Below are 72,089 nucleotides of genomic sequence, written 5' to 3' on the forward strand. Positions count from 1 at the left end.
CAGGCTCAGCAGGTCCAGATAGAGGGTGGGAGGCCCTGGATGCCCCCGCTATGGATCAGTCATACTTCATATTCACATCACACACATTCCTGGATAAGCTTTTGGATTTGGGTGCTGTAGCAACAACCAGCTGAATACTGGTACAAGTCACTATGAAAATATTTGCCAGCACACCATGGAATGACGTAAATAGCGTCCAAACGGATGATTTATTGCATGATCACAGCACAAGGAGAGTGCAACGTTTCAGAGCCACGCAGGACCCCTTAGTCAGGCATTCGTTTGGACGCTATTTACGTCGTTCCATGGTGTGCTGGCAAATATTCCCATTGCTATGGATCGCTTTTCCATGGTGTGTTTGTACCGGTCACTAGCGCAAAGTAATGCATGGCGTTGTGTGTTCTGCTCGTGTCATTGGTTGTTATGGTGTTGGCAGCTGCCTGCACCATGGAATCACATGATGCAAATATAGAATGAGTTACTAAGGGCTGGGTAGAAATCTTCTATTCTGGAGAACCCTCATTTAATTGATTGGATGCTGAAAATTATTGATTGAAAATCAGCCAACAATGTGCCTGCATTGATCCAACAGACACAACACTTCATCTGAGTGTGAAATGATGATTAGACCAAAAAATCATTCATTAAATGACTGGAAATTTCCAACCATCCAGTTTTGGGCTATAAAAAAAATTGTATTTCTTAATGATCATCAAAATAGTGATTTTTTTATTTTATTTTTAAAGAAGACATAAAATGTCATTAAATTTAATAAGTAATCTTTACAACAGATCTGCGGGAAATCTGGGAAGGAATCCCTAGAACAGAATCCCCCGTCTGTATCAGCAAGGATTCTTCACCAAGGACCAATCTCCTCTCTCCCTCAACAAAGATGGCCGCTCAGATTCCTTCCAAGGGTCACATGACAATCTAACGCACCAGCCGACTTGCAGTTCGGTCCAGCTGTCATTCAGGCGGGCCCCCTCCTCCTATCACGTGTCCCCGCGGCGATCTCTCCTCCCCCTGATCCTCGGTGGAGTCCGTCCCCAGCCTGCCAGTGACCGTCTCAGCCATGATGGTGAGCGGCGGAGGGGAGGGCGGGGGATTGGCGCCTGTGCAGGGCATAGTGCTGGCTGTGGGGGCCGGGGGGGCTCTGCGAGGGTAACAGTGTGTGTTTTGTTCTCTCTTTGTAGCAGGAAGGCCTGGATGACGGACCCGACTTCCTGTCAGAAGAGGACAGAGCGGTAAGTGGCCACATACCTTTCCCATTGTTGTGTGACACCTCTCAGGGAATGCAAGTGCCAGTGTATGGCAGACATCATGGGCAGAGCCAGTATACACATGTGCAGCTCATAGATACTCCCCATGGCATACACTGCTTCCCATCCATTCATCTCCCTGGTATAGTCTGTGTCTTATTCACTGACCCCCCCCCCCCTTGTCATAGCCTGCCCCTTATTCACTGACCCCCCCTCTGTCATAGCCTGCCCCTTATTCACAGATCCCCCCTCTGTCATAGCCTGCCCCTTATTCACTGATCCCCCCTCTGTCATAGCCTGCCCCTTATTCACTGATCCCCCCTCTGTCATAGCCTGCCCCTTATTCACTGATCCCCCCTCTGTCATAGCCTGCCCCTTATTCACTGATCCCCACTCTGTCATAGCCTGCCCCTTATTCACTGACCCCCCCTCTGTCATAGCCTGTCCCTTATTCACTGATCCCCCCTTCTGTCATAGACTGCCCCTTATTCACTGATCCCCCCCTCTGTCATAGCCTGCCCCTTATTCACAGATCCCCCCCCCCCCTCTGTCATAGCCTGCCCCTTATTCACTGATCCCCCCTCTGTCATAGCCTGCCCCTTATTCACAGATCCCCCCTCTGTCATAGCCTGCCCCTTATTCACAGATCCCCCCTCTGTCATAGCCTGCCCCTTATTCACTAATCCCCCCTCTGTCATAGCCTGCCCCTTATTCACAGATCCCCCCTCTGTCATAGCGTGCCCCTTATTCACTGATCCCCCCTCTGTCATAGCCTGCCCCTTATTCACTGACCCCCCCTCTGTCATAGCCTGCCCCTTATTCACTGACCCCCCCTCTGTCATAGCCTGTCCCTTATTCACTGATCCCCCCTTCTGTCATAGACTGCCCCTTATTCACTGATCCCCCCTCTGTCATAGCCTGCCCCTTATTCACAGATCCCCCCTCTGTCATAGCCTGCCCCTTATTCACTGATCCCCCCTCTGTCATAGCCTGCCCCTTATTCACAGATCCCCCCTCTGTCATAGCCTGCCCCTTATTCACAGATCCCCCCCCCTCTGTCATAGCCTGCCCCTTATTCACTGATCCCCCCTCTGTCATAGCCTGCCCCTTATTCACAGATCCCCCCTCTGTCATTGACTGCCCTTATTCACTGATCCCCCTTCTGTCATAGCCTGCCCCTTATTCACAGATCCCCCCTCTGTCATTGACTGCCCTTATTCACTGATCCCCCTTCTGTCATAGCCTGCCCCTTATTCACAGATCCCCCCTCTGTCATAGCCTGCCCCTTATTCACAGATCCCCCCCACTCTGTCATAGCCTGCCCCTTATTCACAGATCCCCCCTCTGTCATAGCCTGCCCCTTATTCACAGATCCCCCCCACTCTGTCATAGCCTGCCCCTTATTCACTGATCCCCTTCTGTCATAGCCTGCCCCTTATTCACTGATCCCCCTTCTGTCATAGCCTGCCCCTTATTCACTGATCCCCCTTCTGTCATAGCCTGCCCCTTATTCACTGATCCCCCCTCTGTCATAGCCTGCCCCTTATTCACTGATCCCCCCCTCTGTCACTGATCCCCCCCTCTGTCATAGCCTGCCCCTTATTCACAGATCCCCCCTCTGTCATAGACTGCCCCTTATTCACAGATCCCCCCTCTGTCATAGCCTGCCCCTTATTCACTGATCCCCCCTCTGTCATAGCCTGCCCCTTATTCACAGATCCCCCCTCTGTCATAGCCTGCCCCTTATTCACTGATCCCCCCTCTGTCATAGCCTGCCCCTTATTCACTGATCCCCTTCTGTCATAGCCTGCCCCTTATTCACTGATCCCCCCTCTGTCATAGCCTGCCCCTTATTCACTGATCCCCCCTCTGTCATAGCCTGCCCCTTATTCACTGATCCCCCCTCTGTCATAGCCTGCCCCTTATTCACAGATCCCCCCTCTGTCATAGCCTGCCCCTTATTCACTGATCCCCCCTCTGTCATAGCCTGCCCCTTATTCACTGATCCCCCCTCTGTCATAGCCTGCCCCTTATTCACTGATCCCCCCTCTGTCATAGCCTGCCCCTTATTCACTGATCCCCCCCCTCTGTCATAGCCTGCCCCTTATTCACAGATTCCCCCCCCCCTCTGTCATAGCCTGCCCCTTATTCACAGATTCCCCCCCCCCCCTCTGTCATAGCCTGCCCCTTATTCACAGATTCCCCCCCCCCCCTCTGTCATAGCCTGCCCCTTATTCACAGATCCCCCCCCCCCCTCTGTCATAGCCTGCCCCTTATTCACAGATCCCCCCCACTCTGTCATAGCCTGCCCCTTATTCACAGATCCCCCCTCTGTCATAGCCTGCCCCTTATTCACTGATCCCCCCTCTGTCATAGCCTGCCCCTTATTCACTGATCCCCCCTCTGTCATAGCCTGCCCCTTATTCACTGACCCCCCCTCTGTCATAGCCTGTCCCTTATTCACTGATCCCCCCTTCTGTCATAGACTGCCCCTTATTCACTGATCCCCCCCTCTGTCATAGCCTGCCCCTTATTCACAGATCCCCCCCCCTCTGTCATAGCCTGCCCCTTATTCACTGATCCCCTTCTGTCATAGCCTGCCCCTTATTCACTGATCCCCCCTCTGTCATAGCCTGCCCCTTATTCACTGATCCCCCCTCTGTCATAGCCTGCCCCTTATTCACAGATCCCCCCTCTGTCATAGCCTGCCCCTTATTCACTGATCCCCCCTCTGTCATAGCCTGCCCCTTATTCACTGATCCCCCCTCTGTCATAGCCTGCCCCTTATTCACTGATCCCCCCTCTGTCATAGCCTGCCCCTTATTCACTGATCCCCCCCCTCTGTCATAGCCTGCCCCTTATTCACTGATCCCCCCTCTGTCATAGCCTGCCCCTTATTCACAGATTCCCCCCCCCCCTCTGTCATAGCCTGCCCCTTATTCACAGATTCCCCCCCCCCTCTGTCATAGCCTGCCCCTTATTCACAGATCCCCCCCCCCCTCTGTCATAGCCTGCCCCTTATTCACAGATCCCCCCCACTCTGTCATAGCCTGCCCCTTATTCACAGATCCCCCCTCTGTCATAGCCTGCCCCTTATTCACAGATCCCCCCTCTGTCATAGCCTGCCCCTTATTCACAGATCCCCCCTCTGTCATAGCCTGCCCCTTATTCACTGATCCCCCCTCTGTCATAGCCTGCCCCTTATTCACAGATCCCCCCTCTGTCATAGCCTGCCCCTTATTCACAGATCCCTCCTCTGTCATATCCTGCCCCTTATTCACAGATCCCCCCCCCTCTGTCATAGCCTGCCCCTTATTCACAGACCCCCCCCCCCTCTGTCATAGCCTGCCCCTTATTCACAGATCCCCCCTCTGTCATTGACTGCCCTTATTCACTGATCCCCCTTCTGTCATAGCCTGCCCCTTATTCACAGATCCCCCCTCTGTCATTGACTGCCCTTATTCACTGATCCCCCTTCTGTCATAGCCTGCCCCTTATTCACAGATCCCCCCTCTGTCATAGCCTGCCCCTTATTCACAGATCCCCCCCACTCTGTCATAGCCTGCCCCTTATTCACAGATCCCCCCTCTGTCATAGCCTGCCCCTTATTCACAGATCCCCCCCACTCTGTCATAGCCTGCCCCTTATTCACTGATCCCCTTCTGTCATAGCCTGCCCCTTATTCACTGATCCCCCTTCTGTCATAGCCTGCCCCTTATTCACTGATCCCCCTTCTGTCATAGCCTGCCCCTTATTCACTGATCCCCCCTCTGTCATAGCCTGCCCCTTATTCACTGATCCCCCCCCTCTGTCACTGATCCCCCCCTCTGTCATAGCCTGCCCCTTATTCACAGATCCCCCCTCTGTCATAGACTGCCCCTTATTCACAGATCCCCCCTCTGTCATAGCCTGCCCCTTATTCACTGATCCCCCCTCTGTCATAGCCTGCCCCTTATTCACAGATCCCCCCTCTGTCATAGCCTGCCCCTTATTCACTGATCCCCCCTCTGTCATAGCCTGCCCCTTATTCACTGATCCCCCCTCTGTCATAGCCTGCCCCTTATTCACTGATCCCCCCTCTGTCATAGCCTGCCCCTTATTCACAGATCCCCCCTCTGTCATAGCCTGCCCCTTATTCACAGATCCCTCCTCTGTCATATCCTGCCCCTTATTCACAGATCCCCCCCCCCTCTGTCATAGCCTGCCCCTTATTCACTGATCCCCCCTCTGTCATAGCCTGCCCCTTATTCACAGATCCCCCCTCTGTCATTGACTGCCCTTATTCACTGATCCCCCTTCTGTCATAGCCTGCCCCTTATTCACAGATCCCCCCTCTGTCATTGACTGCCCTTATTCACTGATCCCCCTTCTGTCATAGCCTGCCCCTTATTCACAGATCCCCCCTCTGTCATAGCCTGCCCCTTATTCACAGATCCCCCCCACTCTGTCATAGCCTGCCCCTTATTCACTGATCCCCTTCTGTCATAGCCTGCCCCTTATTCACTGATCCCCCTTCTGTCATAGCCTGCCCCTTATTCACTGATCCCCCTTCTGTCATAGCCTGCCCCTTATTCACTGATCCCCCCTCTGTCATAGCCTGCCCCTTATTCACTGATCCCCCCCCTCTGTCACTGATCCCCCCCTCTGTCATAGCCTGCCCCTTATTCACAGATCCCCCCTCTGTCATAGACTGCCCCTTATTCACAGATCCCCCCTCTGTCATAGCCTGCCCCTTATTCACTGATCCCCCCTCTGTCATAGCCTGCCCCTTATTCACAGATCCCCCCTCTGTCATAGCCTGCCCCTTATTCACTGATCCCCCCTCTGTCATAGCCTGCCCCTTATTCACTGATCCCCCCTCTGTCATAGCCTGCCCCTTATTCACTGATCCCCCCTCTGTTACTGATCCCCCCCCCTCTGTCATAGCCTGCCCCTTATTCACAGATCCCCCCTCTGTCATAGACTGCCCCTTATTCACTGATCCCCCCTCTGTCATTGACTGCCCCTTATTCACTGATTCCCCACGACATAGACTGCCCCTTATTCACTGATCCCCCCTCTGTCATTGACTGCCCCTTATTCACTGATTCCCCACGACATAGACTGCCCCTTATTCGCTAATCCCCCCTCTGTCATTGACTGCCCCTTATTTGCTGATCCCCCTCTGTCATAGACTGACCACAGTAGATTGGGCCTAATTACGGGAAGCAGAATCGGGTGTTTTGATTAAAATCAATGCAGTACTTACCTTTTTAGAGAGAGATGTTCTCCCGCCGCTTCCGGGTATGGGCTGCGGGACTGGGCGTTCCTATTTGATTGACAGCCTTCCGACCGTCGCATACAGCGCGTCGCCAGTTTCCGAAAGAAGCCGAACGTCGGTGCGCAGGCGCCGTATAGCGCCGCACCGACGTTCGGCAACTCGTGACGCGCTGTATGCGACCGTTGGAAGGCTGCCAATCAAATAGGAACGCCCAGTCCCGAAGACCATATCCGGAAGCGGCGGGAGAACATCTATCTCAAAAAAGGTAAGTACTGCATTGATTTTAATCAAAACACCCGATTCTGCTTCCCGTAATTAGGCCCAATCTACTGTTACATTTTTTTTTCCGGGTGAACTCCCGCTTTAAAATCTGACTTGTATCAAAAAGTAGGAATCTACATATCTGGAGGGTGTTCTGTAAAAATAATTATCAATTACAATAAGACTGCGTTTTTTCTTTTTTTAGGTGCCATTCCAATGAATGGCATCTGAAATGCGCGTTGTTTGATTTGTCATTCACACCTGGGCGTTTTTAAAAATCGCAGGCAGAATTGCGGCAAATCTGCCCACAATTCAAAACACCCAGGAGTTCCATTGCTTCAGTTTGCCCCCGTGCACATGTGCCGATAATATTGGCACATGCAGGGGACAGGATAAGGCTTACCTGTAGCATAAGTGGTCTGTAAGGGTTTATGCAGCCTTATATGCATGTCATCTGGATATTTATCTGTTTGCATGGAGCTCAGCTAGCTACAGTTCTTTACCATGACTACCATCAAGCAGAGATTTTAGTTGATGCATTTGCATAAAGTCTACCAATTAATGGATAATGTCAAAAAAGTAAAATTGAAATTTTGAGGGGTTGGCAACCAATAATTTTTCTTTTATTTAAAATCTGATGGTTATTATGATTAGCAGCAGGTCCACATTTGCTCCGGTTTCATAAATAAACCCCATGATTATTCAGGTGTCAGATTCCTTGGCCCACAGAATTTTTCTAGGTCTTAAAATGCTTGGAATGCTCTTAGTAGGCAGATTGCATTCTATCCTCGGTTAATTAGTGAACCTTTCAGAATACATTAAGATGTTTAGTCTGAGTAAAAACATTAGAAAACCATGGCTTTAGATCAGGGGTCTCCAAAGTTTTTAATAAAAGGGCCATGTTGTATGTTACAAATTAGGGGTGCACCGAATGGGTTTTTTTTTGGTGCCGATAGCGAAAATGAAAAATACACTACGCCGAAAATGACGGATTCCAAAACGTATTTAAAAAAACCTATGGTTTTATACGGGAGATGGTCAGAGACTGGGGACATGGTACGGGAGATAGTCAGAGACTGGGGACATGGTACGGGAGATGGTCAGAGACTGGGGACATGGTACGGGAGATGGTCAGAGACTGGGGACATGGTACGGGAGATGGTCAGAGACTGGGGACATGGTACGGGAGATGGTCAGAGACTGGGGACATGGTACGGGAGATGGTCAGAGACTGTGGACATGGTCAGAGACTGGGGACATGGTACGGGAGATGGTCAGAGACTGGGGACATGGTACGGGAGATGGTCAGAGACTGGGGACATGGTACGGGAGATGGTCAGAGACTGGGGACATGGTACGGGAGATGGTCAGAGACTGGGGACATGGTACAGGAGATCAGTGCAGCCTCACCAGTGCCCGTCAAATGCACCCAGCCTGTGTCCCCAGTGCAGCCAGCCAGCCAGCCTGTGTCCCCAGTGCAGCCAGCCAGCCAGCCTGTGTCCCCAGTGCAGCCAGTCTGTGAAGTGGAAGAGAGAGGGGAGCCGTCGCCGCCTGGTTGATTAGAGCGCCGGAAACATATCAGCTTTCATTTCAATAGCTGTGTGTTCCCCGCTGTGTGCCGTCACATACAGCCCCTCCTCTTTGTCCGGGCACTTTGATAGACAGATCACCCGTCCAATCCTGTGACGGGTGATCTGTCTATCAAAGTTCCGACAAGGGGGAGGGGCTGTATGTGACAGCTGGGAACACACAGCTATTGAAATGAAAGCTGTTATGTTCCCGGCGCTCTAATCAACCAGGCGGCGGAGGCTCAATTCTCTTCTGCGCTATAGGACACCCCCGTAATGGGTGGCACCAGGGGCGGAGCCAGTGCCCCACCCCATTTCCGCTCCATTATGGTCAATTTTTCTCTTTTGGTAAATTGCCGAAAAGGCCATTTGGCCGATATGTTTCGGCGGACGAAATTTCGGTGCATCCCTATTACAAATATTTGGGGACAAAAAAAGTTTTATAAATCCAATGAATAATATATTAACACGTTTTACTTGAACTTTGTTTGGATTTGGAATCGGAATTTAGAACAAACCCAAAGTAAAACAAAATAAAGTCCACAGTTACATCAAGGTCCTCATGACATGATCTGGTGTGAATCTTTAGGGGGGAACTCCACGCCAATTAAAAATAAAAAAGGCATCAGTCTTGATTGGCGGAAGCTCTGCAGAAGACACCCGCTGCAAAATGAATGGGAAGTGACGTCACCCATAGACTTACTGTGTAGCTTCCGTTGTCGGCTGTGTCCTCTGCACTTGCCTCCACAGCGAAGCCACAGGTGACAGCTCAGCGTGGGATCGGGTCGGATTGGTATGTATACTGATTTCTTCTTTACAGCGTTAGTTACAAGGTTGTGTTAGCTTGCTGATTTCTGTAGATGTAGAGATTTTAGTGTTGGGACCCCCTTATCCTTTAACACCTCTCTGCCCATCTCCAGCACCGCTCCTGGGGACTAGCAGGGAGGGCAGAGACCTTGCAGTGTGACAAGCACCCATTTGGTGCTTCTCAGGAAAGGGGAGTGTTGGGCCCCCTTAATGCTCAGCAGAAGCGCTTCTGCTGATTGAGTAAATGACGTGTCGGCCCCATTAAGATAAAAAAGAAAAAACGTTATTCTTTCAGGTTACCCTCGCACACAGAAGCACTTGGGTGCTCAGTATAATCAAATGCTGAGCAGCCAAAAGAAGGTCCATTGCTACTGTGGCATGAAGATGTGTATCCCGTAGAAGATCTGTATCTGTATGCCCTGCAGCAACTGCGCATGCGCAGGGATGGGGGAAAATCAGCAGAGCTAAAGCTGAAGAGGTACCTGAAGTCGCTTAACTTCTTACATGACAGGCTACAAGTAGCACAGGCACGCGGTGCTAGAGCTGCTGTAAAATCCTGTATTGTCACTGGCCCGGATTCAGGTAGATTTGCCCCTTTCTTGCGGAGGCGCAGGGCAACGTTTTTGCCCTGCGCCCCCGCAAATTTACTGCGCTACCCGCGATTCACGGAGCAGTAGCTCCGTAAATTGCGTGTGCGCTGTGTAAACTTGCCCTGCGTAAGGGCGCCTAATGTAAATGATCCAGTAGGGGGCGGGAATCATTTAAATTAGGCGCTCTCCCGCGCCGAGCGTAGAGCGCATGCTCCGTCGGGAAACTTTCCCGATGTGCATTGCGGCAAATGACGTCGCAAGGACGTCATTTGCTTCAAAGTGAACGTGAATGGCGTCCAGTGCCATTCACAAATCACTTACGCAAACGACGTAGATTTCAAATATTGCGACGCGGGAACGACGGGTATCCTTTAGCATTGGCTGCGCGTGCTATTAGGATGTGCAACCTTACGCGAAACCCGACGTGCGCAAACTACGTAAATTGCGTACGCAGGGCTCGCGCAACGTTGTGAATCGGTGTTAGTATGCAATTTGCATACTATACACTGAGCACAATGGGAGCGCCCCCTAGCGGTCATCGCTAGAATGCAGCCTAAGATATGCATGGCATAAGAGCCTTATGCCACGCAGATTTTAGGCTGCAGTCGGCGTTACGATGTTCCTGAATCGGGAGCATTCGTAACGCCGGGGCAAGTAAGCAATTGCGCTGTGTAACCTATGGTTACACAGGCGCAATTGCTTCTTGAATCTGGGCCAGTGTTAATAATAATGACCCATGCCTGTGTCTCCGCTCAGCTGTCATTGTGCCCGATCTTCTGAATCCTGACCATTAAAAGTACCTCTGTTGTAGTCCACTTGGGTCATTAGAGAGGAGCACCCAATGAATTTTTAAGTTGTTTATTGAAGATAAAAGTAAACCAGTAGAGCCAACACGTTTCAGGGGAAATGCTTCCCCCTTTTCAGGGCTGTATTTCTTGGAGGATGGTTGGACTTGGAGGGTTAAATATATTTGATCAGCTCTGCAGTATGCCGGTGTTGCCGAGCAGAGACAGCCTGTGTTGTAGTCCGGCATGTTAGGGGTTAAGTGACTTGGCTCGGAGCTTGGCTTGTTTTCTCTGATTCCGGTGCAGTTGCTGCAGGAGATACAGATCTTCATGCTACACCCAGCCCCTGTTTGCCTTCTGTGCCTGGCATGGCTGGATCACATTTTTTGTATTAAAGTGGAATATTTATAATCCTGTTTAGCCAGTGTTTTGTCATTGACATGCCTGGGACTCTCTGACAGTCTCTGTGGTTACCAAGTGAGATTCCTTTGGTTGGCCTGTCAGTTGCTGACCGGTGAAATGACATCAGCTTCACAGTACGAGTCACACTGTTGACAGCATGCTACAGTGGCACTGTGTCGGTGTGTGTGCCCACCAATGACTGTGGAGGGTGATCGGAGCACGCACTTGTCTGGCACATCAGCCAGCAGACATGATGAGATCAGTGTACTACACACACAGAGCGATCAGTGATCGGATTCTCTCTCACTCTCTCCCCCCCTTGCCAGGCTGATTTTTTATTTATTTTTTGACAGTGAGCAGAGAACTCTCTGCTAGGGCTGGGCGATTTTGGCCCCCAAAAAAATCTGCGATTTAAAAAAAAAAAACAACTTGATTCACGATTCGAATAAAGGTGTTTTTTTTTTTTTTTCCTGATGGATACCGCGCCGGTGTATTGTCACAGTTTGCTGCCAATCCCAGACTGCTCCGGAAGTCACGTGGCGGTCAACTGCGCATGCGCGATGCGTTCCAAACGCAAATGCAATGCGTTCCAAGTGATTCACGACCGTGCACACCAGTGAAACCTCGGTCGGCATCCAGGCTCTTTCCTTAACATCCCAGTGGATTGGAGGATGTTAAAAAAAGAGCCAGGAGGCCGAGCGAGCGGAGCGAGCCGTCCGAGCGAAGCGAGGACGTGAGGCCGACTGGCCACTTCCCCCTAAATCCACGTCGCCCTGAATGCCGGGTTCGCTGGTGTGTACTGTCGAAAATCCATTGGAACGCATTGCGCATGCGCAGTTGGCCGCCACGTGACTTCCGCAGCATTCTACAATAGGCAGCAAACTGTGACACTACACCGGCAGGAGTTTTTAGGCGAGGCTTCGGCCTAGTCCGCCGCGATCCTGGGAAAAGGCTGCGGACTAGGCTGAAGCCACGGCCTCGCCTAAAAAAATCCAGCTCGCTGCGATCCTGGGTAAAGGTCGCGAGGCCTAGTCCACGGCGTCCGGCCTCGCAGCCTTTTCCCAGGATCGCGCGAGCTGGGGGCAGGATTGTTTAGGCGAGGCCGCGGCTTGGCCTAGTCCACGGAGTGCCGGTCCTGTGAAAAAAAAAAAACTTAAAAATCGATTCGGTCAAAATCTGAATCGATTTGCCCTTGCAACTCGATTCCGATTTGAAATCGATTTTTTTCCCCAGCCCTACTCTCTGCACTGAATCGGGAAAATGCTGTGTTGAGATCGTGGGGGGGTTGGTAGAATCGTGATCTCGATTCTTTATTATTTGTGCAGCTCTAGTCCTTTATGCACATTGAGCTTTTGCTCAGCTGTTCTGAATGCTTCTTCTCCTGGCAGGAGAAAAACTGTTTTAAAAAAATACAGAAAAAATACGTATATTGAACGCAGGTTTATACGCATTTGTGCGTATGCGCTTTAATGCATTCTAATGAACAGAATATTTATTCTGGCCATTGGAATGCATTAACTAGTGAATGCGCCTACAAGTTTTGCATTTTTCTGCCCAAGCGCTCCTCACTTGAACACGTTGATTTATAGTTTGCAGCAAAGAAAATGGTATTATCTGTGGCCCGTCTAAAGATCACTATACATATAGGTGTGGTGGAGTTGTGTAGATGTTGCTTGGCTCATAATACTTTTGGTCATGTAGATTTGGGGAACATCTGTGGAGGTCTGCAGTATGCAGGAAATGAGGAACTTATCACATGAAGAGCGGAGTTACAGTACCAGCTGTTTAACATACATTTCCTCATTCTAGAAATGCTTTGGATTATGTAATTTCGCAGATGTGCTCTGAATAACTCTGTGGATTAGGAAAAAATGCGCGCCTAATAGAAAAGTAGACTATTGTTTAAATGTAGGAGCTGTAAAATTGCTAACTACAGCCAACATTGTTAGAAGCGTTCCTTGCAGTGGGCTGGCAGCTAATATATGTACAATCCAGGCCCTGATATCCACACAATCTTGAGCCTCGTGTATAACGTGTCTCACACAACAACAACCATTTTTCTCCTAGAAACCAAAGTGTCCCTCTTCTGCTGCTAGGGTAGGTTAGAAAATGCAAAGATGACCGATTTTTGGTTCTTGGGTAAATGAAGATTGTTTTTCAAGTGACACTGGGCCAGATTCAGATAGAGATACGATGGCGTATCTCCTGATACGCCGTCATATCTCTGAGTTCCGTCCGTCGTATCTATGCGACTGATTCATAGAATCAGGTTACGCATAGATCTCCCTAAGATCCGGCAGGTGTAAGTGTCTTACACTGTCGGATCTTAGGCTGCAATCTCACGCTGGCCGCTAGGTGGCGCCTCCGTTTCTATACGCGACGAATATGCAAATGAGGAGTTACGCCGATTCAGAAACGAACGACCGCCCGGCACTTTTTTTTTACGTCGTTTGCGTTCGGCTTTTTCCGGCGTATAGTTACCCCTGCTATATGCGGCGTATCCTATGTTAAGTATGGCCGTCGTTCCCAGGTCGAATTTTGAATTTTTGACGTCGTTTGCGTAAGTCGGTCACGAATACGGATGGACGTAATTTACGTTCACGTCGAAACCAATGACGTCCTAGCGACGTTATTTGGAGCAATGCACACTGGGAAATTTAGGGGATACGCCCCCTAGCCGCGGAATTTGAGTTTGGCCGGGGGATTTACGATACGCCGCCGCAACTTTAGAGGCAAGTGCTTTCTGAATACAGCACTTGCCTCAAAAACTTGCGCCGGCGGATCGTAAATCGGATAGGTTACGCGGATCTAAAGATCCGCTAACCTATCTGAATCTAGCCCACTTTGTCTATGTCAGTGTTTCTCAACTCCAGCCCCTGAGGCGCCCCAACAGGTCATGTTTTCAGGATTTCCCTTGTGAAACAGCTGTGGTAATTACTAAGGCAGTGAAACTGATCAAATCACCTGTGCAAAATAATGGAAAGCCTGAAAACATGACCTGTTGGGGCGCCTTGAGGACTGGAGTTGAGAAACCCTGGTCTATGTCCATTCCTCCTGAAGGCACCATGTTTCATCATGGGAGCCGAGTTCTTTCCTGGTTCTGACTTGATCAGCTCTACCCTGCTGTAGAGATGGATTGGCTACACATAGGTTCCATGTGTGTTTGAATATTGCAAGTGAAAAAAATTTACTTTTTAGGCACCAATTAAGGCCCGGATTCACAAAGCACTTGCACCGACGTATCTCGAGATACGCCGCGTAAGTGCAAATATGCGCCGTCGTATCTGTGCGCCGTGCCCACAAAACTAAGATACGCCTGAAAATAGGCTTCATCCGACCGACGTAACTTGCCTACGCTGGCTAAGAGTGGGCGCATATTTACGCTGGACGTATTTGGCACTCCCATTGATTTTCTATTCACATATGCAAATGAGGGAGATACGCCGATTCACGAACGTACGTCAGTCCGACGCAGTGCGCGTAAAGTCATACGTCCGGCGTAAAGTTATTACCCATAAAGGAGGTGTAACTCAGCAGCATCCATGCAAAGGGCTGTACCAGGGAACATAAGCCGACGTAGTTTACATAGGACATGAATATGACTAGGCGTAGGTTACGTTCAAGCCGTAGGCAGTGATCCGACGTATCTTAGGCAGTTGTTCCGACGTGATTGTGAGCATGCGCACTGAGAGCATGCGCAGTTGGCGATACATATCTGTCTGGCGCTCGGCCCATCATTTGCATGGGGTCACGCCTCATTAGCATGGCTCACGCCCACTTCCACTTGTGCCGACTTACGCCTTGGAAACCCAGCGCAGTTTTGGAAGCACTGGGTTTGTGAATTCAGTGCTTGCCTCTCTGCGCTGCGCCGGTGTAGCGTAAAGGAGATGCGCTACGGCGGCATAAATATGCGCCAGTGTCTGTGAATCCGGGCCTAAATTTTTTTTATAAATTTAATACAAAAATATAATTTAAAAAAGAAGCAGAAGAAACAATAAATTAAAAACTGCAGTATGAATATAGTGACAATTAAAACCCTCCAAGATTGGTCATAGATGTCAAGACTCGTCGCAATGCGCATGTATGACTAGACTATGAAGTAAGACTTTTTAGCTTTACGTGTTTCGCAAAAATCGCTTCTTCGGGAGCTAGTGTAAATTCTTAACCAAGAGAATTAAATGTTTAAAGCTAAGGTCCACACAAAAAGTGAACCTCCGCTTTTCGGAACCCTCTCCCCCCTCCGGTGTCACATTTGACACCTTTCAGGATGGAGGGGGGTGCAGATACCTGTATAATACAGGTATTTGCACCCACTTCTGGGAATAGACTCCCGCGGGAGTCACGCTCCCCCCCCCCCCCCCCGCTGTCTTTTGAGAAACACACTGGTTCCAGGAGACAGCGGAGACCAGTGAGAACACGCCACATGCGCAGTAGGGAACCGGGCAGTGAAACCGCAACGCTTCACTTCCTGATTCCCTCACCAAGGATGACGGCGGGGGCCGCTGAGAGACGAGCGATTGCTCAGTTTTGGCTGCCAACATCACAGGTGCGCTGTGATGCCTTGAAGTGTACCTCAGTGGTAACATGTTACCAGCTGGCAGATAATACAGGATATTATGAATACTAGCGGCAATGGTTATGCCGAGCATACATTAATCAGCAGAAAGTAGCTAGGTATACAGGCTTCTTAGAAGACAGAACACTAAGGCCCAGATTCACATATAATTACGTTGCTCCTGGGCAGCGTAACGTATCTGATTTATATTACACCGCCGCAGGTTTACAGCGTAAGTGCCTGATTCTCAGAACACTTACCTGTAAACTTGCGGCGGTGTATCGTAAAAGCGCTCGGACTGCGCATGCTCCGTCGGGTAAATTACCCGACGTGCATTGCGCTAAATGACGTCGCACCGACGTCATTTGCTTAGACGTTAACGTAAATGGCCATACTTAACATTGGCTGCGCCTCATAGACCCAGGGGCAACTTTCCGTGTCGCAAAGGCTACGGAAATGTCGTAAGTTCTCTGCGTCGAGCGCGCGTACGTTCGGGAATCGTCGTAATTTGCTAATTTACATAAGCGACGGGGAAAACGACGTCGGCGACACCTAGCGACGGGAAAAAAAATTGCATTTAAAATCTGACAGCGTAAGAGCCTTACGCCTGTCAGATCTAATGGGTATCTATGCGTAACTGATTCTAAGAATCAGTCACATAGATACCCGGGGCCAGATTAGGACTTACGACGGCGCAAATGGTGTTGCGCTGTCGTAATGCCTTTGAGTTTTAGGACACTATAGGCATAAGGGAAGAACAAGAATTGTGAACCATCAGGGGTAAAGGTAGAAACGAGGAACATCCACAGATGGGCTGTTGTGCCCTAAATCTTTAGTGTTCTGTCTTCTAAGAACACTGCTCTATGCTATAGCATCAGTACAACGCTGTAGATGTCCCACATTGGCTCTTAAGACCAAGAACTGAATGATCACATGACCACTGATCGCTCAGTTCTTGACCTGCTCAAGCAGAGGGCCGTGACTGTCGATCATTGCTCTTCGCTCTGCTCCTTCCAGACTGGATAGGGAGCAGGCAAGGCTGACTTTAGTTCTAAGCTGCACACTGTCAGGCAGCTGGGTGGATCCCGACAGTATCATTGAGATTCTTTCAGAGCCTGGAGTGTCTGTTCTGGTTGTTTTTTTATAGTGCGCAAATAACCAGCTATAATTTGACTCCGGGTCACAGGAGAATGGAAAAAGGTTACTCCTGTGACCCACAAGAGAAGTATAGCCAAACAGCTTTGGCCATACTTCTCTTTTTAATGGTGAACTGCAGTTCTGTGCTAACCTGCAAGTAAAATGTATATAATACCCGTCTAATAACCAGTCCAGGCTAGTCCACCACTAGTTATGACTTTGTATGGGCTGAGCTGCTGATTGCTAAATGTTGTCACAGTCAGCCAATTAGGAGCAAACATACTGTATAGTTCAGGTAGGAAAGGTCACATTTTATTTACTATGTAGCAAGTAGAACATAAAGCCTGTGGATAAAACTCAAACACAAGGGCCCGGATTCAGAAAGCCCGGCGTTACTTTGTGCGGGCGTAGCGTATCTCGGATATGCTACGCCGCCGTAACCTAGTGAGGCAGGTTCTGTATTCAGAAAGAACCTGCGCCCTAAGTTACGGCGGCGTAGCGTATGAAGGCCGGCGTAAGCCCGCCTAATTCAAAATTGGAAGATGTGGGCGTGTTTTATGTTAATTCAGTGTGACCCTACGTAACTTAAATTTTTAACGAACGGCGCATGCGCCGTCCGTGGACGTATCCCAGTGTGCATGCTCCAAATTACACCGCAAAGCCTCATTGGTTTCGGCGTGAACGTAACTTACGCAAAGCCCTATTCGCGAACGACTTGCGCAAACTATGCAAAATTCGACGCTGGCCCGACGTCCATACTTAACATTGGCTACGCCTTACGCATCGGTAACTTTACGCTGTAAAAAGCCTTACGTAAACGACGTACGTACGTTTCTGAATCGGTGTATCTACCTAATTTGCATATTAGACGCGGAAGTCTTGGGAAGCGCCCCTAGCGGTCAGCGTAAATATTGCACTCTAAGATACCACGGCATAGGAGACTTGCGCCGCTCGTATCTAGGCAACATTGAGGCGTATCTGATTCTATGAATCGGACGCCGAGATGCGACGGCCTGCATTCGGAGTTACGACGCCGTATCTGGAGATACGCCGACGTAACTCCTTTCTGAATGCGGGCCAAGGTTTCCAGCAGATACTAGCACTAGGCTTGGCAGGCTCTGCAGTAACTTAGCGGATTCTCGCTGCTTCACTCCCCCTCATGTATTTCTATGATTATTTGAGGATAATTTTAGTGCTGTATGTCTTTTATAAATAAACACTGCCTGATAAGCTATATCCTGTAACTGACCTTAGGTTATTTTATTAAAAGTATCTCTCCAGACTTTAATATCTTTTTTTCTGTTGTGTTTGTTTTTTGTTTTGTTTTTTTTTAGCCGCGAGCAATTAGCGTAGATCTGCAGCCTGATGCAACTCTACAGGTTGATATATCTGATGCCCTGAGTGAGCGAGACAAAGTGAAATTTACTGTGCATACAAAGGTGAGTCCTCTCTCTGCTAAATTTATTTACTGAATGTGCAAGAGTTATCAAGCGACATGTCATCAATTGGTCCATGGATGGGTTTTTACACCCAGTTGACTTTGGGAATTGTCAGAAGAGCATATCGCAACATGAAAAACCTTTGTGACCAATCGGCAATCAGGTTTTCTTTAAATCACCGTATTTGCCGGCGTATAAGACGACCCCCTAATTTTCCAGCTAAAGGGTTGGTTTTGGGATTTACTCCTCTTATAAGACGACCCCCTTCCAACTAGTCTGTCTAGAAGCTGAGGGGTAGCCGGAACAACCGCTGACAAGAACAGGCTTTATTCAGCTTTTTTTTTTTTAAATCTCACTGTGCCCATTGCGTGGCTCGCGTCACTGTGCCCATTGCGTGGCTCGCGTCACTGTGCCCATTGCGTGGCTCACCTCACTGTGCCCATTGCGTGGCTCACCTCACTGTGCCCATTGCGTGGCTCACCTCACTGTGCCCATTGCGTGGCTCACCTCACTGTGCCCATTGCGTGGCTCACCTCACTGTGCCCATTGCGTGGCTCACCTTGCCGATCTCCATACCTTATCCCTGACATGCAGAGTCAGACTGCGGGCGTCCATTGTTCAAAAGCCGCGCCTCCTCCTCATCCTGTTCTGTGATAGGCAGAACACTCAGGTTCCCAGGGCCTGTGTTCAGTGTTCCACCTATCACGGACGTCCTCGGCCTCAGACGAGAGGATGTTCGTGATAGGTGGAACAATGAACACAGGCTCTGCTGGGAAACTGAGTGTTTTGCCTATCACGGAACAGGACGAGGAGGAGGATGGTGTCAGTGTGTTTTTTTTTTATTTCAATTGTGTATTATTTTTTGCAATAATTTTTTTTATTACCTATTGCAATTTTAGTTTTCTAGCCCTGTTGGGGGGCTTTGGTGAGATATCAGGGGTCTTAACAGACCTCTGACATACCCCCCTTTGAGACCGAGAAAGGGACTAAGGACACAGATTCCCCAGTCCCTTTCTCAGCTGCACTAAAAATGAATGGACCAGAGACAGAGGCTCGTCTCCATTCATAAACTGAAGCATCATAAACACAGTTTATGTTACAATGTTTCAGTTATATGAATGGACAGAGTCGGTGATCACTGACTCTGTTTATTCAGAAAAGGTAGGAGCCGGGTTTAGCGGCTCCTACCTCCGCTCTCCATCCTGACAGAGGGGGTGGAGGGACATGGAGGGTAACACCAAGCGAACAGCAGCACAGAGGGGGGACACGGAGCACGGAGGGGGAGAGCAGTATAACGGAGGAGGACAGCAGCAGCACGGAGGTCGGACACGGAGGGGGAGAGCAGAATAACGGAGGAGGACAGTAGCAGCGCGGAGGGGGAGAGCAGAATAACGGAGGACAGCAGCAGCGCGGAGGGGGAGAGCAGAATAACGGAGGAGGACAGCAGCAGCACGGAGGTCGGACACGGAGGGGGAGAGCAGAATAAAAGAGGACAGCAGCAGCGCGGAGGGGGAGAGAAGAATAACGGAGGACGGCAGCAGCACAAAGCACGGAGGGGGAGAGCAGAATAATGGAGGAGGACAGCAGCAGCGCGGAGGGGGAGAGCAGAATAACGGAGGACAGCAGCAGCACAAAGCACGGAGGGGGAGAGCAGAATAATGGAGGAGGACAGCAGCAGCACGGAGGTCGGACACGGAGGGGGAGAGCAGAATAACAGAGGAGGACAGCAGCAGCGCGGAGGGGGAGAGAAGAATAACGGAGGACAGCAGCAGCGCGGAGGGGGAGAGCAGAATAACGGAGGAGGACAGCAGCAGCGCGGAGGGGGAGAGAAGAATAACGGAGGACAGCAGCAGCACGAAGCGCGGAGGGGGAGAGCAGCACGGATGGGGGAACTGGAGGAGGATATAGGGACAGTCAGCGGGAGTTACAAGCACCGATCACTGCTGTATAAATTTCACTAAAACAACTGAAGGGGGGGGGGGGTACCGGGAGAAGCTGTCAGGCTTATTAAAATCTATACAGGGAGATCGGTGCTTGTAACTCCCCCCGCCGCACCGATCATCCCTGACTGCCCAGGTATTGGGTGAAGCATCAGAGCATTTTACCCAAGTACAAGTACTCTGGGAAATGCTTGGTATCGGTTCCCATACTGGTATCGGGACAACCCTAGTTGGCATTGTGGACTATATGTTTAACGGGCCACCTTTCTAGAGGACGTACCGAGAAGATTATACCCAATCTCTATATCTTATTAATAGTTACAATCAGGGCTCTTTGATTCCTACTGTATTATAGTGTATTGTAGTTGTACTGCCTACCCTCAAGTTGTAAAGTGCTGTGTAAACTGTCGGCGCTATATAAATCCTGTATTATAATAATAATAATCTGGATTGGGGGCATGCATGTAATTGGCGCAATACATGTATTTGGTGCCATGTTTTTAGTACCTGACAATGTCTGTCTGTAATAAAGAATATAGGAAAGAGGGCCTAGTGCTTGCCGTCACATCTACCACTGTTTGGTGTACAGAACCTGCCAGACCCTCAATTCTTAAGAGTTTTTTGTAAACAAGAAGTAGTGTATTCTCTGCCAGTTGCAGTGAACATAAAAGAAATGAGGCGTGCATTTTCTATGATCGTTATGTAATTTCTTAATTTTTTTCCCCTTCAGAGTTCATTACCAAACTTCAAGCAGAACGAGTTCTCTGTGGTGAGACAGCATGAAGAGTTCATATGGCTGCATGATTCCTTTGTGGAAAATGAGGAATATGCAGGATATATTGTAAGTGTGATAATATCGCCTGCCCTTCTACTTCATTTATTGTGCTTTGTGAGCTCTCATAACATGCTTTGTGTTTTAGCTTTGCTGTGAATAGTTCTTTTATTTTTAAATACGGTACTTATCTGGGGATTGCATATTTCTAATTTAATATATTTTTTGAGTTCCCATGAACAAGAAGTAAGCTGCCAGGGCCATCTGTGCTGAAAAATTTAGCTAATAACACCTTGTTTAATTACAGTGGAGCGAGGCAAAAATAACAGTTTAATTTGGAAAAGCTGATTGTATGCATTTATCAGCCAGGCAAAGAACGTGTACTGGACAGGCAGATAACGGAGGGGGAATTATGTAGACATACAACTGTGTCTTGGCTGTATATTTTCAATAACAAATTCCTCTTATTTTTATGTGTCTGTATTCATCAGATGGAAAGCATAGAGAAAAACTGTTTTTTATTTCCAATGTAGAAGATGGTGTAGATCAGCGGCCCCCCAATCGTTTTGGCATGTGGCAGCCAATTTTCCCATGGCCCTGGGGAGGGGGGATTCTGGGAAAGGTTTTTTTTGGGCGTGTTGGCTGGTATGGATGGGTTAGGGGATAAGATATACAGAGTTTGTCCTCAGTCCCCGCCCCCCCTTTTTATATTAGGCTCCTCCGATCTCCTTCACAGCACAGCCCCATTTTACATTAGTGCCCCTTTACAGTGTAGTCCCCTTTAAATCACAGTGCCCCTTTACATTAATGTAACAGGGACTTTTTTTGTTAAAGGGGAGTTCCACCCACAATTTCACTTTTTAAATATAAATACCCCTGTAATACACAAGCTTAATGTAGTCTAGTAAAGTTAGTCTGTAAACTAAGGTCCGTTTTGTTAGGTTGTTAGATCATTTAGTTTGTTTATATATCTAGAAATAGACCGTGGCCATCTTAAGGTGTGGGCATCATGAAGCTAGACTGTATGACTTCCTGGATTTCAGCCTTGCAGATCTCGCACATGCTCAGTGCTGCACAAGCGATGTAATAGGTTTCAGTCACGTTTCCATAGCAACGGGAGTGTCAGACGAAGTTGCCGCCCCTTCTCTATGCAAATAGGCTATTTGCAAGGACTACTGGGATACATGATGCCTATCCCAGAAACCCTTGCGAATAGCCTTGTGACTTAATAGCCTAGACTAATAAGGAGGAGGAAGTAATGAAGGACTACAAAATAAAGGTATTTACAAGCAACAAAATAAATAAAAATTGTCCATTCTGAACACTATGAGATTAGGGCATGCAGCACAAACATAAAAAAATGGGTGGAACTCCACTTTAAGGAGTCTGCACTGTATAGGGGGGCACTGTGACATAGAGAGGGTTGCACTGTAATGCGGATTTTCTGCCTCCCCTACAAAGGAGGTCCTACCTTTTAGCCTCTCTCAGCTCCCTTGCCCGCTCCGACGATGCCATCCTATCAGCAGGGCAGAGGGCGGGTGGAACTCTCCATTCCGATCTGCAGCTCCTCCAACCCCCTGCCCTACTGATAGGATGACATTGTCGGCCAGGCGGGTGGAGGAGCCGGGAGAGGACATGCAGGCATGGTCGCACAACAGGAGGTGTGCAACAAACGTGGTCTGTGATAGCACTGTGCAGACCGCCGTCGCCGATCATCTCCTGCTGTGCGGTGCGATCATCAACTGGCCGCGGATCGTTGCTGGTTCATGGCCCGAGGTTTGGGGACCCCTGCTGTAGATGACATATTTTAACTAATATTAGCAGAAAGTGGAAGGAAAGTTCATTCTTGTCAGTAAGACTCCAGTTGTGGTTTTACTAGTGTATGACTACGAAAGAGAATCTATCACTTTGCATGTTTAGGACAAAGGGGCGGAGTTTGAACACCCAGATAAGGGCTTGTTGCAGGAGAACCTGCAACTTTTCTCTAAATGGGCAAAGATAGTCTCTTGAAGGATATTATCAAGTGCAACACGGCTTTTTCCATCCTCCAGGTTGCTTTTTGAAAACTATATATTTAATATTTTGATTGTATTCAGTGGAAAACGCTTTACAATATTGATTTACAGTATTCTGGTCCCCAGTGAATTATCTAATTAGTCCTGGCCTAAAAATTCAAATACATTGGGCCTAGGGTACTGGTACTGCCATAATCACAATATATAGATGTAGCAAACTTCAAAAGGCACCAGCCAATCAACAGAGCTAAAAGTGTGTCTCCTCACTTACAATGATGTGCCTGCCTTGGAACCAGCATGCAGCCAGTTTTCACTGAAGGTAGGCATAGTTTTACCAAATGTTGAGCAAAATAAAAATATGTGCGCAGTTCTTACCAGCTGTCAATCCTTATAGGTGGCAATGGGGGCCAAGTCTAAACCCTTTTCTATTTTCCTTTAACTGCTTGCTGCCCAGTCCAATGCTGACATTTCTCACTTATAGTTTAAAAGCCTAGGGCCAGATTCACAAAAGGGATACGACGGCGTATCTGCTGATACGCCGTCATATCCCTGTTTCTATCTATGCGGCTGATTCATAGAATCAGTTACGCATAGATATCCCTAAGATCCGACAGGTGTAATAGTTTTACACTGTCGGATCTTAGGATGCAGTACCGCGGCCGCCGCTGGGGGGAGTTTGCGTCGTAAACCAGCGTCTGGTATGCAAATTAGCAGTTACGGCGATCCACAAAACTTTTTCCCGTCGTTACGTCGCCGCAAGTGTTAGTTTGCCGTCGCAAAGATAGGGCACCTTTTACAAAGTGGAAAATTACTCCACCATGTAAAAGTATACCCGTCTTTCCCGCGTCGCTTTTAAATTTTTAAAAAAAAAAAATTCCCGGCGCAAGTCTTTCTTTCACGTCGCGATTCACAAAACGTCGGCGCGTTGTAATTTTGCGCAAAGCACGTCGGGAAATTTGCATCGGGAGCATGCGCAGTACGTCCGGCGCGGGAGCGCGCCTAATTTAAATGTTACCCGCCTCATTTGAATTGGCCCGCCTTGCGCCGGACGGATTTAGGATACACCGCCGCAAATTTCCAGGTAAGTGCTTTGTGGATCGGGCACTTAGACAGAAAATTTGCGGCGGTGTAACCTAAATCGGTTACGTTATGCTGCGCCCGGGCTACGTGAATCTGGCCCATAGTTTTTTTTTTTTTTTTTAATTGCTAGAAAATTACTTTGAACCCCCAAACATTATATATTTGAAAGCAAAGGCCCTGTAGAATAGAATGGCAGTTGCTGCAATCTTTTTATTTTGCAGCCCTTTTATCAAATGTAAATTTTCAGGGGAAAAATACACTTACATGCATTTTAGTAAACACAAACGCACTACAATAACCAATATTTTGGTAAAATATATGATGTTGCACCGAATAATAGATACCAAACATGTAGAGATTTAAAAATGTTCACGCCTATCAAATGGCTAGAGTACCTAAAAACATCCATAGGTGAAGCCTTTACAGGTTACCAATTTAGAGGTAAACGCAAGCTCTAGCTTACAGCAATCAATTGATCTAATAAAAAACAAACCTTTAGTGTTCCTTTTAAGAGCACTGGGCAAAAGGGAAATTCAGTCCTCCTATTATCCTGATGACCAGGGTCTATGTGAATAAAAATGATGGGAAAATCCAACATCTCAGAACAGAAATAGAGGGGAGACACTTGTTACTGTGACGGCAAAGATATCCTCTCACTTCCTGTTGAGTCTTCAGGGCAGAACGTTTAAAGGAATTCTCAGTATCCTTAAACACTAATCGCAAACCACTCGCAGCTGATTTTTTTTTTTTTTTCCTTTGATTTGTCTTTTATTGTATAATCAGTATTTATTGTATAACAACCAATGACAAGACATGTCCAACAAATCATATGGCACAGGACTATTGACCACGCAGGGTCATAAATGATTATTGAATAGTGATCATGTCGAGCAAGGACACTCATAACAAGGAACAACACTACAAAAAGAAGCAAAATAGCAAAAGAACACAAAGGGAAAGGGAGGGGGGGGGCCTGAGGTGGGCTACCTCCAAAAGGAGGAGAAAGACCTGTAGGGGGTAAGCCCCCATGGTCCGCGACGGGGGGGGCAACAGCCTCCATCTAGCCGCTCCGCACCCCAACGCGCACCAGGGCCACCTAAGCGTGGTGACACGCACCCCTCGGAAACATGGGGTCCGTCCCGCGGGTCTTAGAGCCATGTGAGTTGACAGCCCTCAACCATATGTAAACGTGGAGAAAAAAAAGGGGGGGGGGAAAGGGACATTGAACTCGTAGGAAAGAACGAAAAGTAGAGAGAAAGGGAAGGTAAAGCAGGAGGATAGAGAGGGTCACAGGAGCCAGGTTACCTGCAAGTTGGAAAAGAGCATCTTCCAAGTGCACACCACGCCAAGACTTCACTCGCAGCTGACCTTGCCTTACTTTGTCCAAAATGGGAAAAACTTTTTTTTGTCTTTTTAGGTCTACTACTTTAAATACACTTGAAAACAACATCCTGTCCGCAGAAACTTGGCTGACCTATCCCTCCTACAACCTATTTGGTGTGCTGTCCCATAAGGGAAAAAACATGCATTTACAAATCTGAATTGCTTTCTTATGAATGTAGATTCCTCCTGCACCACCCAGACCAGATTTTGATGCCTCCAGAGAGAAACTGCAAAAACTTGGAGAAGGGGAGGGTTCGATGACAAAGGAGGAGTTTACCAAAATGAAACAAGAGCTTGAAGCGTGAGTTTGCATTTATTAAGTTATTGGTGAACTGAAGTACTCAACACTGTTGTGAGACATGAGTTGCTTAAAGTGCAGAGGGTTTTTTATCTTAATGCATTCTATTGTCAGCCCCTTAAACTTACCTGAGCCCCCTCTCGATCCTGTGATGTTGCACAAGAGACTCGGCTGCCGAGGACTCTCCCTCGGCAGTGGCAAAGACAGCAGCGAAATCCCATTGGCTCCCGCTGCTGCCAATCAGTCAGTGAGCCAATGAGAGTGGAGGGTGGGGCCGGGCCGCGGCTCTGTGTCTGAGAGGACACATGGAGCTGAGGCTCTGCTTGGGTATTCCATAGCAAGCTGCTTGCACTCAACAGGAAGGAGGAGCCAGGAGCACCTGAGGGGAGGGACCTGAGAAGGAGGATCTGGGCTGCTATGTGCAAAACCCAACTGCACAGAGCAGGCAAGTATATCATGTTTGTTCTGTTTAACAAAAAAACTGAGACTTTGATATCACTTTAAAAAAGTACAGCCAAAACTCATTTGGCTCTACTTCTCATGTGGATCACAGGAGTGCAGTTCGTTCTGCACTCCTGTGACCCATTTTCAGCAGAGAGCCAGCTGAAGCCCACTGTCGGCTGATATCACAGAGCTGGTTCAGTCAGGAAAGATCATTGCCATATGGTTGGGATCCGCCCACATGGCTCGACCAGCACGCAGCTCAGCCTCTCATTAAAGTCCTGCCCCTCCACAGCCCAGCGCTCCAGTGAGTGCTGGAGGGACAGAGCAGACAGCGGTGACTGATGGGAACTGCACTATCGGTGGTATTTGATCCCTCAGTTCTCAGCCTTTAAACCAGTGGGGGACAGATGAATCAGACCTATTCTGCATCCACCTAGGTAAGTATGATTCTTCAAAAAAAAAAAAAAAAATTCCCATATTTCTCTCTTCATGAAATTTGAACTGGACACGTATATCTGCAGTGTTTTTTTATCTCTCTATGTCCCATAGCTCTCTCCTGAACCGTTCCTCTGTTATCAGCCTGATAACTCCTGACAAATTCTCTGACACATCAGATAAAAGCAGCCTAAAATTTCTGTCAGGGGAGGTTGCCAAAATAGATTAGCAGGGAGCTGGTCCTGTTACAAAACACCTCTGAGAGTCTCTGCCTATGTGGAAAGGAGTATGTGTGCCTTTCCTCCAATCAGCAATTTTAGCTATCTTGGCTGTATGCCCAGACATCACACTCTGTGTTAAACAGGAAGAGAAAATTTCCTAACATGATCTGAACTTTCTAAACAGTATATAAATGTGAAGACAGCAGATATACATGTAAAACCTATGTAGGGAGATTTGTTTCATCCCTGTGTATCATCTGAGGCTGTTCACTTCACTGGGTGTATGGAAGGTTTACATCCACTTTAACCACTTAAGGACCGCCTAACGCCGATATACGTTGGCAGAATAGCACGGCTGGGCACAATCACGTACCTGTACGTGATTGTTAAATGCCCAGTCGTGGGCGTGACCCGGTCCAAGCGCCACGGGACCCGATCGCCGTTGCAGTCCCGCGATCGGTCTCCGGAGCTGAAGAACGGAGAGAGCTGTGTGTAAACACACCTTCCCTGTTCTTCGTTGTGGCGCTGTCATTAATCGCCTGTTCCCTGATATAGGGAAAGGCGATCAATGACGTCACACGTCCAGCCCCGCCCCCCTACAGTTAGAATCACATGTGAGGTCACACGTTACCCCTTCAGCGCCCCCTAGTGGTTAACTCCCAAACTGCAATTGTCATTTTCACAGTAAACAATGCATTTTTGTCAAAATTGGCCGATGTGTCCACCATAATGTCGCAGTCACGAAAAAAATCAGTGATCGCCGCCATTAGTAGTATTTTTTTTTTTTTTTTAAATGCAATAAAACTATCCCCTATTTTGTAAACGCTATAAATTTTGCGCAAACCAATCGATAAATGCTTATTGCGATTATTTTTTTTAACAAAAATAGGTAGAAGAATACGTATCAGCCTAAACTGAGGGGGAAAAAAAATGTTTTTTTTTATATATTTTTGGGGAATATTTATTATAGCAAAAAGTAAAAAATATTGTTTTTTTTTTTCAAAATTGACTGTCTATTTTTGTTTATAGCGCAAAAAATAAAAACCGCAGAGGTGATCAAATAACACCAAAAGAAAGCTCTATTTGTGGGAAAAAAAGACGCCAATTTTGTTTGGGAGCCACGTTGCACGACCGCGCAATTGTCAGTTAAAGCGACGCAGTGCCGAATCGCAAAAAGAGGCTTGGTCCTTTACCTGCGTTTTGGTCCGGGTCTTAAGTGGTTAAAGGATAACTATACTTTGTAACAACCTAAGCCTACCAGCACTCTCTCACTCTCCCAATACTATCTTTACCCCCTTGTACAACGGGCAGTGCTTCTGTCCTCTTCCAAGGTCAGGGAGCTTCTCGGGTCTATGCATATGTGGCAATTCTCAATAGGCCCTAATGGAAAAGGCTCAAACAGGCTGAATAATTTGCTGTATGTCCCTCTACTTTTATAAATTCTGCTAATAACGTTCTCTTATTACTTTCAGAGAGTATCTGGCTATTTTCAAGAAAACGGTAGCAATGCATGAAGTCTTCCTCTGTCGTGTGGCAGCTCATCCAATTCTTAGAAAAGATTTAAATTTTCATGTTTTCTTGGAGTACAATCAGGATGTAAGTTGAGTATTATTTTGTCTCCTTTTAAAGGTACCTCTAGGCATCAGAGGAATGTATGGAAATTATTTAAAATATATATATGAATACTGGTTTGTAATTTGAAGAGAATTATTACAGTCCCAGTTCACTTAAGGGAATAACGCTTTATAGGGATGGATTCATGTACCGTATACGTTCATACAGCTATGAGGATTATATGTATATACAGTGTGTATATATAGAACGTGAGTATCTAAATGATTATATAGAACATAATTACATTTATTTAAGCCCTTTGCTGCCGCCGGCCCTTTAAAGTGGATGTTCCATCAAAAAAACTATTTTGCTTTAAACTGTAGCTTACGACTAAAAAAGAAAAAAAAGAACATTTTTTTTTTTTTTTTTTTACTCATCTGGAAATGCCTGTTGCTATGCGGTCCCACGAAATCTGCCTTTGAAACCACCTAGGATTCTGACATCATCTCCCTCCAATGCTCCTGGGAAATGTGTCATAATTTCCCAGGATGCAGTGCGCTGTCCAATTATCACTCCCCATCCAAGACTTCCAGGAAGTAAGTGCCTGTATGCTTTACAATGCCCACAAGCAAAATGACAACGGTGTGGACATAGTTTTATAAACTATCTTTTTTGAATATCTATGCGGATCGGCGGCGGATTGTAAAATAGTAAGTGACCGGATTTATATTATAAAAACGCATGATGAAAGGACATACATTTAAAAAATGCTAATTGTGGTTGGAACTCCACTTTAAGGGGTTTGCTATACCAGAAGGCGGGACAGGGCTTATGACCACTGCGGTTGGCTGTTACAGCGGTCACATGATTGGAAAAGTTCTGATCGCAAACGGCGATCAGGAACTTGCCAGAAGCGCGCAAGGTGCATGCTCTTGGCACAGCACTGTCTGCACTATTGCATGCAAATAGGGATGAGCTCCGGCGTGTTGGCACACTCCACGTGCAGAACCCGCCAGGAACTCGGCGCTGCGCTAATCACAGGCAGGGAGACATTTCTCGATCTCTGCAGCCACGCATCGGGACAATGTCTCGCTGTGATTAGCGCAGCGCCGTGCCAACTTCCTGGCGGGCTCAGCACGTAGAGTGTGCAAACATGCCGGAGCTCATCCCTACATGCAAATATGTGGCCGCTCTGTGCCAGGGCCCGCATATTTGTGTGCGCTCAGCGACAAGAGGTTAAGGGCAACAATGTTTTCTGTCGTTGCAAAATGCAGTAAGCTGCATAGATTTTCATGTGTGTAAATGGAGCCTGAAATATTGGGAAGGGTAGAAAAGACGTCTCAAATCTAAATACATATGATGTATTAAGGTGAACTTATTCACCTCATCTGACACTCGGTGTCTGCCACCCCATCCTGCCAATCCCTCCACTGGCCTCCAATCACCCAACAAAATTCAAAATATTCCTTACAAAGCCATTCACAACTCTGACCCCAGATACATCACTAACCTCATCTCAAGATATCCACACCATCCTCTTCTCACAAACTTGCCTCCAGAACTTCTCCAGAGCCTCTCCCATCCTCTAGAGAACCCTACCTCAACCGGTGAGGCCATCTCCTACTCTGCCTTCAGGCAATCTGTGAAAACTCATCTCTTCAGGAAAGCCTATCCTGACTTCAGCTAACAACTGAGTTTTACTTTTCTTGAACAGTCCCCCCCACAGTTACTAGTTTTTATGTCGCTTTCCCTTTAGTTTGTAAGTTCTCACAAGCAGGCCTGCTGTATAACCACACAGACATTTGTAACTGAACATGCGATCATCTGCCAAGATAGCTGCTTTATATTGCTGAGAATATGTCCTTGCTTCCGGGGACTGTCGTAGAATGAATGACTTCTTTGTCTGGATGTTTCCTTGCATGGCTGTATAAGTAAATTGCTGCCTGAGCTAATGCGAATGGAATCCCTCATTTCAATGGTTTAAATGTTGGAAGTATTATAGAAAAGCATTTTTAAACTGCCTTTTATTTTCTAGTTAAGTGTCAGAGGAAAAAACAAGAAAGAAAAATTAGAAGATTTCTTTAAAAGTGTGGTAAAGACAGCGGATGGAGTCATTGTGTCCAGCACAAAGGTAAGACGAAAAATGGCAATCCAGTTTGAAATAAGGGTGTGACACCTGTTCAAATCTCAACGACAAGTTATTACCAAATCGATAATCCAAAAGTGCCAAAGATGTACAAACAGTTCATAAGAAAGTCCAAATAAAGTCCATATAAGGTGCAGAAATTCACATAGGAACATCCACCAGGAATTTTCAAGGATCATGACTTGTGCATTGGAGACACGTAGCCTCCGCCCCGAGCCACTCCCCGATCATTTCGTTCTTCCGACTTCATCATAAGGGTAGAGACAGGGGGCCAGATTCATCAAGAGATACGACGGCGTATCTCCTGATCCGCCGTCGTATCTCTGAGATCCGACGGTCGGATCTATGCGACTGATTCATAAGAATCAGTTACGCATAGATCTCCCTTAGATCCGACAGGTGTAAGTGACTTACACCGTCGGATCTTAGGCTGCAATCTCCCGCCGGCCACTAGGTGTCACCCTGGTTTTTTACGAGTCGGATATGCAAATGAGGAGAACCGCCGATTCAGTAATGAACGCCCGCCCGTCGCTTTTTTTTCACGCCGTTTGCGTTCGGCTTTTTCCGGTGGATAGTTACCCCTGCTATAGCAGGGGTAACTGCGGCGTTTCCTATGTTTAGTATGGCCGTCGTTCCCGCGCCGAGTTTTAAATTTTAACGTCGTTTGCGTACGTCGATTCAGAATTCAGCCCGACGCAGGTTACACTCACGCTGAAACCACTGATGTCCTAGCGACGTCAGTGTGAGCAATGCACGCCGGGAAATTTAGCCGGCGGCCCATGCGCATTTAAATCGGCGCGGGGACGCGCCTGATTTAAATACTACACTCCCCCTAGCCGCGGAATTTGAATTACGCCGGGGGAGTTACGATCCACTGGTGCAAGTTTCGAGGTAAGTGCTTTGTGAATACTGCACTAGCCTCTTAAAATTGCGCCGGCGGATCGTAAATCAGATAGATTACGCGGATCTAAAGATCCGCTAATCTATCTGAATCTGGCCCACGGAGTCGCCGCTCAAGGTAGAAGATGCAAATGATGAACTTTTTCACTGGATCTGAAGCCCCAGGTGCTGGCAGTACACCAGCTGACGCGTTTCACACTATTACTTGGTGCCTAGTCATAGCTGACTAAGCACTAAGTAATAGTGTGAAACGTGTCAGCTGGTGTCCGGTTTGCTGTGGCATGTAGTTTGTGATCCTGTTTTATCAATAAAAAGCAACATTTTTCAGAGTGGGGCTGTCCAGACATTCCTCTTTATCTTGCACTTCATCATAGGGGTGGCTACATGGCGTGGCAACCGAGTGGCCACCCCATGATGAAGTCGAAAGGACTTTGTGTGCTGTAATCAAGAAAAATGTGTGTGTATATATATATGTGTATGTGTGTGTGTGTGTGTGTGTGTGTATGTATGTATGTGTGTGTGTGTGTGTGTGTGTATGTGTGTATATATATATATATATATATATATATATATATATATATATATATATATATATATATATATATATATATATATATATATATATATATATATACGTGTGCATATAATATAGGCGACATGTGTTGTCTCTGTTCATCTACCAGATCGTGTGCCATTATAAATCGTCGCTAGGAGACAGGAATTGGGAGAGTATAAAATGCCCTCTATTTCCATATCTTCTAAACATTTTTTTTTCCCTGTTAAAAGGCATAAGAAGTAGAGAGTTAAATCTCTAGTTCTAGTGTTGTGTTGGACACTGGAATTGTGTTCAATCTGGTTGTCCCATATGGAATGCCTGGAGTCCAATCTTTGGATGATCTCCTGGAGGTCCCAGTTTTTAAACGGGAGTTCCCCAATACTGTGATTTCCATGAAACTTTTGTTTGTTACTAATTTTTCTTGATCTTATGTGTACTATAATGTCAGTGTGACTAGAAATAAATTCTGGTTTCTATTAAGCTTTTTCTCTTTCCAGGATGTGGACGATTTCTTTGACCATGAGAGGACATTTCTTGTGGAATATCACAATCGAGTGAAGGATGCAAGTGCCAAGTCAGACAAAATGACAAGATCCCATAAATGTAAGCCCTGTTGTAGTGACCATGGAATATCTCATATCGGGCATGTCATGTGTTTAGGGCCCCTTTTCACACTTGTGGGACTTGGGACTGTAAAGTCACATGCCAAGTTGTACCCCATGATTTCCAATGAGCACCGTTCCTATCTGTGCAACTTCAAGTCACAGCAACTTCAGAGTAGTCCCTGCACTATTTTGGTCTGACTTTGATGCGACTTGAGGTCCATAGACCCCAAGATTACACAGGCATTTCTTCAAGTTGCTTGACTTTCAGGTCGTACAATTGTGAAAGGGGCCTTGGGATGGCCTGTTTAACACTCTTTGTTGTGGATAACGGTTTAAACTGAACAGATATCCAAAATGTTTTTATACGAGCATTGGACAGCCGTGGGCTACTTACTACCTTGCAAACAATTAGGTACCTTTGTAGCAGCCAGGTATTATCTATTTAGCGCTTCCAAAACACCCTGCCCGTTGGAATGAATTGTCAGCGCTTTAAAGGGAGCTGCGGTGGCTCAACGCGATTAGCACTGCGCTGACAAGCCATTCACCTCTGCAGCTAGGGGTTCGGATCCCAGTCTCGGCTACATGTGAATTGAGTTTGGTGGTCTCAGCCCAGCTCCCGGTGGGTGTGCTATGCGAGGTAAGCCTGCGCTTAGTATGCCCACCCCCCTCCCACAAAAACCACCACACTTGCACGCACTCGAAATTGGGTTAACATGCACGCACTTTGACCACGCGGTCTCTAAAAAGAGAGGCAAAGGACTAACGGGGCTGGTTGAGCGGGCTAGATCCTCTCACTCCCTTATAGGGAGTCCCTCTGCCCCGTTGGGCTTCAAAGCGGAGCAGGTAGGGTGGGCTATGTGGGAGGACCCCCTCACACACCCGCCATTGCCACCCGGGGCATGGAGAAAGGTGGCAGATTGCCTCTGGGGGAGGCCTGCCTACTCCCAACTCCTGCAGTCCGGCTCCTCTCTCGAGTACACCCACAAAAATACACAAAAAAAAAGTCGTAAAAAAATAAAAATTCTCAGCGCTTTAAAAGCGATGCAAAACTGGAACTTTTAACCATTTTTTTGGGGGATTAAAAGCACCCTGATAGCGGCTGAAAAGCAGCACAAAAGTGCAGATTAAACAGCGTTAAAGCACTGCTAAAACAAGCTGCGCTAACAGCACAGGCGCTGAGTGTGAAAGGGGTGTTAAAATCTAGCAGTGTTTAAGTGTTTAATCACTTGACCTCTGGAAGATTTACCCCTTTTCCTGACCAGACCATATTTTGCGATACGGCACTGCATTATTTTTACTGACATTTCCACGGTAGTGCGACGCTGTACCCAATTAAAAAATGTATGTCCCTTTTTCTTTACTTCCAGCATAGCTATAGTAGGGTTTGGTATTTAGAGAATAAAGATTAAGTTAGCTCTGCTCTTTAGGCTGAACTGTAAGTAACTGTAAGCTTCTGTGTGACTAGCACAAGAAGAAGTCCTTTCTGTTCCGAGGTCACAGCTAGCTCTTGTGAATTGTAGAGAAGGTTCCGATGTCATCGGATCATCCAGCTTCCTTCAGTTCTGCACATGCAACTTCTGTTGGGGAACAAATGGCTTTGTCCTTAAAGCGTTACTAAACCCAGGACCCTGAATTCGCTATATCTGATCTCCCACAGTACACAGAACATGGAGATACAATTATTTTAGTAAATATAAACTGCTAAATACCTTTTCTCATCGGCAGTATATAGCAGTATTATGCAGGGCTTTTTTTCAGCGGGAATGTGGGGGAACGCAGTTCCGGCACCTTCTGAACTGACTGTATGTAATGGCAAGGGATGCTGGGGTGTGCTGCAGGGTATTGATGCTCAATGCTGTGGATCTATTTTTGCAGGGGGTCTATTGTTGCTGGTGGGGGACCTATTGTTTCTAGGGGGGTCTTATGTTGCTGGGGGGCTCAGTTGTTGCTGAAAGAGATCTACTGTTGGGGGAGGGGTCTATTGTTGATGGCAGCCAGAGAGTCTATTAATGCTGGCTGTACGGAGATCTGTTGATACTGCCGTGAGTCTATTGTTGCTGGCGGGTACATTTTGTTGTGGGTGGTCCATTGTTGTTAGGGGAATCTATTGTTGCTGGCTGCAGGGGATCTATTTTACTGCTTTTCTTGATATCATTACCAAATTCCATATAAACTACTTAGCACCACAAAATGATACTTGGTTCTATATTGTCTAAAAGGGGCGGTACTGGGAGGTGGGTAGGGGCGGAGAAAAGGGGTGACTCGGAAAGGGGGAGTTCCTGCACCTATTGTCTGAGGAAAAAAAGCCCTGGTCTTGTGACTTCTATCAGTATCTGGTTAAACCTTGTGAGAGGAGCTTTTATTCTCCTTTGTGTGTCTTATGAGGCTGCATGACTCCTGACCCTCTGTCTGGACAGTGCTGATTAGCCCTATGCTGATCAACTGCACTTTCTCAAGAAAAACACCAAACTGAGCATGTGCAGCTTGCCCCCAAGGCTCTGTACTATCAGGAGATCGATTGGGGACAGTGGAAGGAGGGGAGTATCTGAGCAAACAGCTTTTTTACACAATGCACAGGATTAACCCCCTTAGGTTCCACAGTGAGTATAACCACTTAAGGACCGCCTCCTGCACATTTACGTCGGCAGAATGGCACGGCTGGGCACATGCACGTATAGGTACGTGCTGTGCTATTGTCCAGTCGCGGGCGCACGCCCGCAACCCGGTCCGAAGCTCCGTGACCGCGGGACACGCGGACACGATCGCCGCTGGAGTCCTGCGATCGGTCCCCGGAGCTGAAGAACGGGGAGAGCTGTGTGTAAACACGGCTTCCCCGTTCTTCACTGTGGCGGCTGCATCGATCGTGTGTTCCCTTTAATAGGGATACACAATCGATGACGTCACACCTACAGCCACACCCCCCTACAGTTGTAAACAGACATGAGGTCACACACAACCCCATCAGCGCCCCCTGTGGTTAACTCCCAAACTGTAACTGTCATTTTCACAGTAAACAATGCATTTTTTTCTGTGAAAATGACAATGGTCCCAAAAATGTGTCAAAATTGTCCGAAGTGTCTGCCATAATGTCGCAGTCACGAAAAAAATCCCTGATCGCCGCCATAAGTAGTAAAAAAAAAAAAAATAATAAAAATGCAATAAAACTATCCCCTATTTTGTAAACGCTATAAATTAAAATTTTGCGGAAACCAACCGATAAACGCTTATTGCAATTTTTTTTTTATTTTATTTTTTTTACCAAAAATAGGTAGAAGAATACGTATCGGCCTAAACTGAGGAAAAAAAATGTTTTTTTATATATTTTTGGGGGTTATTTTTTATAGCAAAAAGTAACAAATATTGCATTTTTTCAAAATTGTCGCTCTATTTTTGTTTATAGCGCAAAAAATAAAAACCCCAGAGGTGATCAAATACCACCAAAAGAAAGCTCTATTTGTGGGGAAAAAAAGCACGCCAATTTTGTTTGGGAGCCACGTCGCACGACCGCGCAATTGTCTGTTAAAGCAACGGAGTGCCGAATCGCAAAACCTGGCCGGGTCCTTTTAGCTCCATTTTGGTCCGGGTCTTAAGTGGATATACAGGCTGATTTTACAGTTGTGGGTTTACTAACCCTTTAAATGCAAAACTGTTCTTTTTGACCGTCACATGTGTGCACTATTATAGCTGCACTTGTTTATGGAAGAATGTTAAGGTAAAAGACGCTTGGATCTCTATAGCAGAGAAAATAGCGCTCTTCACAGTACATTGCAGTGGTTATTCCATAATATGCCTGCATTTTACGTTTTGACCATTAAAATGCAGTGTGGAGCATGTGGTGTCTTTCAGTATGTTCTCTACATAATGCTTCACAGCACACTCTGCTTTAGAAGGAGAGGCTTGTCGTGGAAAAGTTTCCTCTTCCTTGCACAGCTCCTCCCAATTCCATAAAAATCAATGGGGGTTCACTTTTATATATGTGTCCAAGGTAAAATTTACACCACAGAGTGGCTGGTGTGCATTGCAATCTCGGCACATTGCACTGTTCACTTTTATTTTTTATTAAAGAGAGATTAAAGTGGATGTAAACTTGATTCATGAAATTTGAGCTGGGCACATATATCTGCAGTGTTTTCTTATCTCTCTTAAAAGCACTAAGTCCTGTAGCTCTCTCCTGCTCCGTTCTTTCCAGTATTTATTTAAATATTTTAAAGGAATGGTATGATCTATCTGGGCCCCCCATTAAGGTTTTCACCATTGAATAGACCATGACTGTACTGGAGTGAATAACCATACAAAGACCTTACACAAGCTGATCTGATGCAGCTTTTTTATCCCCCCCCCCTCCCCTTTTTATAGGTGTTGCAGATGACTATAACAGAATAGGATCTTCAATGTATACATTGGGAACACAGGACAATACTGACATATGCAAGTAAGTGATATTTGTGTACTTGGTTTACATATGTTACTTCAAGAAAAACTAGATGAAAACAATGTGGAAATCCTAAAACAAGGTGTGGAAATCCTAAAACAAGGTGTATGACCTGTGCATTTCTTTGCACCTTTTACATTGTATGTTGGCAATTGTCTTATTTGGGGCCCTGCTTGATGGAATAGTAATGTTCTACTCCCCTTTGTATGGATTTCCTTCCACAACATTCTCTGGTAGGTTTGAGCATTGGAAGCTTCCTCATTTACATAGGTCACTGGGTGCCTTTTATTCCGTGTTACTTCTGCGGAAATTTAATATTGTAGGACTGAGCGATGAAGTAATCTGCTGGGTGGAGTGCTGCACACATGTTCATTGCAATCTTTCCCACCACACAGCATTGAAAAGCGTCTCCCCATTGCTGTTGCAAGAGCCATGAGTAATTTATGTCTGCTGAGTGCCAACAATAACTTTCCTCATCTCTAGTCTTCTGACCCTTCTCCTCCACCAGCTGTCAAGGTTTTGTGTGTACCTGAGGCCTTATGAGTCTTTATGTTGTCTTACTGCCTTGCAGTTCCAACGTGTCTTATTCTAGAGGAGACAGCCCTGCTGTACTTGCCCCAGTTCACTTTCTACTAACAGCTTTGGGGCTGTTTACACCTAGTGGTAAGAGTCCCCTGTAGCGGTGTTGAATGTAGCTGCATCCTCTATACTTTCCGCCATGATCTTTACTGCTGTCATCCAAGAATTCATGTCCCAAATCGCCCAGCTTTGGTGACTTTAGTCAATGAGGTCACAAGCGTGCTCCCATGCCTGATCGTGCAGGTTCAAAGTCTGAGTATGGTCTTCAGTAGGGTTGTCACGATACCACTTTTTTAGGACCGAGTACAAGTACCGATACTTTTTTTTTCAAGTACTCGCCGATACCGAATACCGATACTTTTTTTTAAATGTGTCCCCCCCATATATGCAGCCATGTCCCCCCCATATATGCAGCCATGTCCCCCCCATATATGCAGCCATGTCCCCCCCATATATGCAGCCATGTCCCCCCCATATATGCAGCCATGTCCCCCCCATATATGCAGCCATGTCCTCCCCATATATGCAGCCATGTCCCCCCCCCCCCATATATGCAGCCATGTCCCCCCCCCCATATATGCAGCCATGTCCCCCCCCCCATATATGCAGCCATGTCCCCCCCCCCCATATATGCAGCCATGTCCCCCCCATATATGCAGCCATGTCCCCCCCATATATGCAGCCATGTCCTCCCCATATATGCAGCCATGTCCCCCTTACCGTACATGCTGCCGCATCCCCGCTTGGTTAATACGGGCGGGGAACATTACAGCTTTCATTTGAATAGCTGTAGTCTTTCGCGCCGTGCTGCGTATAGACACTCCCCCTTGCTCGGGATTGGACAGTTCACCCGAGCAAGGGGGAGTGTCTATACGCGGCGCGGCGGGAAAGACTACAGCTATTCAAATGAATGCTGTAATGTTCCCCGCCCGTATTCACCAAGCGGGGATGCGGCGTATCGGCGCGGGGGGGGGGGGGTATTCTATTTCGGTATCGGGGGTATTTGCGGGAGTACGAATACTCCCGCAAATACTCGGAATCGGTACCGATACTAGTATTGGTATCGGGACAACCCTAGTCTTCAGTATAAGCCCAAGTTCACACTGGGCTGCGGGAATGAAGCCGTGCGAGTTCAGCTTGTCGGTCCCGATTGCAGTGTCGATTTCAGATGTCAATGTAAATCGCAGCCCGAAATCATAAAAAGTAGAACAGAAACTACCTTTTTAAATCGATGCAGCGTCGCACCGATTAGGACTGTGCCATTGCCAGTAAATGCCACTGATTTGACGTGTGATTTGACATGTCAAATCGTACCAATGTGAACCAGGGCTTAAAGTGTTTGTAAAGGTTCAAATTGTATTGATTTTTTTAAATAACAAACATATCATACTTGCCTTTACTGTGCAGCCCGTTTTGCAGAGTGGCCCTGAACGATATTTCCTGGGGTCCCACGGCGGCTGTCTCGGCTCCTCCCCGCCTCAAATAATCCTGTCTGGGAAGCGCTCTCCCAAGGGGGTTACTTTGCGGGAGCGCTCCCGAGTCCTGTATTAGGTGACCGTAGCCGCCAATTGCAGGACTCAGCCCTGCCCCCTGGAGCCCGCGTCATTGGTTTGATTGACAGCAGCGCAAGCCAATGGCTGCACTGCTATCAATCTTTGCAATGAAGAGCCAAGAAGACCGGGCAAAGGAAGAGCATGTTCGAGACGCGGGACTTCCAGGGCTCAGGTAAGTAAAACCTGGGGGGGTCACTAATCGTAAACCTTTTTTTACCTTAATGCATAGGAAGGGTGCATTAAGGTATAAAAACATGAACCTTTACAACCCCTTTTAAAGTGGAGGTTCACCCAAAAACTTAATTTTTAACATTAGATTGAGGCTCATTTTGTGAAGGGGAATCGGGTGTTTTTTTTTCAAATCAAAGCTGTACTTACCGTTTTAGAGAGCGATCTTCTCCGCTGCTTTCGGGGTATGGGCTGCGGGACTGGGCGTTCCTATTTGATTGACAGGCTTCCGACGGTCGCATACATCGCATCACGATTTTCCGAAAGTAGCCGAACGTCGGTGCGCAGGCGCCGTATAGAGCCGCACCGACGTTCGGCTGCTCGTGACGCGATGTATGCGACCGTCGGAAGCCTGTCAATCAAATAGGAACGCCCAGTCCCGAAGACCATACCCGGAAGCAGCGGAGAAGATCTATCTCTAAAACGGTAAGTACTGCTTCGATTTAAAAAAAAAACACCCGATTCCCCTTCACAAAATGAGCCTCAATCTAATGTTAAAAATTGTTTTTCGGGTGAACTCCCGCTTTAAGGACAGTTTTGTAGTATGGATGTTTCTTTATGGACAATTTATTTAAAAAGGATGTTTACAATAGTAATATTGCTACACACAACACTTCATTCATTTGTTTTAGTTTGTGATTAGTACATTACAATTTTCTAGTGCTGTATGTTGTAACACTTAATTATTTGAACTTGCATTGTGTTTTGCACAGCAGCTTAATTTTTTATTTCATTTATTTTGAAGAGTGGGTGAATCTGCTGTAGCCATGTACTGCAAAGTAACTTTTTTTATTTTTTTTCTCTTTCATGTACAGATTTTTCTTAAGGGTGTCTGAATTATTTGACAAAACTCGTGTAAGTATTATTCGTCATTACTTTGTTGGCACAGGAGGAGCTGAATGCCTTTTGTACACAGAAATTCCAAATATGGGATTTTTCTTTTAAGAGCACCTACATCTTAAACCTTAAAGTGCCAGTCCACTCAAAATGAGTACATTGGCATTTGCTAGGTAATTAGAGACCAACTTAAGAAATAGATAAAAACACAGAAACGCAAACTATTTGAAATGCTTACTTGCTGTGTTTTTCATTACATAAATGATGTATTTACTTGCATCGTGCCTCTGAACATGACAGGAATTTTAAAAGCCATATAAAATTATTGCACTAATGTCATACTAGAAAAAGCTGCCAACACCACAATATAATAGAGCATTATGTACCAATCAGAAAATAAAGAAGTGCGGCGATTTAAGGAAACGCGATGGTAATCAAATCAATATGCATAAACAGTAATGATACCTTATATTGATTATAAGTGTGCAAGAATCCAAAAAGTGCAAAAGTCCGCAAGTAAGGCCTCATGTACACTGCTGCTGATAAACGGACGTTTAGGCGCAGTTTGGGCATTTTTTTCAGCTGCCCCTGAACTCTCCTCTGTTATCTGATCAGTACATGTACACAGGTATATGCCCTCCAAGCTTTGTGTTTTATGTACACAGGGTGGTTTTATAGTAATTTCTAGGCAGTTTTTTGTAACACGTTAAAAAGGAAATACTTTTTTTAAATGAAAAGCCTTTTGTGCACCATTAACTTTTGGTAGCGTGCCTTGCAGGTGAAGCAGGACTAGAAAGTATGTAGAATTGTATTCTTTTCTTGCTCATTCCTGGAGCATGTTGAGAAAAGTCTTCTAGGTATTCTGTACCTATCGCTTTTCAGGATTTAGGAAAGTGATGTAGTTGGTGGGACCTGCAGATTTCCAGAATAAACACAGATGATCTAGAAAGGAATGGTTGGTCCCAGTGGCGTAGCGTCGGGGGTGCAAGGGGGGCCACTGCCCCGGGCGCAAAATTTAGAGGGGCGCTGTCACAAGTGTGGAGAGGAGTGAGCACCAACAACAGATGGGACATAGTAACATATGCGTGATGTCACCACTCCGTGCTTTACCAGTCATTATCAAGCACGCTCTCCTCTTCCCAGACTGGAGCTAGCTGAAAATAGGTATGCCCATGAGTCGGGGGGGGGGGGCGCAAATGACTTGCCTCGCCCCAGGCGCTGACAACCGACGCTACACCACTGGTTGGTCCTATCTTGCAGTAAGAATTGTCAGGATCAAGATGGGTCTAGTCAAAACCAGAATTGGAAATGTAGTTTATAACATGTACTATATCTTTGTAATAAAACACATTTTGTATCCTTTAGAAAATTGAAGCCCGGGTATCGGCTGATGAAGACCTGAAGCTTTCAGACCTCCTTAAATATTATTTAAGAGAATCACAAGCTGCTAAGGTAACTGTATGGTGCATCAGCACAGAAACTGCGCGTTGTGAGTGGCATCACATTGAAATGTCGGGCTGTTTTTAAGTCTGAACTTTGTTTGCAGGATCTCCTCTACAGAAGATCTCGCTCTTTGGTAGATTATGAAAATGCTAATAAAGCACTAGATAAAGCCAGGGCTAAAAACAAGGATGTGTTATCAGCGGAAACCACTCAGCAGCTTTGCTGTCAGAAGTTTGAGAAAATATCTGAATCTGCAAAACAAGGTACATAGGATTACCCTGATTTTTTTTTTGTTTTGTTTTGTTTTACAGAAATACCAAGCTTCCCCAATTTAATGATAAAATATTAGATTAGAAGAATAGGTTAAACAGTCTGTGTAATGAGAAATGTTCTAAATGAGGAGTTTATTATTTATGTAATTATTTTTGAAATGTGAAACATGGGGGCAGCTCTGTTCCTGAAGGCTTTTTGTATTTGTGCTTTAATTGTGGCAGTAAAACACTGAAGTTCACATATTTGGAATTTGTAACCCATTTATGTGCACTTGTAGATACACTTATCAAACAGATTGAACCCGGCCACTACATATAAACGGCCTGGTGGGGCGAGCTTAGATATGGAAGAACATACCCATACACCTTCCCGATCCGAGCCCCCACGGGTGCGATCCTGTGGTGGACAATGCAGATCAGAATATGTACAGTAGTAGATATGGCTCATACAGCCATTCAGAACTACTGTGATCTCTTTTCACAATGATCACATGGTACAGCGCCAAGCAGCACCTGCCTGTACCATGTGATAGCTGTAGCCTATCACAGTAGTTCTCAATGGCGGTATGTTAGCATGTCAGTGCTCAGACAATACGCTGCACACTGCATCAAATTGGTCTGCATGGCTGTCGTCCCAAAAGGAAGCCTCTTAAGACGATTCACAAGAAAGCCTGCAGTTTGCTGAACACAAGCAGACTAAGGACATGGATTACTGGAACCATGTCCTGTCGTCTGATAAGACCAAGATAAAGTTATTTGGTTTAGATTGTGTCGAGCGTGTGTGGCAGCAACCAAGAGAGGCCTACAGTCAAGCATGGTGGTGGGAGTGTCATGGTCTGGGGCTGCATGACTGCTACCGGCACTGGGGAGCTACAGTTCATTGAGGGAACAATGAATGCCAACGTGTACTGTGACATACTGAAGCAGAGCATGATCCCCTCCCTTCGGAGACTGGGCCTCAGGGCAATATTCCAACATAACGACCCCAAACATACCTCCAAGGCGACCACTACCTTGCTGAAGAAAAGGGTAAAGGTGATGGACTGGCCAAGCATGTCTCCAGACCTAAACACTATTGAGCATCTGTGGGGCATCCTCAAACGCAAGGTCTCCAACATCCACCAGCTCTGTGATGTTGTCATGGAGGAGTGGAAGAGGACTCCAGTGGCAATCTGTGAAGCTCTGGTGAACTCTATGCCCAAGGGGGTTAAGGCAGTGCTGGAAAATAATGGTGGCCACACAAAATATTGACACTTTGGACCCAATTTGGACATTTTCACTTAGGGGTGTACTCCCTTTTCTTTTGTTGCCGGCGATTTAGACATTAATTGCTGTGTGTTGAGTTATTTTGAGGAGACAGCAAATTTACACTGTTATACAAGCTGTACACTCACTACTTTACATTGTAGCAAAGTGTCATTTCTTCAGTGTTGTCACAAGAAAAGATATATTAAAATAATTACAAAAATGTGAGGGGTGTACTCACTTTTGTGAGATACTGTACATGTAACTTTTTTATTATGCTTTATGGGGAAAACATTGATGTTAATGTTACTTCAATGGTATGTTTAACAGTGCATATAAGAGAAGTTCATCGGTAGGGTTAATATACATTTTAAAATAAGCTTGCTGTCTTTTTTTTTTTTTGGGTTTGTTTCAGAACTGATGGATTTTAAAACCAGAAGAGTGGCTGCTTTCCGCAAAAATCTAGTAGAGCTGGCTGAACTGGAATTAAAGCATGCCAAGGTACACTTTACTATAAAAGTTTGTCCTTTTTTTTCTACTTGAACCTGTTAAAAAAAATAAAACGCTGTTTAATAATATAGTTACCCAATCAAACTAAAAAATAAACAAACTAAAAAACAATGCATGGTTACAAAGCTGTCATTTTACTTATTAATGAATGTGTATATATATAATATGTGTGTGTGTGTGTGTATGTATGTATGTATGTATGTATGTATGTATGTATGTATGTATGTGTGTATATGTATATAAATATATATTTCTCTTATCCATGGACGGACACAGCTCCTTAAATCTTGACAAGTGGGTTATGTTCCCTGTTTACAGGAGAGAACTAGTCCTCTTCTGTAGACAGGGAACATAACCCACTTGTCAAGAATTGAGAGGCTGTGTCCGTTCATGGACGACAAAGAAAAGGATTTTACGGCGAGTACAAAAAATCCTATTTTCTCTTGTCGTCCATGGACGGACACAGCCTCTCAATTCTTGACAAGTGGGTTATGTTCCCTGTCTACAGGAGAGGACTAGTCCTCTCCTGTAAACAGGGAACATAACCCACTTGTCAAGATTTAAGGAGCTGTCCGTCCATGGACTCCAGAGAAAAGGATTTTACGGTGAGTACAAAAAATCCTTTTATATATATATATATTATACAAAATGACAGGTTCACAGTAAACTTTTTTTGATAAATATGACGATTAATGACGGTTTGAATTTTCTTCTCTTTGAAGGGTAATTTGCAGCTGTTGCAAAGTTGCTTGGCCGTGTTAAATGGTAAACCATAAAGTACACTCCGTCCAGATTTGAAGTAACCAGACCTTCCTGTGACCTCTAGGAGCTGCCAGTTTTCGATGGACTGCTCCATTGGGCATATCTAGCTTGGCAAGGATGAACCCATACCGAAGAATTGGGCACCTTCCACCTCGGTAACAGCACTGTGCTGCGGAGCCCACACCTGACGATCCCACATGTACCTTTATTTAGTCATTGTACACTTTCTAGTACATCACAAGATCTCCGTTTTTTTTTTTTTTTTTTTTTCCCCAAAGCAGTTAAATGCTGTACTTGTTATGAACTGTACTGCATAACAATGCCAATCTTATTTACCAGTGTATGTTAATCTTCGATGATGTTCGGCATTTGTGGTTCGAATGGATTTAACATTGCCATTAGTTGTTCACATCGTATACCTTGTCCAGGTTCCATGTAATGATTTTTTTAAGCCTCTGTTTTCTTGATTTACCGAACTCTATTTTTTTTTATTAAACATTTTCTTAGATATTTCAGAACGCTCCAATTATCTTTTTAAACTTTAAGTTCCTAAAGCTAATGCATCAGTATGTTTGCCTTAACTTGTAGACTTCTCAAATATTGTAAAATAAACTGTGAATCCAATGATTTTTAATTTATACTGTCCCAGTGTTTTCTATTTAACAACTACCAGAAAAATTTGTGAACTGCGCAAAATGAAAAGCAAATACAGAAAGAAGTTTACCTTTCAAACTATCACAACTAAAATATGTGTAAAAAAAAAAAAAAAACAATCGCAGTATTACAGTATTACAAAAAAAAGGAAAACTAATAAGTGAAAAAAAAAAATAGTCAAAATATTTTAGTGATAATCAAAATCATAAATACCGTATTTTCCGGCGTATAAGACGACTCGGCGTATAAGACGACCCCCTAATTTTCCAGGAAAATTTTGGGTTTTGGGATATACTCGCCGTATAAGACTACCCCCTTTCCTACTAGTCTTTCTGGAAGCTGAGGGTTAGCCAGAACAACCGCTGACAGAAACAACCACTGACAGAAACAGGCTTTTTTCAAGCCTCACTATGCCATTACATGCCCCCACTGTGCCATTACATGCCCCCACTGTGCCATTACATGCCCCCACAGTGCCATCACATTACATGCCCCCACAGTGCCATCACATTACATGCCCCCACAGTGCCATCACATTACTTGCCCACACAGTGCCATCACTTGCCCACACAGTGCCATCACTTGCCCCCACTGTGCCATCACTCACGTTTTTCAGGCCGGTGACAGTCTCCGTCTGCTGCGAGCGTCCATGATTTCAAAGCCGCGCCGTCTTCTCAGCGTGTCCTGTGATTGGCGGAACACAAATTTTCCCAGTAGCGCCTCTGTTCTGTGTTCCGCCAATCACGGATGCCTTCTCATCTCGTCCGAGGATGATAAGGCATCCGTGATAGGCGGAACACAGAACAGAGGCGCTGCTGGGAAGTTTTGTGTTCCGCCAATCACAGGACACGCTGAGAAGACGGCGCGGCTTTGAAATCATGAACGATCGCAGCTGCACGGAGACCGTACCCGGCGTATAAGACGACCCCTGACTTTGGATGCATTTTTTTGCATCCAAAAAGTCGTCTTATACGCCGGAAAATACGGTAAGTCCCAAAAAAAATGAAGAAAGTATCCCAAGGCTACAAAGGATCCTCTTTAGACTCTGTCATACTTTTAGTAAGCCTGCATCCTGACATCACTTTGGGTGCAGTGGTTGTTGTTGACTCTAGTGACACAGGGCTGCAGCGCACATCTGTGGCCTCTGGGATCATTTCTTCTTCTTTTTTGGGACTTCTTTATGATTTTGATGATCACAGAGAGATATTTGGACTTTTTTTTTTCTCCTTATTAATTTTCCCCTTTTCTTTTTCTTCTGCACTTATGGTATACAAGTTATTAATGTGTATTTTTTCTTATTGTTTGTAGCGCAACACACTGTTTTAGTTTTCTATTTAACCACTTCCTTACTGGGCACTTAAACCCCCTTCCCGCCCAGACCAATTTTCAGCTTTCAGCGCTGACGCATTTTGAATGACAATTGCGCGATCATATAACACTGTAACCAAATTATATTTTTATAATTTTTTTCCCACAAATAGAGCTTCTTTTGGTGGTATTTGATCATCTCTGCAGTTTTTATTTTTTGCGCTATAAACAAAAAAAAAAAAAAAATATATAAAAAAAAAAAAAATGTTTTTTTGTCTTTTTGTTATAATATCCCAATTTTTTATTTTTATTTTCCTCAGTTTAGGCCGATACGTATTCTTCTACATATTTTTGGTAAAAAAAATAAAATCGCAATAAGCGTTTATTGATTGGTTTGTGCAAAAGTTATAGCGTCTACACAAAAGAGTAGTGTAGAGTAATGGCGGCGATCTGCGATTTTTGTCAGGCCTGCGATATTGCGGCGGACATATCGGACACTTTTGACACTATTTTGGGACCATTCACATTTATACAGCGAACTGTGCTATAAATATGCACTGATTACTGTATAAATGTGACTGGCAGAGAAGGGGTTAACACTAGGGGGCGAGGAAGGGGTTAAATGTATTCCCAGGGAGTGATTCTTACTGTGAGGGGACTGACTGGGGGAGGTGACCGATCTGTGTCCCTATGTACAAGGGACACAGCATCGGTCTCCTCTCTCCCTGACAGGATGTGGAGCTCTGTGTTTACACACAGAGCTCCACGTCCTTGCTCTGTCACTGCCGATCGCGGGCACTTGGACATAGCGGCCGCCAGGCACGCGCATCGGCATCACGTGACATGCCGGGCACAGTTTTTCCCCACTGCGTGCCCTCGGCGGCGCACGCGGGGAATGTAAATAGCAGGATGTCCAGGGACGTCCACCCGACAATTGAGAGCTGCGCTGTGGATGTCTTTCGTCTACAGCGCGGGTCTTAAGTGGTTAACAAGAACATAAGTAGCGAAGGCCATTCGCCAAACCCAATTTAAATTTTTTTAGCACCCATGATGGCACAAGGGGGGATTTCATGGCTGCCATGAGGAGATGCCAGAAAAATAAAATTATGGTAACTATTGAAAATAAATACATTTTCAGAATTCCAGGCACTGCTGTTGTCAGCCTACTATAGGAAGTAACCAAATAAATGACATAAGGGGTAAGAAAACATGCCTATGAATAACATCAAAATAGTGCAAAAATAAAATTGGAGCCAAGGCTTTGGAGATGACACAAACGGATGGCCTTATTGCATTCAGTTGAACTAGCAACTTTGCAAACTATACCAGTATCTGCGAATACTTTTACAGTGGCTGCTGCAGGAGCTGCTATGCCTTTTGTTGATTTAGCCAATATCTCTGAAGGGGTAGGTAATCCCAATACACTGGTAAGCTCAAGTGTATGCCAAAAAGGCCAAGACGTGGACTTTGAACTTATAGCTTAACCAAAGCTGCTTGGTGAAAAGCTGAAACCAAATTCACCTTCAAAAGCATTCATTCCCTGAGCTGTAGCCGTCTTTGTAAGCATTTTTATACCCAAAAGTAGGAAATGTTAATCAAGGGTTTTCTTTCTTTTAGTAGTGTCTATCTTAACTGTAATGTACAGGGCACAGGAAATGTATTCACAGACCCTGGATTTTAGGCTTGTGTGCTTAGGTGATTGGACACAGGCAAAGCTTTAGAGGACATAATCCCTGGGCACCTCCCCTATAACTCTACCCTATTCTGTACGTGTTCAGCCTTAACAATAGGCAGGTCCTTCCCTATCACTGGAAAGTGATCAAACCGACTCCAGTCTATCGGGCTCACAAGCAATGGTCATTGGTGGAAGCCAAGCTCCATATTAACATTCTGGAGCTCAGAAGGCTCAACAGCAAACATTATCTGTTTATAGCCAGGGCCAAGGATTGGCTAGCCTTGGCCTTGGATGCCTTGATACTTCCCTGGTCTATGTTCAGGCTAAAATACAGCTTACCTGCAGTGCAAATTCTGCCTCACCTGCCCAAAGAAGATGGAGCAAGAGAGCAAAACTGATTCTAATGCCCCAAACTGGCCCAGAAGAGCCTGATTTACATTTATACCCATGACTTCTAGCCTATGATCCCTGTTTTTTTCCAAAAAGACAAGATCTGCTATCTCAGGGCCCTGTATTCCTTCCTGCTTCACTGTTTCTGGCTTTAACAGTATAGATGGGTCTTTTAAAGTGGTTGTAAACACATACAGATCACTTAGACCTACAGGTAAGCCTAATTTAAGGCTTACCTGTAGGTGCAAGAAATATCTCCTAAACCTACACAGTTTAGGAGGCATTTCCAAAAGATTAGCACCAATATCTACGGCACGTGCGCCGTAGACAATGGCGCACTAAGCGTGCCGTTGATAACGGCGATCATGCTGTTGGTGGTAGCACCCGCGCGGGAGTGACGTCATTACGGGTCTGACCAGTCACAGCACCGGAGCCACGATACGAGGAAGACACTCTGGGAAAGATGGAGGAGAGGAACGAGCACCACTGTGGGAGCTTCGATTTCAAGTTAAGTAATACATAATGAGCTAGTATGCCATGTCGGGTCACAACACAGTGCTTTAAATAGACCACTAGGCCCCTAAGTCAATTCATATGTGCATGCAAATGTTCCGATACATGTGGGGCTATGATTCTGTGCACAGGTCTGTGGACAGTTACATGAGCGTGTGCAGTTCTTTGGGCATAGGCATGAATTTAGTCGTCCTGACAGGCAGACAGCACATGATAGTAGCATTCATCAACTATCTGAGGTCAGATCCCATCCTGAGCAAAACTTCACTGCTGGCCTTGTCTGTAATTTACATTCCAGAGGTAGACAATTGGCAGGCAGACGTCCTTAGCTGGCAAGGTCTGGACACAGAAAATAAACGCCTTTCTTCTTTGTCAGGGAGAAGGAGGGCATTTCGTGATTTTTATCACTCCACATTGGCCGGGCGAATGTGGAACTTGGACCTGGTAAGCCACCTAGTGGACGTTTTTCAATGGGCACTACCTGATCATCCAGGTCTTCCGTTTTGAGGACCAATTTACCATCCTTTTTCAGTGTTGCTAGCATTAATAGCATGGTTGTTGATGCCCAAGATTTTATAAACTGGCATCCTTGAGTTGGTGATTCCTACAATGTTAAAAGATAGGAAGTCTACTTCTTGCAAGGTCTATCTTTAAACATGGAAGGCTTTACTTGGTGTAAGTCTTGGGGATTCCACCATATGAATTTTTCTGTGGGAAGAATAGAACTGGGTCTAGACCATATTTCACTGTCCGCACTATTAAGTGAGTGAGTGAGAAACTTATATAGCGCAAACAAATGCGAACTTAATCGCCTCAAGGCGATGGCTTCCAGAGTTGTACAGGTCTTTCAGAAGAGGTGGGTCTTCAGTTTTTTTCCTAAAAACCCGATGGTTCTCTTCCAAGCGGATGGTCGTGGGTAGAGCATTCCAGAGCCGTGGTCCTTGGACCGAAAAATCTACGTTCTCCCTTAGATTTGTAGCGAGATTTGGGGATTTGGAGAAGGTTTTGGTTGGTTGATCGGAGCACGCGCTGGGTGACGTAGGGTTTTATTTTCTCACTTAAATATTGAGGAGCTTTACCCTGTGTACATTTGTGGGTGAGGCAGAGTCTTGAATGTCACCCGGTCCTGTACGGGCAGCCAGTGGAGGGACCTCAAGGCCGGGGAGATTGGTTCCCATGGTTTTTGCTTTTTCTATCTCGTTTCAGAGATTGCTGCTCTCACTCCTTGAACAAGCCCTTTTCTGTACAGGAAATTTCCCATGTAGCTTCCCCTATTTGTTCCCTTGAAGAGATCTGAATCTGGTTTTCTTTTTGCTACAGAAACCGCCATATGAACCCATCGGGGACATTCCTCCTTTATCCACAAGGTAATATTCCTTGTAGCCATCACCCTCGTGAGGAGAATGTCTGAACTTGTGCCCTCATCCTGCAAAGAACACTTTCTAGTTATATATAATAACAAGATGGCTTGGAGCCTAGAAATTCCTTCTTGCCTAAGGTGGTTTCTGCCTTTCACCCTAAGCAGGATGTTCTTCCTTACGTTTTTCTGGCTCCAGCTCACCAAAAGGAAATTTCCCTCCATTGCCTAGATGTGGTTCTGGGCTGCAGCCACGCACTAAGTTTCGAAAGACGGATTCCCAAATGGGCATATGGGTGCACCAGCTTCTTGTTCCACCATCTCTAAGTTGCTCAAGCAGATGGACCATTATCCAAGTTTATGGTCTGAAGGATTGGGTTCCACCCTTTCCTGTCAAGGCACAATCAACTTGAGTTGAGTGATTTTTGGGCTTTTCAGCATCAAGCAACCGTTTCCCAGATTTGCAAGACTGCCACCCGGTGTTCTGTTTACACTTCCTCTAGTTTTATTAGGTGAATGTTGAGGCATTGTGTGATGCCAGTTTTGGTTGGAGGGTCCTTCAGGTGGCTTGTAATGCTGCAGTTTGATGGTAGTAGATGATGTTATCCTGGGTTGGCCCACAGTTTTTTTTGTTTGCCTGTGTATAACCCTCTTGTAGGTGGCAGTGTAACTCAAAGGCAAATAAATTCCAATATCCTCTAAGAATATAAAATTCCTATTTGTCCTTTAGCGACCAGAACAGAGGTGGAAAACCAAGCTCAACAGTTAGAATGTTCATTTATATTTAATCCCAATTAATTATTTATATATGCAGATTTCTTTTTACATAGTTGTATTCGTTGCTAATGCTGGCCATATACTATACAACAATTCGGCCGAAATTCGGTCGTTTAGACAGTTTGTTCGTTTTTCGAACAGTTAATGGGCACAAAATCGATCATCGCTGGGACGTTTTTGAGCCGAAAAAACGAAGGACAAGTTTGGAAATTTTCTGCCGAACGAAAGATAAATCGAAAGGTTAATGTGTTTCCCCTCCGAACTTTCTGCACTAGGTATATGTAAAAAAAAAAAGAACGAACCAAATTTTTATTTATTTATGTCCACTGAACGATTTATCGGTCATTACATGATGGCAATATCGTTTGCGCCCACGGCCGAATGTTCGTTTTTCGAAAGTTCGTTGGGACGATTTTTCGTAGTGTGTATGGCCAGCATTAGTTGGAATTGCCTAGATTTCTGATGTTACAATCCAAAACTATGGAAATAGTTTATATCTATCTGCAGACCACACTAAATACTTCACGCTGTTCAGAAGAAAAGTAACCGCTCAGATGAACCAAGGAACTTTTACTCACTGGATCCAAACCGTCGGTGCCGGCAATGCAATTAATGCAAAATTGAAGAGAAGAAGCTGGGACAGCCGCACTCCAAAAACGTTCCTTTTTTATTAAAACTGGTCACAGAACATCACACGCCACAGCAAACAATCAGGCAAAGGCTAACGTGTTTCGCACTGTGCTTCAGTGCTTATTCACGCTGTTCAGTTGGAGTTGTGATCCAGGCACCCCTGTATTACTATATGAGCAGCACAGTGTGTTCAAAAACATATCTCCAGCCTGCTGATTGGACAATGAAGATGGAACAGCACAATTTTACTCTTCTTCTGTCAGAACATGTACAATGCAGAGAAGAGGCTTCAGAATATCGACAGTCTGAGCCCTGGTGCGCAAAAGGTTAATATCAAAGCAAAGTCAGACAAAACTTGTTTCTTAAAAATGATTTCAGCAAATACATAACTGTAAGGAAAAACTCAAAATCCTGCTGCTTCAAATTATTTCCCCCATGATGCAGACAGCCAGGTTCAAAAGCCCAGGGAGCCAGTTCATGTTTGATGCGAGACACTCCGCCACAAAGAAAAGGGACGCACTACGCTGATCTCACAAAATCCAGATTGACAGCACACACTGCGTCCTTCGAACCTTCTGGGGAGACCTAAGGTGAAAGCGTGCAACGGGGTAGATTCACGTACCTTTAGGCAGGCGTAGCGTATCTCCAATACGCTACGCAGCCGTAACTTTGAGAGGCGAGTATGGTATTTTCAAAGATTTTTCCGCCGATTTTGCGCCGTCCGTGTACGTATCCCAGTGCGCATGCTCCAAATGACGTCGGCAAATCGTCATGCTTTCGACGTAAACTTAAATTACGGCCAGCCCCATTCATGGACGAGTTACGCAAACGACGTAAAATTTGAAAAATGTTACGTGGTTCCGACGTCTATACTTAAAGCGGTGGTTCACCCTAAATAACAAGTTTCTGCCTAGGACTAGGAGCTGACTGCGCAGGCGCCGTGAAGAGCCAAGTCCTATTTCGGCTATTTTCGGGAAGCGTGACGCGCCATAGCCGGCCGTCAATCATCTTCCCCTCTGCCTAGGAACGCCCATTCCCCGCGGGTGTCTGAAACTTAACTAAGGGATTAAACTGTGAGTACGGCGCCAAAAAAATAAAGGCATACTGTAGCTCGCGCTAGTATGCTGGATAGCATGGTAGAAATTATTTATTTTTTTTAGGGTGAACCCCCGCTTTGTTTTTGGTGGTTTATCTTTACGCCTAAAAACCCCTTACGGAAACGGCGTATCTACTGCGACGGCGGGGCGTACGTTCGTGAATAGGCGGATCTAGCTGATTTACATATTCTAGGCGTAAATCAGCGTACACTCCCCTAGCGGCCATCGTAAATATGCAGTTAAGATACGACGGCATAGGAGACTTACACTGGCCGTATCTTAGCAACATTTATGCGTATCTCAGTTTGAGCATACGCTTAAAGTTGCGACGGAGCGGATTCGGACTTACGATGGCGTATCTACTGATACGCCCGTCGTAAGTCTTTATGAATCTACCCCATTGTGTGCTGTCTGTCAAACAAAGTTCTGAATTTTGTGCTGTCATAAGAGTGTAGCCCTTTCCTTCATAAATACATAACTGAGTTAGTGTTTCCTATCCCTGCATAAAATTTCGGTTTAATGAAAACCTGTTAACGTCTATGTCCAGTCAAAAGCAGTTTCCTTATTATTTGGTGGAGTCGAGAAGAATTAGACGCCTTCAAGTTGTTACTGCCATCTGGGACTCCACTTGAGAGGTTTTCCAAGAATTTGTTGTCCTGCTGATGTTTTACTAGACAGGAAGGGGAACTTTCTGAAGAAACACAAACACGTAAATGAAATGCTCTGGGCCAGATTCACAAAAGAGATACGACGGCGTATCTCCTGATACGCCATCGTATCTCTGAACTACGATTGTCGTATCTATGCGCCTGATTCGAAGAATCAGGTTACGCATAGATAGCCCTAAGATCCGACAGGTGTAACTGTGTTACACTGTCGGATCTTAGGCTGCAATTCTAGGCCGGCCGCTAGGTGGCGATTCCATTGCGGTCGGCGTAGAATATGCAAATGACTAGTTACGCCGATTCACGAACGTCCGCTTTGCCCGTCTATCTAAATTTACGTTGTTTCTGTAGAGATGCGTCGCGTAAAACAAAGCATGCCCTCTAGGTGGTCTAACCAATGTTAAGTATGGCCGTCGTTCCCGCGTCGAATTTTTAAATTTCACGTCGTTTGCGTAAGTCGTCCGTGAATGGCGCTGGACGCCATTTACGTTAACATCTAAACCAATGACGTCCTTGCGACGTCATTTAGCGCAATGCACGTCGGGAAATTTTAGGGACGGAGCATGCGCAGTACGTTCGGCGCGGGAACGCGCCTAATTTAAATGGTCCCCGCCCCATTTGAATTAGGCGGGCTTGCGCCGGGCGGATTTACGCTACGCCGCCGCAAGTTTACAGGTAAGTGCTTTGTGAATAAGGCACTTACACTGTAAACTTGCGGCGGTGTAACGTAAATGGGATACGTTACGCCGCCGCAGCGTAATGCAATTGTATGTGAATCTGGCCCTCTATTTCTGTCCCTGGTGGAGATTTTCTATAATACAGACCCGGATAGCAGTAAAATCCTGAAGAGTCCTAAACCTTTCGCACTCTAGGCAAAACCTAGAAACAAAATGATTGGCTTGACATACACTTTATGACAGAAATGCTAATGCAGCTATTGTAATCTTGTTTTTAAAGCTGAACTCCTAGGTACAATCATTTTAACATCTCTTAATAATTTTTTTTTTTAAGTGTAAAACCTGGTACACACAATTGGATTTTCTGCGGACAAAGCTTAGGACTTTTTGTCCAAAGGGCGTTGACCAGGAATTTGTCTTGCATACAAACGGCACACAATTGTCGACCAACAAACACAAAACTACGTGTTTTTTTGGCTCTTTAGCGCCACCCTTTGGGCAACTTCTGTTAGTTTTGTGTTTGGTGAGCATTGCTTCTGAGCATGCGTGTTTGTACTTTGGACTTTTGTCCGACGATCAGAAAATCCGTCAACACACAATTGTTGGCGGCCAATTTTAACCACTTAAGACCCAGACCATTATGCAGGTAAAGGACCTGGTCAGTTTTTGCGATTTGGCACTGCGTCGCTTTAACTGACAATTGTGCGGCCGTGCGACGCGGCTCCCAAACAAAATTGGCGTCTTTTTTTTCCCCACAAATAGAGCTTTCTTCTGGTGGTATTTGATCACCTCTGCTGTTTTCTGCGCTATAAAAATAAAATAGAGCGACAATTTTGAAAAAAAGGCAATATTTTTTACTTTTTGCTATAATAAATATCCCCCATAAATATATAAAAAAACATTTTTTTTCCTCAGTTTAGGCCGATACGTATTCTTCTACTTATTTTTGGTAAAAAATCGCAATAAGCGTTTATTGATTGGTTCGCGCAAAAGTTATAGCGGTTATAAAATAGGGGATAGTTTTATGGCATTTTTATGAATGTATTTTTTTTTACTAGTAATGGTGGCGATCAGCGATTTTTTTCGTGACTGCGACATTATGGCGGACACATTTTTGGGACCATTGTCATTTTCACAGTGAAAAGTGCTATAAAAATGCATTGTTTACTGTGAAAATGACAATGGCAGTGAAGGGGTTAACCACTAGGGGACACTAAGGGGGTTAAGTGTGCCCTAAAGGGAGTGATTCTTACTGTAGGGGGCGTGGCTGTAGGTGTGACGTCACTGATCGTTGTTCCCTATATCAGGGAACAGACGATCAGTGACACTGCCACACAGAAGAACGGGGAAGGCGTGTTTACACACACCTCTCTCCATTCTTCAGCTCTTGTGACCCGATTGCGGGACACCGATGGCGATCCGGTCCGCGGTCACGGAGCTTCGGACCGGGTCGCGAGCGCGACCCACAGCTGGGCTCTTAAAGGCGATGTGCCTGTGCCCAGCCGTACCATTCTGCCGGAAAATCCGATCGTGTGTAGAAGGCTTTAGCCTAAAAAAAAAAAAAAAATCTTGTGTGCTCCCAGCGTCATGGCTGACCCCAGCACTGCGTTTGTGTCTCCACCACCTGTATGCTTTTAGTAAGCCCAAACTGCAGAATCACAGGTGGTCCTTTTTTTCACACAGATAGAGCTTTCTTTTGGTGGTATTTAATCGCCACTGACTTTTTTATTTTTTACAAAACAAACAAAAAATACCAAAAATTTGGGGGGAATTTTTTTTTCTCACAAATCTCTGCCTGCCTTGCACTGCCTGGGTGCACAGATGCCAACTAATGATCTCACCGCAAGTGAGGGAGAGAGGTACTGGCTGCACTGCCGGGAGGTACTAGAGCAGGGCCGGGTAGGTGATTTGCAAAGAATCTTCTGGGGGAGGGGGGTGAGGACTGTGGAGGGAGATGGGGAAGAGTGATGCAGAGGACACCGCAAAGGAGGGGTAGAAGAGAGATGTTGACAGCCTGTAAAAGATCGCTGAACACTGCACAGCACACCCCTAAACCTGGCACTCTGTATGTAGCACACTCCTCAACCCAGCACTCTATACACAGAGCACCCCTGAACTCTGCATTTAGTGCACACCTGAACTCTTCACATAGCGCACCCCTGAACTTTGAAACTCTGTGTTCAGGAGTGCACCCCTGCACTCTGTATGTAGTGCCCCCTGGATTCTGCACTCTCTATGTAGTGCACCCCTGAACTCTGCACTGTCTGTATATAGTCCCCCCCCTGAATTCTGCACTCTGTATGTAGTGCACCCCTGAAGTCTGCACTCTGTATGTAGCACACCCCTGAACACTGTATGTAGTGCACCCCTGAACTCCGCATGTAGCACACCTCTGAACCATGCACTCTCTATGTAGTGCACCCCTGAACTTTCTATGTAGCACACCTCTGAACCATGCACTCTCTATGTAGTGCACCCCTGAACTTTCTATGTAGTGCACCCCTGAATTCTGCACACTGTATGTAGCACTCTGTGCATAGGAAAACCCTGAATTTTTACATAGCACACCACCTGTACATAATGCACTCCTAGTATTTGGCCACACCCACCATTCAATGCGGTTTAGCGGTGGGCGGGTTGAGTTCCTGTACCCGGGAAAAAATACCAGGGATGCATTTATATAATCTCACAGATACAACCTGCCCTTAGGGTAACCGTAATGCTTTAGCGGCCCGCAATGAAATTGAGCTTGACACCCCAGTGTTAGACGGTTGTAAATCGGTTGAAGTGGGAAGTACATGCACTGCGTTATGGAAAAAAATGTTTATTACGCACCATCCAATAAATGTGACCCATCCAACTGAATGGTGGTGCCCCGCTATTGCTGACCTTACATGCAGTTGCAGCACACTAATGCAGGGTTTAAGGGGTTTAAATAGGCAGTAAGGAGACAATAAAATGCCTCCTCCCTGCCTATCAAAAGCCCTCCAAAAAGCAGTTTGAATGTGGATTGCTCTTCAGAAAGCTAAAAACTAGCATATCCTTGCTTTGATATGCAGCTATGTTCTGACTTCAATGGTTGCATTGTAGCTCTGAGACTCAAGTAGTGAAACATGTTAGTAGAATCCAGGACAATGCATGCACAGCCTGCAGTCAGCTCCCACACTCCTCAACAGTTCCCTATAGGACAGCACTGGGGGAGAAAATCACCTCACACATATATTTTATTACTTTACTTATTCCAGCTCCCCGCACAGTGTTCAATGCGCTAAACACTACTGTCAGAGCTCTGCGCATGCCCACTCACACGCTCTCCCCGCCTGCCTAATGTCTTTACGTCACATTTTACGCGACGGATTTCTTTGAGTCATTAGCCTGCGCCGGTGTTAATGCTGTTTTGTTGACTAAGCTGAGCTGAACATACACCGGATCGGTAATGTATTTTATTTACCTCCATTATGCCGATATCTGCTGCTGAGCAAACTGTATCTGTGTAGGGAGTGTCTGAGAAGACCCAGCGGGCATTTCTAGCTGTGCAAGCGCTTCGTTACGGTGTGCTCATAGTTATTGGAGTCTTTATGGAGTTTGTGAGTTCTAGGTGTGTCCTGAGATGTGACAGCCGCTCCCGTACACACAGGATACCCACACTGCTCTGTACTAGGGTGACCACATTTCCAAACTGCCATTCAGGGACATCCCCCCCCCCCCACAAAAAGATGATTTTTGACATATTTTTTGCCGATTTTTGGGACAGGGGCGTATGAAATCAGCGGGCCCATGTGCAAGATTTTGGTGGCACCTTTCTGAGATACAAATGAAATCCTGTGTATCCGGACTAAGGGTCTGTTTATACCAGAATGCTGTGAGGGAATCCTGCGTTTTGTGTCCCATAGCGATCTGTTGTGGGTGTCAACTTAACCTCTTTACCTCCTGGCACACACGATTCAAAAACTCCTGATCGATTGCAGCGATCGCAAGCTTTCACTTAGACGCCGGTAACTGTGAAGGGGGTGCTCAGGGAGTGCGCTCTCGGCACAGCGCTACTGATCGCAATTCATTTAAATATGTGACCTCTCTGTGCCAAGGCCCAGGCACAGAGAAGCCGCATATTTGTGTGTGGCTGGTACTAAGGGGTTAATGACTACCCAAATGCAGGTAGCAAATGTAGTGTTTGTATGATCAGCAGTACCATGCGATCCAGTTGCTGTGCGTTTTGTAAAGTAGCGCATGCACAGCTCTTGGTGCAGACCGATGGGTTTCAGCCCATTCAAATGAAAAGGCTGAAATCGCACAGAATCTGGAAGGCACGTGAATCGCAAAGGAACGCAGAGCGTGTTCCTATGTGATTTGTGGTGTGAACCAGTCCTGAGTCTTGGAGCCCATTGCTGAAAAAAGGTCAGGCACTTGGCTTCACTAACTTGCCTGACAGGGGGGCATTGGCACCTGGAGAAATTGCCCTGAATGTCTAGCAAAGTTTCCCCCCTCAATAGCAGACAGCTTGTCTTTGAAGATGGGGAAGGGGGCAAGTTGTCAAAGAAGAATACTGGCAGTGATTGTGGGGATAAGAGCATGCTGTATGTGCTAGGTGGGCACACTTTGGGAGGGGAGAGAAATTGTTCTGGAAGGGGGGGGGGTGAATAAAAAACAATTTCTCTCCCCTCCTAAAGTGCCCCCCTATCACATACAGCATGCTCTTATCCCCCCAAATCACTGCAAGTATTATTTTTTGACAACTTGCCCCCTGTCTCTGTGTCTCCTTCTCCTGCTAGTGCCAAGCATTAAGATTTTGTGTACTAACCTTAGATCAGCATGTCCCGTCCTCCTGAGTGCTGTGTCCATTCACCTCCCCTTCCTTCCCTCCTGACATCCGAGCCAAGGAGAAGGGGGGCTTCAATCTGTGTGTTAATGTGAGGTGGGCAGGAGGGGGGAGGAAGTGAGAGGGAGAGATGTCTCACAGCTGTGGGAACAGAAACACCTCACAGAAGCAGCAAGCCAGTGACTGGAGCGGAGGTGACAGAACCAGCAGTGACTCCCCAGCAGCACTAGCGCAGAGGAGGAGGAAGAAGTGAAATCCTCCTCTGCTTTCAACGTGGGCAGTGACGTCACTGGTTGCCAGACGCCAAGCGGCTATAGCAACCAGTGATCAGGTGGAAGCAGAGCCAGAACTATGGCGGCTCGGTCCTCCCCTGTTCCCAGACTGTCAGTTTCTATTGCGGGACACTGTATTGTCCCGCAATGAAGGTGTCCGGGACCAGGGACAAATATGTACATTACGGGACGATCCCGGGTAGACCGGGACACGTGGTCACTCTACTCTGTACACACACTGCTCTGTACACACAGGATACCCACACTGCTCTGTACACACACTGCTCTGTACACACAGGATACACACACTGCTCTGTACACACACTTGTCTGTACACACAGGATAGACACACACTGCTCTGTACACACAGGATACACACACTTCTCTGTACACACAGGATACACACACTTCTCTGTACACACTGGAAAGACACACTTCTCTGTACACACACTTCTCTGTACACACACTTCTCTGTACACACACTGCTCTGTACACACTGGATACACACACTTCTCTGTACACACTGGATACACACACTTCTCTGTACACACTGGATACACACAGGATAGACACACTGCTCTGTGCACACAGGATAGACACACACACACTGCTCTGTACAAGCAGGACACGCACACACTGCTCTGTACACACAAGATACACACACTGCTCTGTGCACATAGGATAGGCACGCACACACTGCTCTGTACACGCACACACACTGCTCTGTACACGCAGGACACGCGCACACACTGCTCTGTACACGCAGGACACGCACACACTCTGCTCTGTACATGCAGGACACGCACTCTGCTCTGTACACACAGGATACACACACAAACACACACACACTGCTCTGTACACACAGGATACACACACTGCTCTGTGCACACACACACTGCTCTGTACACGCAGGACACGCGCACACACTGCTCTGTACACGCAGGACACGCACACACTCTGCTCTGTACATGCAGGACACGCACTCTGCTCTGTACACACAGGATACACACACACTGCTCTGTACACACAGGATACACACACTGCTCTGTGCACACACACACTGCTCTGTACACACAGGATATGCGCACACTGCTCTATACACACAGGGTAGACACACGCACACTGCTCTATACACACAGGGTAGACACACACACACACTGCTCTGTACACACAGGATAGACACACACACTGCTCTGTACACACAGGATAGACACACACACTGCTCTGTACACACAGGATAGCCACACACACTGCTCTGTACACACAGGATAGCCACACACACTGCTCTGTACACACAGGATAGACACACACACTGCTCTGTACACACAGGATAGACACACACACTGCTCTGGACACACAGGATAGACACACACACTGCTCTGTACACACAGGATACACACACACACACACACACACACTGCTCTGTACACACAGGATAGACACACACACTGCGCTGTACACACAGGATAGACACACACACTGCTCTGTACACACAGGATAGACACACTGCTCTGTACACACACTTGTCTGTACACACAGGATAGACACACACTGCTCTGTACACACAGGATACACACACTTCTCTGTACACACAGGATACACACACTTCTCTGTACACACTGGATACACACACTTCTCTGTACACACTGGAAATACACACTTCTCTGTACACACACTTCTCTGTACACACACTTCTCTGTACACACACTTCTCTGTACACACAGGATAGACACACTGCTCTATACACACTGGATACACACACTTCTCTGTACACACTGGATACACACACTTCTCTGTACACACTGGATACACACAGGATAGACACACTGCTCTGTGCACACAGGATAGACACACACACACTGCTCTGTACAAGCAGGACACGCACACACTGCTCTGTACACACAAGATACACACACTGCTCTGTGCACATAGGATAGGCACGCACACACTGCTCTGTACACGCGCACACACTGCTCTGTACACGCAGGACACGCACACACTCTGCTCTGTACATGCAGGACACGCACTCTGCTCTGTACACACAGGATACACACACAAACACACACACACTGCTCTGTACACACAGGATACACACACTGCTCTGTGCACACACACACTGCTCTGTACACACAGGATATGCGCACACTGCTCTATACACACAGGGTAGACACACGCACACTGCTCTATACACACAGGGTAGACACACACACACACTGCTCTGTACACACAGGATAGACACACACACTGCTCTGTACACACAGGATAGACACACACACTGCTCTGTACACACAGGATAGCCACACACACTGCTCTGTACACACAGGATAGCCACACACACTGCTCTGTACACACAGGATAGACACACACACTGCTCTGTACACACAGGATAGACACACACACTGCTCTGGACACACAGGATAGACACACACACTGCTCTGTACACACAGGATACACACACACACACACACACACACACACACACACACTGCCCTGTACACACAGGATAGACACACACACTGCTCTGTACACACAGGATAGACACACACACTGCTCTGTACACACAGGATAGACACACACACTGCTCTGTACACACAGGATAGACACACACACTGCTCTGTACACACAGGATAGACACACACACTGCTCTGTACACACAGGATAGACACACACACTGCTCTGTACACACAGGATAGACACACACACTGCTCTGTACACACAGGATAGACACACACACTGCTCTGTACACACAGGATAGACACACACACTGCTCTGTACACACAGGATAGACACACACACTGCTCTGTACACACAGGATAGACACACACACTGCTCTGTACACACAGGATACACACACACACTAAGGATGAGCTCCGGCATTTTCGCATAGTACACGTGCAGAGCCCGCCAGGAAGTCTGCACGGCACTGCGCTAATCACAGGCGGGGAGACATTTCCCGATGCTCAGCTTCGGAGATCAGGAAATGTCTCCCTGGCTGTGATTAGCACAGCTAATTCCTGGCGGGCTCTGCACGTGTACTATGCAAACACGCTGGAGCGCATCCTTAACACACACACACACTTATCTGTGCACACAGGATCCATACACTGTGTGTGGATCCTGTGCATGTCTACTCTGTAATAAAGAACCTCCCTGCTCACAGTCTCTAAAATTGGGACTTTGGTGTCACTTTGTCGCTGACCTGGAACAAGTGTGATGAGAGCAAGTGAGAAAATAACGTCTCTATTCTGTCTGCTGTTTCTGATCAGCTTACTGGCTTAGGTTCAATGACCCAGAAAGTAATAAAGCGAGAGGATCAGAACAGCAGCCAAGCAATTAAAATTCTCAAGCTGTCAGCAATGGCAGCTTGCAGTGCAGGTTTATTGTAAGTGTTGTGTATTCTCTTGTGTTTAGATTTAATCTTGCATTTAGTGATTGGACATGTTATTCCCCTTTAGGGTAAAGTAGCAGAGCCCCTTAATGTTACATACCAGTTGGGTATCGTCATGAACCGGTTACAGCCTGAGTACGATGCTTATCCAATCGAAGAGCCCAGTGATGAAGAACGTGCCAATAGCAGGTGGGATGTCTGTGTTTTATATGTCAGTATGTAGACTTCTATTTTTGTTTTGGTATTGAACTGGAATTTAATTGGCACTATCTTATTGAAGCCGCGAGCCAGAAGAAAATTTTGGCATCTGGATATGTTGAGGTGTAGGAGGTCCATATATAAAAGAAAACCTGGAAACAGACTAAAGCCCTACAGGCACTCGGATTCAGTGTACTGTAACTACAACATCTGAGCTCATATTGTCCTTGTCTATATTTTCTTTAAGCTAATGTAAGGACAGCCATCAACATATCTTGTTTACAGAGCTTTTGTATGTGCGTTCCTTTATGATGACTTACCCAGAGTTATGAAGGCCTTTCACTTGGGAGGACAGACTTTACTATTATAGCAACCTAGATTGAAATCACAAAACCTTTTTATAAGCAGTTTTACTAAAATCATCATCATCAGACCTAATGTCATTCAACACCACTATCAATACTACAAACCGATAAGTGGGATCTTGCATTTTACAAATCGTCGGCCAATTCCATGTCCATTGTCACGGGTCAGCATACTAATCTATAGGAGAAGATGTGAAGGTGTAACTGCGGCTATACCTTGCTCTGTCAGGACAGCTTTTTATCTGTAAATTAATACTTTATCCTCTGAAAATGCTGGAATTTCTGTCCATCCCAGCTACCATGGTTGCTTGGTTTGGCAAGCCCATTACATGGGTGTTTTTTTTTTTTTTAAGATTTTGACAGAGTGGGTAAGGACGGGAACCCCTTTCATTTTTTTCTCTGCTATCTGAGACTCCAGTTAGAGAGATTGGGCCAGATTCACAGTGGAGATACGACGGCGTATCTGCTGATACGCCGTCGTATCTCTGTTTCTATGCGACTGATTCATAGAATCAGTTACGCATAGATAGCCAGAAGATCCGACAGGTGTACTTGTTTTACACTGTCCGATCTTGGGATGCAATACCGCGGCCGCCGCTGGGGGGAGTTTGCGTCGTAAACCAGCGTCGGGTATGCAAATTAGGAGTTACGGCGATTCATGACGGATTTTCGCGTTCGCTACGTCGCCGCTAGTCTAGTTTTTCCGTCGCAAAGTTAGTCGTCGTTTTAGCTGCCCTAACTTTAGTCAGCAAGTGTATTGCTTTCTAAAGTATGGCCGTCGTTCCCGCGTCGAAATTTAAAAATTAACGTCGTTTGCGTAACCCGTCCGGGAATACGGAATTACGCTACGCGCGTCGCCGTTCGAAAAAATGATGTCACGGCGCGCAATGCACAACGGGAGTTCGAAAACGGAGCATGCGCGGTAGGTCCGGCGCGGGAGCGCGCCTAATTTAAATGGCACACGCCTATTTAAATTGGCCCGCCTTGCGCCGGAGGCCGCCGGCGTAGGTTTTCATCGCAAGTGCTTGGTGAATCAGGCACTTGCGATGAAAAATTGCGGCGGTGTAACGTATCTACGATACGTTACGCCGCCGCTCTCCTATGTGAATCTGGCCCATTGTTCCTAACTTTCTGTACATAGAACAGCACCTTTACCAGACAGGAAATGGAAGATTTTTTTTGTCTTTAGGCTGGTAAAGATTTATCCTTACTTCTTGTCTAGTGAAATTGCTGCAGAAACTAGGAGGGGGGGGGGGGAATCTCTCTAACAAAACCTGGATAGTGGTAAAAACCCAACAGGGGTCAAAACCCTGCCCCATCATATCCATAACTAAAGTCAAGTTTTGGTTGGACACACACTAATAATTTTGTGCTAAACTAATACTTTAGGTTTAAATGTGCTCCAATGTGTTGAATCTCACACTGAATACGTGTTTCTGCTGGATGCTGCAGTGTTAGGATTTGCCTATACTAGCTTATATATCTTCCAAACACCACAAGTTCTTTTACAAAGACACCACTCCAGTGCTACTAACGGCATCGGTTAATTGTTTATCCCACCCTAAGTAGAATTATTTGGGAACACACTGTAATTGTGGTGGTTGGGTGGAAATGGAAATTCTGGAGGCGACAAAGTTCTATGATGGGGCCATTACGTGATTCATCTTTCCAGAAAAAAAAAACTGAAATGCTTGTTGGGGTTAAGATATGAAGTTCATGCCTCTGATTTGTGTATATTTATTGTACTGTTTTTTTGTTTTGTTTTTTTTGTAATAAACAGAGATGGTTATGAAAAAGTGGTTGTATTTGCTAAAATCGGTGTACATTTTTTGTTCTCTTTATGTAGTTCTGAAGATGAGTTGGATGTGCTCTTACATGGAACACCTGATCAGAAACGTAAGCTTATTCGGGAATATCTGACTGGTGAGAGTGAGTCCTCCAGCGAGGATGAGTTTGAGAAGGAGATGGAGAAGGAGCTAAGTTCTACCATGAAGACAATAGAGGGAAGCTGGCAACCCCTAGGAACAGGTATGTGTGAACTGACTCTAACAAAATCACAATAGCCTGAAGGAAATCGAATGAGAAAAATATGTGGACTGCCACTGCTAACCCATCCTTTTAGAATATCGGTGATCAACCTGTGGCCTTCCAGCTGTAACAGAACTACCAGTCCCATGAGTCATTGCAAGCTGCTGGTAGTTTCAAGCATGACTCCCAGAGGCATGGTGGGACATGTAGTTCCGTAACAGCTGGAGGGCCATAGGTTGAGCACCCATGTTTTAGAAGCTTTCTAGCTGTCCTGCTTGTTTTACTTTAGTACTTTTCAAGTTACTAATCGGGATCAGTTTTTCAGATCAAGAGTTCTGATATCACTTGCTGCATGCTTGTTTGGGGACTGTGACTTAATGTATTGAACTGATGCAAGGCAAGGAAACCTCCAGACATATTTTTATGTTTCAATAGTTTTTATTGAAGTTTAACAATACAAAGTATAAAAATCTCAGCTTTTCATTGCATCGCATACAACATAATTAGGTAGTCATACATTGAATATTCCAAAAGATTTGAGGAATCTACCCGCTGGGAAGAATCGGCTCCCCATCTAACTACCGGGGGAGTTTGGCTCCTTCCATCGTGCAGGTGTCTCCATCCATAGCCCAAATCAGCAATAGTGCGCCGAGAGTGAGCAAGAAAAACATCACTTCAGAATAATACAGAAATTGAAACCCAATAATTAAGAATTTTGTTTCCTATAAAAGATGGGGCGGGGGTGAAACAGAGTGGACATAAAGTGTAGAGGAAGGGCAAATAGAGGAGAGGGGGGGGGGGGGATGAACTACGGCACCATGCCCAGAGACCTATCTCCTGGGAGTAGGTCTAGTTTGTGAGCGTTTTGGGGTTGTTTGTTAGGTATCTGATCCATGGATCCCATACTTTATGAAACAATTTCATCTCACCTTGTACCATTGCAGTTAACCTTTCGTTCAAAATTAGCCATGACAACTTGGACAGCTGGTCAAATGGCAGGGTGGCAAACCTCCAGTTCCTGGCTATAGTTATTTTCGCTGAAACAAATATGAATGTGAGAAGCCGCCTCTGGAACTTGGAGGCCGCCTCCACCACGCCCCCTAAAAGTGCTTGTTTTGCCGATTTCGTCAGATTAATTTGGGTTTGGGTGTATATAAAATTGTAGACCCTAATCCAAAATCTCCTGACCTTGGGGCATGTCCAACATATGTGATAGGTGGATCCTACTTGGCCACAACCTCTAAAGCACCCATCGATGGCTCCGGGTATAAAGATGGCCAGTCTAGCCGGCACCATATACCATCTCAATAGATGGTATGGTAATAGATGGGGCTGGGTTGATAAGCGATCGAGATGCTGTCTCTGATATCGCGTGCCATTCGTTAAGTTCAAGGGTTTCCTGAAGATCTCATTCCCATTGGAGCATATAATTCAGTTTAGTCGAGAAATACATCAAAATATATATAAAACAGATATGTGGCCTCTGATTTTGTCATATTGACTACATAGATGTTCCATGGGCGTCAATGTCACTAAATCATCCTTGCGACCTTCAGTTAGTACATAATGGTGAATTGGAGTATACCTATAGCGTTCAGTGGATGGCATTTGATATTTGTCTATTAGAGATCGTTCGGATAGCATACCCTTGTGGTCGCAAAGGTCGGCTATTCATATTAGGCCCTTGTTGGTCCACAATTCGAACGCAAGGGGAGGGATGCCCGGGGTAAACTCTCTATTTTTCAAAAGCGGTGCTAGTGGATTGTGGGGTGACTTGAATTTCTGTGTCCTTCGAAAGTCTGTCCCATATTTCTAGCGTAAAAGAAAGAGTAGGACATAATATAACCGGTCTCTCTTTTATTGGGAGCCACATAATGTGAGATATTGGTTCAGGACCACAGGTCATAGTCATCCATATAACTTGGGATTGTTGGGAGTGAAACCTAGAGAGTTTTATTTATGTAAATCAGGCAGGCCAAGCCCCCCTTTCTGTTTTGGAGTGTACATTGTACCTCTGTTCACACTAGGTCCCTTGTCACCCCAGATAAACTGAAGGATTTTATTTTGAAATATTTGGAGGTAATTTCTAGCTAAGTGGTACAGGTATGGTGTGAAATAAATATAGTATCCTTGGTAACACGTTCATTTTTATTATAGTCTGCCGATCCACGATGGGAGGTGAATATGCCATCTAGCTAGGTCAACCGCTTAAATAGGGCGGGATAATTCCTTTTATATAGCGTTTGAATTGAGGAGGTTAGATGTATCCCAAGATATGGAAGACACTCCGGTAGGACTGTTCTAACGTTTTCTGGGTGGCACTCTGCAATGAGATTTTCAATGCCCTGGGTTTACTATGGGTAAATTTTACCCTGGAGATATCGGAGAAAGGCTTTAAGATTGCATATAAATTGGGGAGGGAAGTGATCGGTGATGACAGAGCTAGCAGGAGGTCATCGGCAAAAAGTAGGCATTTGTGTTCATAATCACTGCATGCTATTCCCCTGACACGTGCGAATCCTGATTGCCAAGGGCTCTATTGCAAGAGCGAATAGCAGCAGGGACAATAGACATCCCTGCCTAGTTCCCCTCCTCCTAATAGCAAGCGATTGGCAGGAGTACCCTCTAAGCCAAACCTATTTTTAAATGTCCAGAAAATCTATTATTAAGAGTCGCCTACAGCCAACATTTTTCAGCAGTTCAAAACGTTTCCCCTCATCGGGGCTAAAAAGTGGTTTGAAGGGAAGTGAATGCCTGACTGAGTACTAAAACATTTGAAAGAAAAAATATTAAATGTTGTCAGGTTGAATCATTCACTGATTTCTTATATCTCTCGGGGAATAAATTGGTAATCTCTGCTTCTAAGTTTTTATTCAGACCCCCTTACAGTCTTGTCCTCACCTATCCATTATCCAATGAAAAATCCGGCTGTATAGCCTTGTCAGCACCTACAGCCAATTGTTGGAATACTGGAATCTTCCAAGCTGGGTCTGCCACCTGTACTCCTGCCACATAGCTGATATCTTAGTAAATCAGGGACTGTTTCTTTTACAGTATTTAGTTCCTGAGTACCTTTCCCTATCTTCCTAGGTGCCCTTTAACCCCTGTTGCTGCGTATGGACCTACAACACTGCCCCCAGGTGGCCAAGTAGGCTGTACGGACCTAATTTCTCCTTATGCCTTTAAGCTCATAGTCACGTCAGTGATCATGTACTTATAGCACAATTGTTCAGCATTCGCTGCCGAACAAACTGATAGCTCTGATCAGTGGCTAATAGGCCACTGATCTGAGCAATTAACCTAAATTGTACCCCCCCCCCCCCCCCCGCAGCTTAGCCACTATGTCTCCCGCCCCCCCACCTGCCTATGCTGATATCTAATGTGCCCACCCTCACTTTAACCCTCCCTTAGACTGCCTTACCCTTCCTGTGGAACCCCCCACCCCACAAACTCCGATCCCTCAGTTGCTGTCCTGCAGCTGTCTGATTCGCTCCTCTGCCCTCTCGCCCGCTGTTTGTGTTGCAGGGCAGCCACAGAGGGATCGAACCGCAAAAAAAATTGCCCCTCCCTACTAACCTAATGCCCAAGTGCCGCCTGCCCTGCAGCTGCTAGCCGACTCTCCAACCTCCTCCTCCTCACGCCGTCTTTTCGTGCTGCAAGACAGTCACAGAGGGATCTTTTACAGACTCTGAAAAGAAAAATTGCAAAAATGGTCTGGCCACCTGAGAGTACAAAATGAGCACAGGGCCTGGCAGCGAAAGGGTTAATGTTAGCCACAGAAGGCAGACACTTGCTAGCAAAGAAGCTGTCTCCTTGCTAGCTGCGGTGTCTAGGGTTGCCACCTCATCCCTTTAAAACAGAACACATATGAATTACACAGGTTCTGTGGCTAATTTAATTTAGATAAGGCTCCACTTGAGTTCAATTACCACCTTAATCAGCCACAGAACCTGTGTAATTCATATGTGTTCTGTTTTAAAGGGATGAGGTGTCAGAGGCCATGTGCCTTGTCCCGATGTTGCGGCTAGCATTATGGAGTACCTAGGTAAACAGAACAAAGTATCCATATGTTGGGGCTGAGCTGGAAAAAGTGGCCAATAAAATGTCTTTCCAATTAATATCTTTATTATGATCTAAGAAAATTGCAGCTCGGTTACAGGTCACTAGTGCCATTGTGTGTTCCACACTCCATTATGGAGCCGCTGGATCAGCACAGAGAACATTTACTTCTTTGTTTCAAATCTCCTGACACTTCAGACAGATTTTTGACAAGAAAAGGTGATATTTAGGAGCACAGGAAGTATTCTGTAACCATTTTTTCTCGTCTGTTCACCTTTCCTTCCAATTCTTTACATCAGAAACATGATGCTGATAATGCTTTTCAGCTTTTAGTTACTTTACAAAGCTGAGGTAGACAATCTAAAGTAATTTTTATTTTTATTTAATTCATTCTCGGCTTTTAAAGTGTTTTTCTTCATTTATCTGTTATTTTGATGTATTTTAGGTGCATCCAGCAGTTCTGCACCTACAGCAGTAGAGGGCAGCAATCCACAGTATTATGATGCTGTGTACTTTGACTCCGACTCTGAGGAGGAAGGTAATGTTAAACACTTTAGAGGTTGTCTATTACTACATGTTGATTGTATTCTGTGAACACACAGGGCTGCTACTAAATTTTAAAATGTCAAGTACATTATATAAATTTTAATTATGTTTTGATAACATAAAGGAGGCTGTCACTGCATTATGTGCTTTTTACTTAGGCTACTTTCACGCTAAATATAGCACCTGTAAAGTACCTCTTTTCTCACTGGAGATGTTAATTTAAAAAAAAAAAAGTCCTGCAAGCAGCATCTTTAAGGCGCATTAGGAGCGATGTATACACCACTCCTAAAATCAATGGGCGTCGCCTGTAAAGTGTCATGGCAGTATCGCTTTTCAGGCGCTTTTAACCCTTTATCGCCAACGCCCCCAACCCTCAGTGTGAAAGTGCCCTAAACCTTGTTCTGCCAAAGTACTTTTATAAACCTCTTGGTCGTCAATGGGTTTAAACAAGCTCACAGATCCAGTTAACTTGGAATTGTGTTTTTTTTTGTTTTTTTTTTCTTTATAATCTTTATGATATAGTAAATTGCCCCCTAATCTTCCCTGAAGTGGCTCCCTATCATGACAATGATTATCATGGTCGCACGCTTCCCAGAGGAGTGGAGTGTCAAGATGGTGAGCAAGAGCAGATCAGGCAACATGCTCTGCAATCGGTAAACCCAAAAGCACTCGGCTCAGTTTCTGCATTCAGAGCTGTCAAAATCCTGGCTGCAATGCCAGGTAAACTACTGATCAAGCACAGTCCTGTGTTTTGATCTGCTGGACTGGAGTGCAGGGAAGACATTAGGGGCCTAATGGACCTCTGGTGTGTCCATAAGGAGAATCTGTCACCTGATCTCAATAATGTTCAATGAAGAAATAAAAAAACTGTTAAAAATGAAGTTATAATCAAATAAAAGTAACCACATTCCCCTGTGCACACATATAAATGTGCATGTAGGGCCTACATTTGTATGTAAACTGCAACTGCGTCACACAGGTCAGGTATCGCTGCACTTTGGAGTAAGAGAGCAATAATTCCAGGGTTATCATGTATTAGTAACTCTAGACTGGTGACATATAGTTCATTTTGGGCAGGGCTTGACAAATTTGCTTGGAATCTAGGAGCCAGCTAAAAAAGTTAGGAGCCAGGAATGTGCCCTGTCCCGCCGAGCTCACGTGCAGAAGCAAACGCATACGTGAGTAGCGCCTGCATATGAAAGCGGCGTTCAAACCACACATGTTGGGCATCGCCGCAATTGGTAGAGCGAGAGCAATAATTCTAGCCCTAGACCTCCTCTAACTCAAAACATACAACCTGTAGAATTTTTTAAACGTCGCCTATGGAGATTTTAAAGGGTAAAAGTTTGTCGCCATTTCACGAGCGGACACAATTTTAAAGTGTGAAATGTTCTGTATCAATTTACTCGGCGTAACATTATCTTTCACAATATAAAAAAAATTGGGCTAAAGTTACTGTTTTATTTTTTAATTAAAAAAAGTGTATTTTTTCCAAAAAAGTGCACTTGTAAGACCGCTGCGCACATATGGTGTGACCGCCATTTTATTCTATAGGGTGTTAGAAAATAAATATATAATGTTTGGGGGTTCTAAGTAAATTTTTTATATTTTTTTTTTGCTAGAAAATTATTACTTTAATAAATTACTTTTAAAAATTCAATAAAAATAAAAGCAATTACAAAAAAAAACATTAGGCAAAAGGCGCCAGATGACGGCTGCAAACACTTCCTTCTCTTCTCGACTTTGGGAAGGAGATGGGCGGGCAGTAAAACAGGCAGGAAACACCATTAGCATTGCTGGTTTTCGTCTTGTCATACCAACGGCCACCACAATATGGCGCCAGATCACAGAAGGAAGCATATGCCTGCAGAAGGCCGCAAAGCTGTGGCCTCAATTACCGGTTGACCGGACACGATCGCGCAGCTGGGGGAGCGCATGGAGACACTGAATACCCCAGCTGTGCCGCGCCAGGTCGCTAATTCTAGTCGCAGTTGCTACCTGGTACCCAGGGTTTGTCAAACCCTGATTTTTGGGTGCTATAGCTTTTTGCCATTTCACATGAATTTTTAAGACTTGACATATTTGGTAACTGTTTACTCAACGCATCTCCATCTTTTATATTTTACCAAAAAACTGGGTAATGTGATTTGTGTGCACTAAAATTTAATTTTAGTGTGCTTTATATTGAAAATATAGGCTTGATTAAACAGATGCACAAATATCCTGCAACATAAAAATTGCAACTGCCACCTCTGTAGACAGGTTGCTGTGCTGCAGGACACCATGTCTACCTGAAGGATCTTCCATAAGTCTTAAGACAGGGATCCTCAAACTACGGTCCTCCAGCTGTTGCGGAACTACACGTCCCATGAAGCATTGTAAAACTCTGACATTCACAGAC

The 72,089-nt window shown here is 45.7% G+C and overlaps 2 protein-coding genes across 3 annotated transcripts in view; both read left to right on the forward strand.

The window, feature by feature from the left end:
* The first annotated feature begins 967 nt into the window (after positions 1-967).
* SNX6 (sorting nexin 6) lies at positions 968-44,911 on the forward strand. The gene is made up of 14 exons (XM_040333754.1): positions 968-1,078; positions 1,194-1,244; positions 17,959-18,063; positions 20,734-20,844; positions 25,433-25,554; positions 28,124-28,247; positions 30,241-30,336; positions 32,305-32,410; positions 36,769-36,844; positions 40,020-40,059; positions 41,407-41,493; positions 41,588-41,747; positions 43,417-43,502; positions 44,234-44,911. The coding sequence occupies exons 1-14, from the start codon at positions 1,073-1,075 to the stop codon at positions 44,285-44,287; spliced, it is 1,224 nt and encodes a 407-aa protein (XP_040189688.1). The 5' UTR covers positions 968-1,072; the 3' UTR covers positions 44,288-44,911.
* Positions 44,912-57,351: 12,440 nt separating this feature from the next.
* The window catches only part of LOC120920249 (E2F associated phosphoprotein), an 18,624-nt gene continuing 3,886 nt past the window's right edge, over positions 57,352-72,089 (forward strand). Inside the window, exons 1-4 of one of the 2 annotated variants that reach the window (XM_040332219.1) lie at positions 57,352-57,449; positions 62,560-62,681; positions 64,902-65,083; positions 69,588-69,680. In XM_040332219.1, the coding sequence (XP_040188153.1) occupies positions 62,608-62,681; positions 64,902-65,083; positions 69,588-69,680 (349 nt within the window). In that variant the 5' untranslated portion in view covers positions 57,352-57,449; positions 62,560-62,607. Of the gene's footprint in view, positions 57,450-57,478; positions 57,615-62,559; positions 62,682-64,901; positions 65,084-69,587; positions 69,681-72,089 lie in introns of those variants that run through there. The other variant, XM_040332220.1, reaches the window with a different exon arrangement.

The sequence above is a fragment of the Rana temporaria genome, chromosome 13, assembly GCF_905171775.1.
Source record: "Rana temporaria chromosome 13, aRanTem1.1, whole genome shotgun sequence".
NCBI lineage: Eukaryota > Metazoa > Chordata > Amphibia > Anura > Ranidae > Rana > Rana temporaria.

What these genes read in the sequence shown, in the direction of transcription:
- SNX6 (XM_040333754.1), top strand. An exon ending in AATTATTTGACAAAACTCGT is followed by an intron (nt 40,060 to 41,406) that starts GTAAGTATTATT and finishes TGTATCCTTTAG; the next exon opens with AAAATTGAAGCCCGGGTATC. An exon ending in GAGAATCACAAGCTGCTAAG is followed by an intron (nt 41,494 to 41,587) that starts GTAACTGTATGG and finishes CTTTGTTTGCAG; the next exon opens with GATCTCCTCTACAGAAGATC.